This window comes from Loxodonta africana, chromosome 2 (genome assembly GCF_030014295.1).
Source record: "Loxodonta africana isolate mLoxAfr1 chromosome 2, mLoxAfr1.hap2, whole genome shotgun sequence".
NCBI lineage: Eukaryota > Metazoa > Chordata > Mammalia > Proboscidea > Elephantidae > Loxodonta > Loxodonta africana.
Genome location: NC_087343.1, coordinates 165579024 through 165639971, shown reverse-complemented (window position 1 = coordinate 165639971; position 60948 = coordinate 165579024). Strand labels below are relative to the sequence as shown.

General features: G+C 42.8%; 1 protein-coding gene across 3 annotated transcripts; it reads left to right on the top strand.

The window, feature by feature from the left end:
- Positions 1-20065: 20065 nt before the first annotated feature.
- Positions 20066-27599, top strand: IRGM (immunity related GTPase M). 3 transcript variants are annotated; one of them, XM_023550686.2, is made up of 3 exons: positions 20066-20501; positions 23760-23980; positions 25608-27599. In XM_023550686.2, the coding sequence occupies exons 2-3, from the start codon at positions 23954-23956 to the stop codon at positions 26826-26828; spliced, it is 1248 nt and encodes a 415-aa protein (XP_023406454.2). In that variant the 5' UTR covers positions 20066-20501; positions 23760-23953; the 3' UTR covers positions 26829-27599. The 3 variants fall into 3 exon arrangements, with proteins under 3 accessions (XP_023406454.2, XP_023406457.2, XP_010592342.2); XM_023550689.2 differs by having other exon boundaries at positions 23748-23980; XM_010594040.3 differs by lacking the exon at positions 23760-23980.
- Positions 27600-60948: the final 33349 nt, after the last annotated feature.

Below are 60948 nucleotides of genomic sequence, written 5' to 3'. Positions count from 1 at the left end.
GGCCCTTCCCCTCTCCCTCCAGAAGTAGTAACCACCTCCCCCCCCCCCAAAAAACCGTTGCCCTCTAGCTGATTCCGACTCATAGCAACCTATAGGACAGAGTAGAACTGCTCCATAGAGTTTCCAAGGAGCACATGGTGGATTTGAACTGCCGACCATTTGGTTAGCAGCTGTAGCTCTTAACCACTATGCCACCAGGGTTTCCAGAATTAGTAAAGAAGGTCTCAAAGTAAATGAATATGTAATTGTAGAAGAACTCACGTTATTATAAGAACCACCTTTGTATTTCCTGAAGTTTGTGTGGTCAAACTTGCAAGTGGAATGTTTTATTACTGCAGGTCTTGGACAAAATTTTATGAAACAAACCTGCATTTAGTCAAAGTGGACCTGAAATCGATGTTTTTCTGGCCACTTCAGGAATAATTTTCATATATCTTCCTATCACAGAATCCTCCCTTTTATCTAGATGTTTGGCTCCTTCCACACATACCGTGGGCGGAGGGGCCCTTCCATCTCCAAAGCTAAAATGGAAATAGAATGCAAAGTGATCTATTCTTGACCAGGCACCACACCTATCAGCAGAATGCTTGTTTTTTACACTTCGCTGAAAACGGCTTGTACTGTCCCACTTTCTGCATTTTTCAAACAGTCCCAGTATTAACACCTCTTCCTAAGAAATCTCACCCCAGTTGTTTTGGAAAAATGAATTCAACTTGTTTGACACACTGTGTGATACACAGCAAGCAAGCCCCCTTCTCCTTAGCTCTTCAGCCTGTCCTGGGCAGGAAAATAGAACTATAGCAATACTGGGGATGATTTTTAGACTGAGTAATCTGTCATGGGGGAAGCTTGAGGAAAATCCCAGGTCGGTCCTCAAACTATAGGGTGCCCTTCACCTGGGGATTCCCGAATCCACTTAATAGGACCTACAGGAGTTAAAGTTAAGATAACACAAGGGAGAGTCAGGGTATCTCCTACTTGTAAAGTCGAGGTGCCTCCTGACTGGAGAATTGTAGGAGCCTGGCTTGACTCTTTTTTGGTCGAGGCAGGCCTGACCTGGAATAGAAAAAGAATAAGGATCAGAGCCATGTTTGAATCTTTGAGAATCTATATTTTAGGCCTTGAACTGGGGTGCAGGTACATGAGGATTCCTTAGTCTTTTTGCAGGAGGCGGGGCCACTTTCACTCTAGTGTGATGCACCATGCAGTTACTCAGGCCAGTTTCAGAGAGGAATGAGCAGTCAGAAGGGCCTCATATGGCCCCATCCAGATGGGGGCCAGTTGATCTTCTGGATGTTGATTTTAACAGGAGCCGATCTCCTGGCTTGAACCTATGAAGAGGCATATCAGAGGGGAAGGACAAACGAGAAGAGGCGTATTTGTTAATGGTACTTATAACTGCTCCTAAGGATTGGACCCAACCTCTCTTCTCAACTTCTGTCATGACGAGGTGGAGAAAGTTGACCATTTCAGGAATGGTTTCCCATATATAAGTTCATGAGGACTGAACTTAAGTCTGCTTTGAGGGGCCACCCGAATCCTAAGCAGGGCTATTGGTAATACTTGTAACCAAGTGGAGTGGGTTTCTTGGCAAAGTTTAGCAACAGCCTTTTTCAAAATATGGTTCACCTTTTCGGTCCTTCCAGTAGATCGTGGTCTCCATGCTGAGTGCAGTTTCCAGGTGATGTCTAAGGCCTTACTAATTTCTTGATTTACCTGGGCCACAAAGGTTCCCCCGTTGTCGTTCTGAATTGAGAGTGGCAAGCCAAATCGGGGAAAAATCTCTTTAAGTAGCGCCTTAGTCACTTCTCGAGCTCGTTCAGTCTGGCAAGGAAAACCTCTACCCACCCAGACTGCGTGTCTACAAAAACCAGTAAATACCTGAAGTTTCCAGGTGCTCGAGGCATCACGGTAAAATCTACTTGCCAATCTTCTCCCATGCTCGTTCCTCGGTGCTGGATTCCTGGCTTTGCTGGGTGGGGTACTCTCTTTGGATTGTTTTTAGCACATAGCAGACTTCTTTTAGTGACCTCACATACTGTCTTAAGAATCTTTGGTCCCGCAACTATTTGTTGAATCCTTTCGAGGCTTGCATCTCTTCCATAGTGCGTGTTTTCATGTAGAGTTGATATTATGTTGTATACTTGGTCTTCTGGTAATAATATTTTTCCTTCAGAATTAGTCAGCCAACTAAAGCCTGTTGAGGATTGAAACCCCTACTCCTTCGCTCTATCTAAATCTTGAGGGGTATATGTCGGCTGGGGGAGTTCATTGAGGTTTAAATGGGGGATCAGGGCTAGCTCTTGTCCTGCCTTTCTCCATTCTTGTAAGGCAGCCTTTTTTGCTTCTATGTCAGCTTTTCAATTTCCAGTGGCCTCAAGGGATTGCCCCTTTTGATGCCCTGGACAATACACCACTGCCACCTGAAGGGGATCGTGAACGGCTTCTAAAAGCTCAAGGATCTCAGGCACATTTTTTATTTCTTTATCAGCAGGTGTCAGGAGTCCCCTCTCCTTCCATAAGGCCCCGTGGGAATATAAAAGTAAATGAGCATACCTGCTATCCATGTAAAGGGTCACTCACTTCCCTTTTCTCAGATGGAGAGCCTGACTGAGAGCTACAAGCTCAGCTTTCTGGGCCAAAGTTCCATTAGGCAAGAGGGCAGCCTCCAAGATATTTGTCAGGGTTACCACTGCATATCCTGCTGCTCGACATCCTTCATGTATGAAGTACTTCCATCTGTGAATATTTCAACATCAGAGTCCTGTAGTGTGACATCAGACAGGTCAGGCCTACTTGAATAGACTTCAATGACCTACCTCTACACAGTCGTGCATTGGCGGGTCCTCAGATATTGGCAGCAAGGTAGCGGGGTTCAGGGAGGAGATAGCTTTTAAAATAACATTACCATGATCTGAAAGGATGGCCTGATACCGTCCCATGTGGCATGCCATAAGCCAGAACCCACCTTTTTTCCTAAGAGAGGACGAACTGTATGTGGGGTATTTACAGTCACTTTTTGGCCAAATGTGAACTTTTCAGCTTCCAGGAGCAAGTCGCAGGTTGCAGCCGCCGTCTGTGAACACGGTGGCCATCCCCTAGCCACAGTGTCCAATTGCTTTGAGAAGTGTGCCACAGGGCACCGGGTCGGGCCCAAAGTCTGAGTCAGAACTCCCACAGCAATCCCCTTCCTCTCATGCACAAACAGTTCCAAAGGCTTTTGTAAATCAGGCAATCCCAACGCTGGGGCCGTCATCAACTTATATTAAATTTTTCCAAAGGCTTGCTGACATTCTTTAGTCCATACTAAAGCTCCCCTTTCTTCTCTTTTTAAGGCTTCATAAAGGGGTTTCGCCAAAACTCTAAACCCAGGAATCCAGATTCTACAAAACCCAGCCATTCCCAGGAACCCTCTTAGTCATTTTGAGACAGGGACTGCCACCCGCTTGATTGCCTCCATTCGATCTGGAAGGAGGTCTCGCTGTCCTTGAGAAATCTGGAATCCCAGATATTTAACTTGTGGGAGAGAAATTTGGGCCTTTTTCTCGGACACCTGGTCCCCGCACTCTGCCAAGTGATTTAAAACTGAGACGGTATTCTGATCAGAGTCTTCGGTTTCACTAGCCACCAGGATATCGTCGACATATTGTAAAACCAGACCTCGGTTCGGTTTTAACAATCTTAAATCGCTTGCCAAAATTTCTCCAAAAATAGTGGGAGAATTTTTAAATCCCTGGACTAGAACTTGCCATGCAAGATGTCGTTTCGCCCCAGTAGCTGTATCAGTCCATTCAAAAGCAAATAATTGCTGAGAGTCAGGATGTAATGGGATGAAAAAGAATGCATCTTTTAAATCTAGCACTGAAAACCATTTACATTGGCTGGGTATGGTGACAAGGAGAGTGTAGGGATTTGGGACTGCTGCTGGGTGTATATCTTCTACTATTTGGTTAATTTTCCCCCAGATTCTGTACAGATTGGTATTCCTTTGTTCCTGGTTTCACTACTGGCAAGGTGGGGGTATTGTAGGGAGACTTACAATATCTTAAAAGGTTAGTCATTATGTACTGATGCATCAAGGGTGTCATGCCTTCCAAAGCTTCTTTACGAAGTGAGTACTGTTTCTGGTTGACAACTGGGGCTCCGGGCTTTAAAGTAATCTTTACTGGTTTGCCTGACTTTGCTTGCTTAGGCCCTTTGGAAGCCCAGACTTCCGGGTTCACTCTCACTCGTATATAAAGAGGGATTTCTCCAGTGGGTATTGTTTTTTCATTAAGGAAGGCCACCTGGAAAGCACATGCAACCTCTGGGGGAAACTGAATTAAAAGTCAGGAGGGCCCAAAGGATATCTGAGCCCCAAGCTTTGACAAAATATCCCTCCCTAAAAGGGAGACCGGACATTTGGGCATGTATAAGAATTCATGGTACAAGAGTTCATTTCCAGCTTCATAGCTAACAGGTTGTAGGAAGGGGCAAGTATTCAATCTTCCAGTAATGCCGACCATTAGTGCGGTCCTTGGGCTAAGGGGTGATTCAGCTGTGTTTAATACCGAGAAAGTTGCTCCAGTGTCCAAGATAAAGTCTATGGGGCGTCCTCCCACCTTAAGGGTCACCCAGTGCTCACGGTGGGAGATGGCCAATGGAGATATCCACCCCAGGCCCCATTACTCCAACTCATCTCCAAGGGATGGTCCTTCCTAGTAATCCTGCAAGGCGGCTGGCAGCCGCGGTTTCTTTGGGTCGTCGGGACACTCAGTTTCCCATGTCCACGCTTTTTGCAATATACGCACTGGTCTGACCCCAAAGGGGGTCTTGGTCTATGTTCTGGCCTTAACCCCTTTCTAGTCCCCTTCTCTTTCTCAGAATTTAGAAGTGACAGTGCAGCAGCCAGCAAATCAGCCTTCTGTTTCATTTTTTGTTTCTTCTTTTGTTCGGCTGTCTGGTCTCTGTTATTATATACTTTGAAAGCAATTTCAAGCAGCTGTCCTATAGGCAGGCCCAAACCTCTTTCTAGCTTCTGTAACTTTTTACATATGTCTGGGGCACTTAGGGAAATAAATGTCATATTCAGAAGTCAGGAATTTTCTGGGGTCTCAGGGTCCATATCCATATATTGCCAGAAAGCATTTGTCACCCTCTTCAAAAAGGTAGAAGGGTCCTCTTTTTCTCTTTGTATTATTTCTCTTAATTTTTGCAAATTCTTAGGTTTAGGCACCCCATTCTTTAAATCCACAATAGGACAATCCCAATATAGCTGAAGTCGACCTCGCCCATCAGCACTATTATGATCCCATCCCGGATCTCGGATAGGGACAGCTTCCACCCCTGGGGGCCTTGATTAAAGTCTGAATCAGGTAGTCTGTCTGCCTCTTTTGTGCCTGTTCTAACACCATCCAACTCTCTTCTGCAGTAAGGAGGGTAGTTAGTAAAGTCTGTATATCTGTCCAAGTAGGGTGGTGAGTTGAGAACACAGAAAGAAAAAGTTCAGTCATGCTATTAGAGTCACTCCATATGGTGGGGTGTGATTTTTCCAATTATATAAGAGATGGAAAATGGAGTATATACCCGTATCGGCCTCAGGAGACGGTCTGCTCATCCACCCCTGCTGGTGCCTCTGGAAGGGGATGTTGCCCTGCCTGGTGTTCAGGGGCTCCCTCACTGAAAACCGTACCCTGCCGAGCACAAGAAGGGGAAACCATACTTGAAGCCACGTCTCCACCACCCATCTCTTCCATGTCTCCCCTTCTGCTCCCCTTGGTGGACTAGTACTAGAGTCTGGTTCTGGCCCCAGTGGGGAAGTATGCATTCTCCTCATCCGACACTGTCCTCCAGCAGCAGCATCACTGCCGCCATAAGGAGGAGGAGGAGCCACCACCAGAACCAGAGCCCACCCCTCCAGCAAGGGCTCCTCGCTGGAAGAATCAGGAAGCACTTTTGGCTTCTCTTTGCCTTGAAAAAGAACTTGGTTAGAAGGGTGCATATTCTGATGTAGTGACATAAAACCTTGAACATAGGGGACTTCGTCCCATTTCTTTTCTCTTCTACAAAACAGGTCCAATCGAAAAATTGTATTAAATTTAATGACCCAAACCCAGGCCAAGCTTCCGATTTGCCAATTTATGTTGTGGCCAAACACTATTGCATAGAAAATCATCATCTTTTTAGTTATTGGGGCATAACTATAGCACTTCCAACCGGTCAGAATGCATCTCAAGGGGGACTCTACTGATATGGAGGATCCCCCTCCCATCCCTGGTCCCCAGTGTAGTTTCTCAATTGTGATGGAAGGCCTGGCCCTTCTGCTTTCTGCTCGAATGCAATCTGTGGCCCGATCTACTTGAAATTCCATCTCTGCTGTTATCAACTTAATTTCAGTTAAAATGCCCCTGATACCGTTTTTTGGTCCCCAATTCTCACTGAGACACTTTTCCAACAACACCTGAGCTTGATATTCTACTGAATATTTATGAAACCAGTCGTCACCCTCCAAAAACCGGGACCAAAAGTATTCACGGGTTTGGGAAAAGGTCTTATACAGATTGGGGCTGACACGGTGATGGAGACGGTGCAGTACCTCCAGTGTCTCAGTTGGGCACTCTCTGTCAGTCAAGTTCAAGTGAGGCTCCCACATTCACACATATACATACACACGTGCACAACTCCTTGGCCCACCTCACAGTCACGCTCAGCAATCTCAACCTCCTAGACAATCCCTAGAATGGCAGAGGTAATCTTGACAGCCGTAGCGACCTCAATCTCCCAGATAATCCTTAGAATGACAGAGGTAATCTTGATAGCCTTAAACTCATTCACACACCCGGAAACCAGAACCAAGACTCTAGAGCCACCAAGAGTCCCTTATGTGAACCTACTCACAGGGTCAGTCATCCCATGCAGCACTGGCTTCAGAAACCAAGAGTCGAAGCCCCCTCTGGGCTTGCTCTATCTGCCGTGGCCCTGAGCGCAACAGGGAGAGGATTCACGGACTCGCCCCATGGGTTTTTCCTTAGCCAATCTTGTGCCTTGCATACCTTCTTTCTGCATGGTTAGGGACAGGCGGTGCCATGGGGAGAATAAGGACTGGGCAATGTTTCCCTTCTGAGGTAAAAAAAAAAAAAACCCAACAGCCGCTTAAGGGTTAATTGGCCGATCCCAGCCCGGCCCAGGGCCTCCATGTCTCAAGCGGCAAAGGCCCCCACCCCACGTTGGACACCAGAATTTGTTACCACAGTTCGCTGATTGGAGCTGCCTGCCACAAGCCAATACTGAGACAGGAGGAGGTAAGCAGCAAGAGGGCTTTATTGAACACTGTGTTCAAGAGACAGAGGGGGCAAAATTTCTCCCAGGTTCTGTCTGCCCCAAGAGGGCTACAAGACAGTTTTATAGGAAGAGGGTCAGGGTTTAGAGATTTCCAGGAATGTTGATTCTTCTTTGAGGGGGACATAATGATGAAGTGACCTATTGACGTCTTGCAGGCCTCTTTATGCCATCCTGGTTTTGGTCACAAGATAGGTCTGGGTTTTGCTGGATTATCTCGGGTCCTGATGGTATCGCTCCTTGTTTTTGTCACCTCGGAGAGAAACATGGTTTAATCAACAACAAAAGATCTTGATTACGTTGTTTTTCTACAATGGAATTTGTTTTTCTACAAAGGAACAATGGTCAGACAGATTCCAGAGCAAAGAATCGACGTTTTCAAAGACTAAAGATTTTAATCACAGCTTATACAGCGAAACTGGAAAATATATTCTCTCTTATTCTAATACTAAAACACTACAGAAAATGTATTTTCTCTACTTCAGGTTTACTTGGGGAGTGGGGCGTGAAGAGCAGTGACAACTAAGGTCAGAATGAGTAAGTCTCCAGGCAAAACATTTCTTCCTGTCAGCACCAGGCCTCAACACAGACACATCACTCCTCTACCCAAATGGCAAATCGCAGGACTGTGATGATTTGAATGTGTGGAGCTGAAAGATAAGAAGGTCCGCTTAGAGAAAATGCTCATAGCAACCAACCAACCTCATTCACCCAAAATAGTGAACAGTTGGTGTCTTTGCTCAGAACCAAAAGGGTCTGCCAGACATGCAGCATGACATGACCAAGTTCCCTCTTCTCTCCCCTGCCTCCCTCCCTTCTTGTGCAAAGCCAGCGCCAAACTGGGATGAGGAGCTACAACCAGAGTCTGTTTTACTGGACATTTGTTTTTAAAATGTTTATACGTGAGAGATACCAATGTGCATTAAAAAGGTACCAAGGAAAAAACTCTGGAAGCATCTACGTCGAAAAAGCACCTAGAAGGGTACCATAAAACCATAGACATATTAATTGGCAAATTTGCTTAATGAATGAACAAATGAATGAATGATGAACATTTAGCAAATTGCAAATATTTTGCTGATAAAACGTCTAAAAGAGGATTACAGCTCAGTACGTATTTGACCTTTTTGTTTAGAAAGGATAAAACATCTTAAAATGCTAGCAAGCATCAGAGGCAATGTATTAGACAATAGCAGCAGTCCACCCAAAATTTAAGGTTTCTGCCTTTATCCTGTCAGCTTCCTCTTACTGCACCATTGATTTTACTACCTAGATGTCATAGTCCCGTTGTTCAAATCACTGGGTAGACCATCAGGACAGCTACACCCCCAGACTGAATTGAAAAGCTACCCAGCTGACTATGTAAATAGCTATGACTAGGACACTCACAGGTATTCCCATCTAAAGGGAGAAGGAGTGAGGCTGGCAACACATATTCTTCTTCACACAAGGCTCCTCAGCACTTGAAAGCTGAGAAAGGCACACAGTAGAGAGCATGGAAGTGACAACTCTCTGAGCTTTTGTCCCAGGAGGAAAATAGGTAAAGTATAAGAATCAAGTGTGTTGCCATCACCCGCCATGGCCCCTACTCACAGCCTACCAGGAGCCTTTGAGAGAAAGATCACTCATCCTCGTCCATCCCCCTCTCATCGTAAGAGGCTATATTTGTAAAATGCAAAGGTAAAGAACCATATTTTTTAAACAACAAAACTTAAATCAGAAACCCTTCTTTTAAGTAGCAACTTCTTCTAACAAGGCCACGTAACCTAAAAACATAACCTGTTGTTGTCGAGTCGATTCCGACTCATAGCAACCCTAGAAGACAGAGTAAAACTGCTCCACGGGGTTTCCAAGAAGCAAAGGAGCAGCTGGTGGATTTGAACTGCCAACCTTTTGGTTAGCCTCCAAACATTTAATCACTGGGCCACCAGGGCTCCAACAAGGCCGTGTAGAAATAATTATTTGATTAGTTCCAGAATACAAATATTACCAATAAATAATTTGCTGGTGCGGATGAGAAGTGATTACTTCAGGGAATGCAAAATGATGTTGCTACTTTGGAAGACAATTTGGTATTTTCTTACAAAGTTAAACCTATTCTTTTACCGTATAACCCAGGAATCCCATTCCTGAGTATTTATCTAAGATAAAGAAAAACATATACCCACATAAAGAGCTGTATGTGAATATTCACAGCAGCTTTAATTTGTAATCGCCAAAAACTAGAAACAACCTAAATGTCCTTTAACTGGTGAATGAAATAAAAAATTCTGGTACATCCATATAACGGATTACTATTCAGCAACAAAAAACAATAACCCACAAACTACACAAACTACAGGCAACAGTGTGGATGAATCTCAAAAGCGTTATGCTAAGTGAAAGAAGTCAGGCACAAAATGCTACATACTGTGTGATTGCATTTTTATGAGATCCAAGAAAAGGCAAAACTTTAAAATTATAAGGGCAGAAATCATCAGATCAGTTGTTGCCAGTGGCTGAGAGTAAGAAAATGGACTGACTACAAAGAAGCAAAAGGGAACTTTTAGGGGTGATGGAAATATTCTATATATCTTGATTGTGGTGGTGGTTTACCACTTACTGAAACTCATCAAACTGAACTTCCCCAAAATGGTAACTATTGCTGTAAGTACATTATATCTCAACTTTTTTAAAAAAGATGATTACAAAGTATTATGGATAGAGGTGGTATGGAGTAGGAGTTAAGAATATAGGCTCTAGAGCTAGAATGTCTGGGTTTAAATCTTGGCTCAACCACTTCTTAGCTGTGAGACCTTGAGACACTTAACCTCTCTATACCTCCATTCTCTCATCTGTAAAGCAGGGATAATAATAGTATATACCTCACAGAGTTGCTGGAAGTAATAAATGAGTTAACAGAGGTAAACACTTAGAACAGAACCTACTCTATAAGCATTCAATAAATATGAGCTGTTATGCGGGCATGTCTTGGGGATATTGTGGGTTCGATTCCAGATCACCACAATAAAGTGAATATCGCAATAAAGCGAGTCACACACTTTTTTTTGTTTCCCAGTGCATATAAAAGTTATATGCATATTATACTGTGGTCTACTAAGTGTGCTATAGCATTATGTTTAAAAAATGTACATACCTTAATTAAAAAAATACTTTATTGCTAAAATATGCTAACCGTCATCTGAGCCTCAGCAAGTCGTAACCCCTTTGCTGGTAGAGGGCGTCGACTGGATGTTGATGGCTGTTTACTGATCATGTGGTACTTGCTGAAGGCTGGGGTGGCTGTGGCAATTTCCTAAAATAAGACAACAATGAAGTTTGCCACATTGATTGACACTTCATGAAAGATTTCTCTGTAGCATGTGATGCTGGTTGATAGCATATTACCCACAGTAGAACTCCTTTCAAAATTGGAGGCAATCCTCTCAAAACGCGTCACTGCTTTATCAACTAAGTTTATGTAATATTCTAAATCCTTTGTTGTCATTTCAACAATGTCCACAGCATCTTCACCAAGAGTAGATTCCACCTCAAGGAACCACTTTCTTTGCTCATTCCATAAGGAGCAACTCCCCATTCATTAAAATGTTATCATGAGATTGCAGCAATCAGTGACATCTTCAGGCTTCACTCTAGCTCTCTTGCTATTTCCACCCCATCTGCAGTTACTTCCTCCACTGAAGTCTTGAAATCCTCCGAGTCATCCATGAGGGTTGGAATCAACTTCTTCCAAACTCCTGTCAATGTTGATCTTTTGACCTCCTCCCGTGAATCACGAATGGCATCTAGAATGGTGAATCCTTTCCAGAAAATTTTCAATTCACTTTGCCCAGATCCATCAGAGGAATCACTATCTATGGCAGCTATAGCTTTATGAAATGTATTTCTCAGATAATCAGACTTGAAAGTCAAAATCAGTCCTTGATCCATGGGCTGCAGAATAGATGTTGTGTTAACAGGCAGGCAGACAACAGAGATCTTGGGTAACCAGGTGCATTCTCAACGAGCAGTAATGTTTTGAAAGAAATTGCTTTTTTTTTTTTTTTCTGAGCAGTTGGTCTCAACAGTGGACTTAAAATATTCAGTAAACCATGTTGTAAACAGATGTGCTGTCATCCAGGCTTTATTTTTCCCCTTACAGAGCACAGGCAGAGTAAATTTAGCATAACTCTTATGGGCCCTAGGCTTTTTAGAATGGTAAACGAACATTGGCTTCAACTTAAAGTCACCAGCTGCACTGGCTCCTAACAAGAGAATCAGCTTGGCCTTTGAAGCTTTGAAGCCAGACATTGACTTCTCCTCTCTAGCTAAGAAAGTCCTAGAAGGCGTCTTCTTCCAATATACGGCTGTTCTGCCTACATTGAAAACCTGTTGTTCAGTGCAGACACCTTCGTCAATTATCTCAGCGAGGCCTCATGGGTGACAACGTGCGGCAGCCTCTACATCAGCACCTGCAGCTTCACCGTGCACCTTCGTGTTATGGCGACGGCTTCTTTCCTTAAACCTCATGAACCAACCTCTGCTAACTTCAAACTTTTCTTCTGCAGCTTCCTTGCCTCTCTCAGCCTTCACAGAATTGAAGAGAGTTAGGGCCTTGCTAAGGGAATGTTGTGGCTGCTTTGATCTTCTATCCGGACCACTAAACTTTCCCCGTATCAGCAATAAGCCTGTTTTGTTTTCTTATCATTCGTGTGTTCACCGAAGTAGCACTTTTAATTTCCTTCAATAACGCTTCCTTTGCATTCACAACTTGGCTGACTCTTTGGTGTCAGAGGCCTAGCCTTTGGTCTGCCTTGGCTTTCGACATGCCTTCCTCACTAAGCTTGATCATTTCTAGCTTTTGATTTAAAGTGAGAGATATTCGACTTTTCCTTTCACTTGAGCACTTAGAGGCCATTGCAGGGTTATTAATTGCCTAATTTCAATACTGTCATGTCTCAGGGAATAGGGAGGAGGAGAGATGGGGGAACAACTAGTCAGTGGATTGATCAGAACACACACAATATTTATCGATTAAGTTCACTGTCTTCTGTGGGCATGGCTCATTGTGCCCCAAAACAATTACAACGGTAACATCCAAGATCACCGATCATGGATCACCGTAACAGGTATACTCGTAATGGAAAAGTTTGAAATATTGAGAGAATTACCAAAATGTGACACAGAGACACGAACTGAGCACATGCTGTTGAAAAATTGACACCAACAGGCTTGCTCGATGCAGAGTTGCCACAAACCTTCAATGTGTAAAAAACGCGGTATCTGCAAAGCACAATAAAACAAGGTATGCCTGTAGCTATATGATTATGTAACACGTACATACACATGTCTGTGTATATATATATGCACAGAAAAGAGTGGAAGGATGTTCACTATGTGAATGGTGGGAAGAATTATTGCCTTTACAACAAGCAAAAAAAAAAAATTTTTTTTCTCAAAAAGTAATGGAAGAAAGGACACTGGACTGGGAGGTCAGAGTCCTGGGTTTCAGCTGTACTTAATTATATGACCTCAGGGGAGTCACCTTCATCTCTAGAAAAGGAGGGGATGGGACAGATAGGGATTCCTTTGTCTCTAAAAGGGGATGGCTTTCTAAGACTTATGGTCAGAATAGGCAAGCTATCCTCTTTATTTTGTTTCACTTTTCTTTATTTATTCTCTGTCTACCAGGCACTGTGGACAGAAACAGAGATGAAAACACCTGCGTCCCTGCCCTCATGGGACTATGATAGAGGCTGTTCAAAGAAACAGACTAGTAGTGCCCAATGAGACAATTCTCCAGCATGATGAGGGGCACACAGAAGAGAGGTATGTAACTGGGTTTGGGGGAGTCAGAAAAAGCCTCCAGGAGGAGAACACAGGTGGAGTCCTGAATGAGTGAAAAAAAAAAAAAAAAAGATTGGCAGTGGCATTGCAACCAAAGGGAGGAAGGAATGTACCAAAGCAAAGGGTGTGAAAATAGCACTTGGTTGAGGAATGGGGAACAGAAAGAAAGAGAAATAGAGAGAGGTCACTTTTTGTTTGTTTTGTTTTTATAATTTTTATTGTGCTTTAAGTGAAAGTTTACAAATTAAGTCAGTCTCTCACACAAAAACTTACATATACCTTGCTACATACTCCCAGTTGCTCTCCCCTTAATGACACAGCCCACTCCCTCCCTCTACTGGGAGAGAGGTTACTTTGACTGGAGAGTGGAAATGAAGGAGGAAAAGGCCAGCACTGGGGGTGGGGAGGAAGGCTGGTGAGCAGGAGGGAAATGATGACCACTTAGACTGCTGATGGTCTCCAGAAAGCATATGGGGCCGTGTATGTTTTATTCTTGTGCAAAACCCTATATATGCTGCTAATAAGCCTGTTAAATACTAGTCTAAGAAGTACTTCATTGTATTTACAAATATAAGATAAACTAACAAAAATATTATGAACAAAAATGTCAGTTCAGTCTCGGGGGACATCTAGGTCAATTGGCATAACATAGTTCATAAAGAAAATGTTCTACATCCTATTTTGGTGAGTAGCATCTGGCGTCTTGAAAGCATGCAAGTGGCCGTCTAAGATACATCTATGGGTCCCATCTTGTCCTGAGCAAAGGAGAATGAAGAAAACCAAAGACATAAGGAAAATATTAGTCTGAAGGACTAAAGGACCACATGAACCGCAGCCAGCCTGAGCCCAGAACTAGACGGTGCCCGGCTACCGCCACTGACAGCTCTAACAGGGATCACAAGAGAGGGTCCCGGACAGAGCAGAAGAAAAATGGAGAACAAAATTCAAACTCACAAAAAAAAGACCAGACTTACTGGTCTGACAGAGACTGGAGGAACTCCTGAGTCTACAGCCCCTGACACTCTGCTTACTCTGAACTGAAGCCACTCCCAAAGTCCACCTTTCAGCCAAAGATGAGACAGGCCTATAAAACAAAGAGTAACACACATGAGGAATGTGCTTCTTAGTTCAATCACGTGTACAAGACCAAATGGGCAACACTTGCCCAAAAGCAAAGATGAGAAGGTAGGAAGGGACAGAAAAACTGGACGAATGGACATGGGGAATTTGGCATGTAAAAGGAAAGAGGAAGAGTGCCAACACATTGCAAAGATTGCAATCAATGTCACAAAAACAATTTCTGTATACATTTTTGAATGAGAAACTAATTTGTGATGTAAACTTTCACCTAAAGCTTTAAAAAAAAAGTTCGCTTCCATTTTCCATGGTTAGTTGTACACACTTATTCATTCATTAAATATTTATTGTCTGTTGTGTATATTCTGGGAGCTGGAGATACAGCAATCCCCAAGGTAGACCAGGTCTCTCCACAGAACTTACATTCTAGTAGAGGGCAGAGAGAAAGGAGCTAGACATTAAACAAATGAACAACCAAAGCAACTAAGAGAACTGGACCAGCTTTTCTTCTGCCCAAGACCCATCAAAATCCTCCTACCCTCAGAAGAAGGAGAGAGGCCTTGTGATACAGTGACTGAGAGCTTTGCACTTGGGAATCAGACGGACCTTTGGTCAAATTCTGGCTCTCCCACCTACCGCCAAACTGGCTTTGGGTAAGTCCCTTCCCTGAGCTTTCATTTCCTTACCTGAAAACTGCAACAACATCACCACGTTCCTATGGTGGTAGGGTGGATTTGAGGAGGCAACCAATCAATCCTCAGTTGTCAAGTATACAGAAAATACTCAGCAAATGGTCTTTTTTATTTAATTTTTGTTTAATTTTCATTTTCCACCTTTAGGATAGCCCACGATCTCCACTATCCAGATAAAAATAGTCACAGGCTAGAAAATAGGGGGAGCATGGTATAAAGGTATAGAAAAGACCTGTTTAACATTACGAATTCACATTTCAATGAATTCACAACTGTTTCCTTCTAAAGCTGTCCTACTTGGAATTAACATTCCTTTAGGATTTCACAAACTGGTAACATCTGTCTACATTACATGACCCAGTAACTTAAATAAAAACTATCACCTAAAATAGGGAGCCAGCCCCAATCTGTCCTAGGATTCCTTGCTCTGATTCTCTGACTAACACTGAGCCGTTTAAAGATCAGAGATAGCACAGAGAATTGATAAGTAGTCTGAACACAAGCTGTGGAGCAGAGGGCCTGAGCCCACTGTGATCGACCGTTAACTGAAAGCAGAATTTTTTGAAACAGAATAACCAAGGGGGAAGGAGCTTTCTAACTGGCTGTGCCTTTGACTAATCATGTCTTCCAGTAGAAAAGAGGCATAACAATTAGTACATTTCTCAAGCAAGAAAGAAAAGAGTGCTGCTTCCCTATAATCACGTACTCTGGAATGTTTTAACTGTCTTTTAATAATGTACATTTCTTACAAATGACTTCGGAACAACATTGGGTATTTAAAGATTTTGAAGCCAGAATATACAACACAAAAAGGAAATGTCTTTTCGGTGATCTCAGACCTTAAGAGCCAAACTGATTTTACTCAAGCCTTCCCACATAAAAAAAAAAAAAAAAAAAAATTTTTCCCCACATAAGTTCCCTTCTGCACTGAAAATAGACATGTGAGACTTCAGCCCGCACAGAAGAATTTTAGAAGCAGAGTCTATTATCTTTTCTACTGAAGTAAGAGCCCAAGCTTATAAACAAAAAGAATGCCATACTTCTACATTCCTTTTTCCTATTGGTGGCTCGCACTCTCCTTTACAAAGATGGTCTTCTGTAGGTGAATTACTGTGCTTGCAGGGAGCCCTAGCATCTTTTTGCCACCCAGTACCACAAAGGACACCTTGTTGCTACCCTCTTCCACACTTCCACCTTTCCCACTTTGCTTGTTCTGGATCCTGCTGCTGGTTCCTGTTCATCTGACCTCTGCTTTTTGGGACTTCATCTGGCAGCTTACCTGCTGATCTTGGAATTTGTCAGCCCACATAGCCTGTGAGCCAGCGGCCTGCTGTCTGACCTGCTGAACTTGGGTTCACTAGCCCCTGCAGCTATGTGAGTCAGAAGAAGCCTCCAGCCTGACCCAGAGACTTGGAACTTTCCAACCTTAACCAATACTTGAGCCATTTCCTTGATATAAATATCTCTCTATATATATTTATACGATGCTTTCGTTTTGCTTCTCTAGAGAACCAGCCTAAGATATTTGGTACCAAGAGTGATTCTAGAGAAACAAAATTGTAAGGATGATTTTTTCTAAATTGATTTGCAAGTTTGGTTAATCTTAAAGATGTTGATGACTCTGCTTCCAGTAATAAACAGGGCACCGCTAATTCATGGCATGAGATGGCAATAGAAATATACAAAATTTCCCACCAATAGTTAAGGTATTGAGGAGAGGCGAGGCTCTGGGCATGTCTGATACCTGTTTACAAATTTGTGAGAATGAGAAGCCTAAGGAAGCTGGTTGGTTGGTCCTACTTTCGCTAGACAAAGTAGTGAAAGAAAGAGATGAAGTCAGGGCTTCAGAGTCACAGCCCAAGTGCCACATAAATGACCTCAAAGTCTCCACTTCTGCCTTGAAAGAAAGCCTTGTTTCTTGTAGTAACAGAGCTAATATTGCCAGAAACCAAACCCAGAGTTTTCTTGTAAGAGTAGCTGAATTACAATGCAAATCGAATCCCCAACCTCAAAAGACATCTAAAATTAAAGTGAGGACATTGATTTGGGAAGAAATGGGATCCCAAAACTTGGGATGTGGACACATGGGCAGATAATCACGAAGCTGGGGACACTGAGCCCTTAAATTCCATTGAATCACTTATGCCAACAGAACCAGCCCTCTCGCTCCCAGCTGAAGAGATTACTCCATCATTGTCTGCTAAGCCACCCTCCACAGTAAAACCAATAGCCCCTCCACCCACATCTGATGAGATTAACCCAGCTGTGTCTGAAGAGTCTTCGTCTGAGATATTGCCTGTGGCTTCATCTGAGTAATCACCTGGGGAGGTTTCTGAATCATTGCCTGGGGCATCACCTGAGACAGATGCCTTACAAGACATTGCTGAATGTTCTCAGACCTCATCCTTACCACCCATTTTTGCTTCTAGACCTGTAACTAGACTTATCCCAACAAGTGCCAAAAGGTGAAACACAAAGCCTGACCCAGGAAGGGGCAGGGAAGGACTCACTCTTGTGGTATAGTTGCAATCTGGTTTCCATGGCCTCTGGTGGTGGAAAATATCCCTACTGACCCTCTCCTAGGAGGCACAATGAGGGGCTCACTCAGATACTAGGATATGTGGGGTAGGAAAGGCCCCATCTGCAGGCCTCCTACCCCCTCCTTGGTTTCTGCAACAGGCAGGGCACACAGCTTCTTTTAGCTGAGGCTGACTAGTCCAGGGACCATGTCCAGCCACTGTGCTCTCCCTGAAGCCCACACTGTTGACATGAAGTGACAGCACATCCCCATGACATACGCCCCCTAAGTGATCCTTGTTGGCCTGTCACCTCTCAACCTGTCAGTTAGCTCTATAAGTGGCTTCCCAACTTGTTATCAGCATTTGGTGTCTCTGCCCAAACCCTGGGGAAGCAGAGCCACTCTACCATCCTCTGACAGTCTCACCCTGTGCCCCGGGCATCTCTTTATTGACTGCAAAGCTCCAGGGAACTTTTCCTACTGCTTCCCTTTCAGAATGAGGGAACGGGGATCACTGAGAGGTTAAGTGGCTTGCCCAAGGTCACACAGCAAGAAGTGAGTAGTGCTGGGACTCAAACCACACTGTCTTCTCATGGTTGCCAGCAGATCAATCAGCACCAGGTCAATAACTGAGGATACACAGTGAGCAGTGCCTCAGATTCTGAGCTCATAATCTAGTGCCAAACACAGATCATCACAAATCTATTAAAATATTGTGTTAGGTGGTCATGAGTGTGCCCAGTGCTGTGAAGAGGAAGGACAGGGCATGTGGGAAGCAGGGAGCGGGTCCTGAGGCAGTGTCGGTGGCTTCGTTGACGGAGTCTCCCCAAGGCCGGGGTGCCAGAGTAGAGAGCTAGGAGATGTAGCCTTGTGAAGTGTTGTTCCAGCCAGTGGAAATAGCCCTTACAGAGGACTGGGCATGAGAGAAACTCAGAGCAAACTAAAACGTTGGAGAAGCCTTTATGGATGGAACGGGAAGATGTAGGGAGAGTCAGGAGGGCTGTGGCTGTAGCGGTCAACGTCAACAGCTAAACCACGTGTGGTCTTGCAAGCCTGCTCAAGATTTCAGACTATCCTGCTACCTATCTCCCCCTGGTAATGACCATATTGTCCTGGCCATGAAGTGGAAGTGATGAAGGCCAGGCAGTCACACTCCCCCATGCCCAGGGAACGTCAATGCTCCAGAGGCTGGCATGTGGCCCATGAAAGGCAATCAAGGGTATTGAGATGGATTTTTCCAGGTGGAGCAGGCAGGAACTTCTCCTTTTTTTTCTGCCTTAATGTGTGAGAGTATGAGAATGAAGCTCAGCATGGCTTGTTGACTTGCTTTGTGTAATTGGAGTCAATTCTCTGACTGCTTCTACTTTTATAGCAAAGAAATGGGCATGGCCACCTGGTATGGGTCAGGAGGGGAGGGAGCTCAGAGATTTGGGTATGAGGTCGGTCTCATACATCTGACAACTTTCTTTTGTGTACCCACTACATGCCAGGCTCTATTGTAGGCACTGGTGATAAGGCAGTATGTGTCCCACTGCCATAGAGCTTACATTGCAGAGAGGGCATAGAGAGTAAGCCATCAACCTGATCAGAAAACAGGGCTAAGAGGACCATAAGAAGCTACTTGTGGTCGTGAAAGCGCCTGGGGAGTTGTGTCACTGTGAGCTCATAGCCAGCCCATCTGCCATAGTATACCTTCTCTTCCAGCAGGTCCCAGCTGTCCAGGCACAGGGAGGAGGGGCTGTTTGTTTATCCACCCTAGGATTTGCAGGCAGATGAGATGAGAGGACAGAGGAGGGTGGAAAAAGTTCGAAGCACAATCAGAAGATACTTCTTTTAAATCTAAGACCACAGAATCTCAGCAGGATAGGAAAGAGTGGGAAAACAGGAAGTGGCAAATGTCAAGGAGAGTGAAGGAAGAGAAGCTACCTTGAGTAAGTAGGCTGGGGCGTTGGTCTATGGTGAGAGGCGAGACATCTGCTTTAGTGATGGTGGGTGTGGAGGATTTTCAGGTGATGCTCAGGGCAGCCAGGGACCATGTGACAGTGGAGGAGGCTGTGAGCAGGTAAAAGTCACTGTAAGTGAGGCCCACAGCAAAGCAGGAGACTAGGGACACTTGAATGAAATAGGACACCACCATGGATGGTGGGGAGAGAGAGGATGAGCTGAGTACTGTGAGTCAGTCATGGAAATGTGAGGGGTCAGAGAGGTCAGAGACAGCAGTTAATGACAGGAGCAAGTGTGCTTATAAAAGGGTAGAGGGACAGAGGGCTGGGGGCAGGGTGCAGGACCTTGAGCTGGATGGAGCATGCCACAGTCCAGAGCAGGACTGGGGCATGGAAGTGGGGGAACAGAGCTGGGCAGGGGCAAGGCAACCCCAGAGAAGCAACCTTTCCATAAATAGCGTCTGCATTTATTGTGGGACCGGGTCTGACTTGGGGGTTGAATGTTGCCACTCACGCAGGGCTCAAGTACAAGGGCTGGCAGGAGGGTGGGGCATGACAGGTGGGCAGGGGCCCATTGCCAATCAGGCGCGATTCCTGCACAGGCTGCCGGGAGTTCGCTGGTGCCCTTCTGCCTATGTGGGCATAGAACGGAGCTGCTCTGTCTCCTGCACCATCTGGACCCTGGAGCATCTAGACATAAGAAAGTGAAACCCTTTCTGCCTCTGCTCTTTGAGAAGTAGAATCATTTCCAGGAACACAAACTGAAACCAATCTGTGTGGAAATCGCTTCCCTTGGAGGGGGGAAGGGTGTGGCCAGGGGGAAGGACTTGTTTATAGAAAGAGCAAAGGAATGAGAGCTGGCTGCAGAAAGGAAATTCAGAGGTAGCAGGCTGTCACTTTCTGGTGCTTCCTCTCTAGATCTCTTTGCTGTTCCTAAGACAAGTCCAACCTCTACACAAGTTGCTCATATCCTTCTGGAAAATCTGGATCTGGATTCAAGCTTTGGACAGACTCAGAGGGCGCTGCCTCTGTCTGGGAGGGCAGGGAGCCCTTCCCAGGGAGAAGGGTGAAGTCCCAGGAGTGGTCCCTGACTTCTGATCACGGACACCCCTCTGCTTCCAGGAGCTGGTAAGTGAGAGGGCTGCTAAGATGGCAACTTGGCTAATGACTGGGCTCATATTGAGACATTACAAGGTGGATCCTTGACACCAAGGGCAGTTGAGCTTGGGGTCTGGGTTCTTTCATTTCAGTGACAAATTCAAAGCAGGTCCCCTCTCTGACATTCCTAAGGGACCCAAGTAAAACACCCTCAAAATACTTTGGCTATCTCAAACCCTACCCACCCATAAGCGTAGCAGATCGTTGCCTTTCACCTAGATAATCCTAGCATTCGACATTTTATGATAGGAACCAATTTGGAGAAAGGCGGCAGGATGTGCCACTCATATTTTCTTAGAGTCTAAGGAGAATCTCTTCATTTTCAACCTGGAGATGTCCTCCTGAGGTCAGGACCAGCCACAGGCAATGTCTGGGATAGCCTGAAATTGTGATAGTCCATCAAACAATTCCATCGGTTCACCAGGCTGAACGACCCAAGGAATAGGGACCTGGGAGGTGGGGGTTTAGGAATGGAGCATGTACCTCTAATCATTCCTCTAAGTTAAAAATGTTCACCTATGCTGGAGAGACCTGTCCTCACTGCAGGCACTAAGCCTTTCCTTTGTAGATGACTTTAATGAGGTGTGTGGTGGGGTGAGGGGTATGGGGTAGCAGTTTCTAACATCTTTCCAGAAAATGCCATGTCCAGCACAGTCCTCATAGATCATATAGAAAAATATCATGCTTTCCTGGAATAAATTAGCATATTGATTTTCCCTCAGGCTTTTCTGAAGATGATCAAATGGGGAACAAACCCAGGGCTTTGGCTCATGTTGTTTTCTGGGCACGTGAAAGCCACCGATACCCCAGAGTTCTTATCTGGTACAAGGGTTGGCCCCACTTTTCTACGAGTCCATTTGTTTGGGGCTCAGGAGAGTTGGGCATGGCACGAAGTATACATAGCTCTGCATGGAGTCTCCACTAACCTGTCTGCATGCCTTAGGTCATGAAATGTATTTAGTAAGTGTCTTAGTTTCCTGGGGCTGCCTTGACAAAAATATCACAAAGTGAGTGGCTTTGAAAAACAGAAATGTCTTGTCTTACAGTTCTGGAGGCTGACAGTCTGGGCTACGGGCTTTGGCAGGACTTAGTTCTTTCTCTCTCTGCTCTAGGGGAAGATCTTCCCTTGTCTCTTCCAGATCCTGGTAGCCCCTGGCATTTCTTGGCACTCCTTGGTTTATAGACAGATCCTTACATTCTGTCTTGCCCCTGAGTGTGTGACTCTATCTCTGTGTCTGTTGTTCAGCTTTCTAAGATACCACTCAGATGGGATTAGGACCCACCCTACTCTGCTCTAAACTTAACTGAGAACAAAACAAAAATCCTCTTTCCAAACAAGGCTACATTCACAAGTACAGGGGCTAGAACTTCAACATATCTTTTTGGGAGACACAATTCAGTCCATAAAATGAGCTGTAATTAGCACTAAAAAGTGTGGGGGGTGGGCTGAGGAGGGAAGAGAAAACCTGATAAAACAGACTAGACTAGAATAGAATATGTCAGGGTACAGAGTGGAGTTAAGGCAAATCCTTTTATGATTCCCTTGTTTCAGGTGTATGCATGTGTGTGTGACTGTGTACTTGGTTCCTTTAGGAAATGTATACCTCACTGGAGTTCTCAGAAGGCTTTGGAAGATGTTCCTCACAGGGGCTGTTTCTCCTATCTAAGCATGGCTATCCATCTCTAGTTGAGCCTGGTCTCTGGGCTCCCTCCAGAAGGTCCTAATCGCTCTTTTCAAGAGCTCCTTGACACCTTTCTGGGGTGGAGGAAGTCCAGTGGTATAATCTGTGTAGAGTTCTCAGAGAATGGAGTTGGGTGGGGTGGACAAATGCAACCCAGGCCTAATTCTGAGGAATCCCCTAAGCTTCCAGGTCAGCACTATGAGGCCCAGTGTCCTGGAGTCTCATGCAAACAAACTCATGAGCATACTGACACCTACTGGAGGACACTCCAACCTCACACAGAACTGACAACATCCCTCCGTGGCCTGGCAGTGACACAAAAGCCTGGGCAGGTACAGCCACGGAGAAGCCCTGACACTGGGACTCAGCCAGGTCCACTGAGCAGCTGGTGAAGCCCCATCATGGGTGCAGGGCAGCTGGATCATATGAGTGAAGCCAGTGGAGGGGGTGGGTCAAGAGAGATGGGTCTGGGGCCACGGTGCTTAAGTTTCTCTTCCTCAGGGCACTGTACTGGGTGGACAGGTGGGCCCACAGGTTTGGGGAGGCTGGCTTGGGTCACGGACACAGTCACAGAAAAGGTCTGGGAAAGAACAGAGCCTTGTGCTGACCCCTCACAACCATCGTGGGGCAGTCTGTACTCTGCAATAACCAGTGCCCACCCAGGGTGCATTTTTAGATGGGTTTGTATGAGGAGGCTACATGCTTAGGAGCAGGTAGACAGAGTTTAGGAAGGGAGGCCAATTTATCTGTCAACCAGTAATTTAAAGACCTACGAAAAGTGTATTGTGCTTCATTAATCCACACTTCCGAGTTCCCTTTCAGTGTTCACTCTTCCCTTTCTAGAAAGTCTCCCCAGCTAGGACCCAGCCCAGAGCTCCGTTCTCACATCCAACCAGCATTGCCCCTGCCCAACCACATTGCTATTCATCCAGCTCCCTAGACAAGTGTAGTCTCTGCTTGCCTTAAGTTTGGAGGTAATGTCCTGGCTTTCCCATAGTACCACGATTCTTTCACAAATGACCTGAAGACTTACCGTGGGCACAGGGCTCAGGGGCTTATGGCCCCAATGCAGACAGGATCTGTGATTATGGTATTTCCAAATATCTTCCCCCACTCTCAGCTCTTTGTATATTTCTGACCATTTCATTAGGCATATCCATCTCTTAATGGGTCCACTTTGTCTCTACAACAGGTTCTACAACAGTTCTCTTTCCCATAGGATAGGGAGTGGGAGGTGACAGCAGGTCGTGATTTCAGCTGTGGCTCAAATTGAGGGAAATGACATCTAGGGAGGGGGGATGGTAGGTGATGACAATAACTGGATCAAGACATCTCTACGGGAAGTGCCTGAGTACTCAGCAATACTCAGCAGATGGAACTGGGGATTGGCTTAAAATAGAATCTTCCTCGCCTCCTGTCCGGACAGAATCATGAAATCACACTCATGCGTTCAAATCTTGGATCCCTAACTATTAGCTTGTTTCTTAGCTGTAAGACTCTGTTTCTTCAACATTATTCAGGAAGAATCATACAGTTTATCTAACAGGGTTCAGGGAAGATTAAACAAGAAACCGCGTGCAGAACACACAAAGACAACGGCCCTGAATAAACTGCAGTAAGAAGTCAGAGGGAGGAGGAAGAACAAGAGGAAAGCTGACCTCAGAGATAACAGTAATAGCAGAAGGCGTTCATCAAGAGCTTTCTGTGTGCCCCTAAGGAGTACTCTGCATACATCACACCATGCAACCCTCTCAGGAGTCCTGTGAGGTGAGTCGCATCACTCAGCTCCACAGAGCAGAAAACTGGGGCTCCAGGAACTTGTCCAAGTTGCACGTGGCTGAGTTGGTCCTAAAACACTAGTAGAGCTCTGAGGCCCATTCTCTGCACAGATGCGGTGAGTCCAAGCACTGAATGTTGCATGAGCAGCAGCCTGAGGAGTCTGGGGCACAGTGATGGGGCTCCCAGGACACGTGCAAGCAAGAGCCCCCTTGGGGAATACGGATGGGGAAGAGTGGGATGCGCCCCAGAGCAGGAGGGGAGGGACAAGAAACTGTACCCTGGGACCTACAGGTGGCTGTACAACTTGTCCCACAGATGACACATTGGGCCTTCTAGGACAGAAGCCTGCAGGCAGCTTCAGAAGAAGACACACGTGGGTCTAACAGGTCCCTCTCACAGAACAGAAAGGGCCATGTGAGGGCTCCCAGAGCCAATGCCTCAATCAAAGGGATGGCCCTGAATTCTAGAAATGTTAAAGATTTGTGTTAGCTCACACAGAAGGGAGCAAGAGAATTTTAAGAGAAAATACCACAGCAATCACTTATAGCCGTGTGATTTTGAAAGCCCGTCACCTAGGCAATTTACTGAATTTTAATGTCCTGGAGTAGAAAGCACCAAGTAATACCAACCAGTTCTCTTTCCCATCCCTGCCTCACAAAATGCTTTCAATCTGATTAGAGCGATTCAGCCAACAAAAGAAACCGACATTTATAAAAGAGCTTTAGTATTTATATTAATAATAGAACTAATAATTATAAACAAGAGTTTACAAATGTGAACTTAGAAATCTTTAGGAGTTTATTTGGGAGGCTTGACTTAGATATTGAAGAAAATGGAGAACAGGCATTTATTAAAGCACAGCCAACACTGTTAGAAGTTATCTAAAGTTTTCATCAAAAAAATTTTAAAAAGACTATATTGAGAGGGAAAAAAAGCACTTTTTACAGTGTTAATAAAAATAAATACTTTTGTTTTACTCAGTGAGGACTATTGTACACTTGGGAGTGAGTTATTTGTTTTTGGAAGATGGTGTAAGCTCTCCCCCTCCCCTGCCCTACACCCGTTGCCATCGAGTCCAGTCGAGTCGATTCCATCTCATAGAGGCCCTACAGGACAGAGTAGAACTGCCCCATAGAGTGTCCAAGGAGCACCTGGTGGATTTGAATTGCCAACCTTTTGGTTATCAGTTATAGCTCTTAACCTCTGCACCACCAGGGCTCCCCCAACCCTGAAGAGGATTGAAAATAGGCAGTCCTGCTCATTCAGTTGGGATGGATTGCTGAAGTAACTCATGGAGCTCAGGACTGAGGGGCTGACCTTACATTTTATTGCTAAAGTCATCCCATGACCACATTCCTGCTCTGAAGGTTGATTGTTGGCACAACCAGCCTCAGAGCATTCATTCCTCAAGGCTTCTCCCCCACCTCCTCCTCCCAAGGAATGTGCACAGCTCCTAAATGAGTGCTTTTCCTTGCTTTGATTTTAACCTCAATGTCTTTGCTGTAGTCTTGGTTGGTAATTTAACACCCTGAGCTTGGGATGCTAAGTCAAATGACTCCTGTGTACCCCATTGTTCCTGGACACCCTAACTCCCCTGCTCTTCCCACCTCTGCAGGTTACTCCACTGCTTATGGACATGGCAGGGTCCTATCTGACCCCTCAAGCTTCATTATCTACATCCTTCACTTCTGTTTTGCCATACAATAAGGATTCGGGGATTTTATCGGAGGCAGAGGCCATGAAAGCTCAGAAGGCCTTGGCAGATGGGAACTTGCTGGAGGTGGCCTCTGCTGCCATGGAGACTGTGAGGAGAGTGTCTACCACAGGAGTCAACATTGCTGTGACAGGGGAATCCGGCAACGGCATGTCCACCTTCATCAACGCACTTCGGGGCATCGGCCATGAGGAGGAGGCCTCAGCTCCCACTGGGGTGGTAAGAACCACCCAAACACCTGCCTCCTACTCATGCTCCCATTTTCCAAATGTGGTGCTCTGGGACTTACCTGGCATGGGTGCTACCTCCCAGAGCCTGAAGGACTATGTAGTGGAAATGGAGTTCAACCAATACGACCTGTTCATCATCGTTGCATCTGAACACTTCAGCATGAATCATGTGACACTTGCCAAAACCATTGAGGAGATGGGAAAGAAGTTCTACATTGTCTGGACAAAGCTGGACATGGACCTCAGCACAACCATCTTCACAGAAGAGCAGCTACTGAAGAGTATCAGAGAACATATCCTGGAAAATCTCCAGATGATGCTTGTGTGTAAATCCCCCATATTCCTGATCTCTAGCTTTGAACCTTTAAGGCATGACTTCCCAAAGCTCAGAGCCACACTGCAAGTGGACATATCTGATATTAGGTGCCACGGTCCCCTACAAGACCTGTTCCATACCTGTGAAAAGATCATTAATGATAAAGCAACCTGCCTGCAGGAGAAAATAGCCACAGACTCTTTCCAGAACACCCCTGCCATTCGAGATGCAGATGGTTTGGCGGAATGTCTCAAAGCCTACCAGTTTTCCTTTGGTGTGAATGATAAATCTCTCCAGCAGGTGGCTCAGAGAATGGGCAAGGAATCCTTGGAGTACACAGCCATCACGATGTCCCAGGATGTACAGGCTCTCAGCAGAGTGGACTGGAAACTGATGTGCCTGACTTGTAGAGTCATGAAGGCATTCCTCTTTCTTCTCAGCTACATCCCATCCTTCAGTTCTCCTATTGTCCAATGTGTCAGACGAATGCAGCACAAACGTATCCTTATGATAGTTGTTGAGGACACTAAGACTGTCCTGAGAAAAGTCCTGAAAGACTCCAGCATCTCAGGCTAAAAACCAACCTGGGAACAGTACAACACGCCCGTTCTCGGATGGTGCCAGGACATCTGGGTGTCCTCTTCTCAGGAGAGTACACTTTTCTCCACCCAAGTCAGAGAAATTTAAGATAATACTTTCTTCTATTTATTAGGGTTATAAATTCCTTGAAATGGATTATGGAAATTGCTTATCTTCCTAATACCAATGGTAATGAATCGTTCATCTGAAAAACACTTGTTTTTGTTGTTGAAATCATTAAATAAATCTTCTGGGATAAGAATATAGAAATTAGGCTTTCAGGTGCAAAGGGTCATGTCAGTCAGGATCAGTCTTCTTTCCCCTCTAAATCATTAAAATTCGAGTTCATCTTCACTAACCCTTTTCATTCACCCATCCCCATTCTTTTTCTCCTTCATTTCACTGTACCCATGGAGACAAAACTAGTACAGAGGGATATGTCATAATTTTAGGGGGCACGTGGAGATGTGGTTGAAACTATTCTTCAAAACCTACTGGGATTTAGGGCCAGGATTTCCAGGCAAGCCTGTCTACTTCAAAGGTGTTTGTTCTTCACACCACTCTCCACCAGATGCTTCAAAATTATCAGTATTTTGAAAATAGATATAGGTTTGTATTAGTCAGGGTCCTGACAAGAAACTGATGGCACCCTCAAACTGGGTCATCTGAGGCAACTTTAATAAGGAAAGGTATTTTCTAAGATGTGGACATGGTAGAAGGAGATCACCAAGAGGAAGTGCTGACCCTGTCTTAGGCTGGGTTCTCTAGAGAAGCAAAATCAGTAAAGCATGTCAATATATACGGGGAGTGACTTATATTAAGGAAATGGCTCAGCAGTTGTAGAGGCTGAAACGTCCCAAGTCTGTGGGTCAAGCTACAGGCTTCTGATTCACTTAGCTGCAGGGGCTGGCGAGCCCAAGATCAGCAGGTCAGACAATAGGGCTGTGGCTCACAGGCTGCAAAGATCGACAAAGGCCAGGATCGGCAGGCAAGATCACAGGTAAGCTGCTAACTCATGCCTCAAGAACCAAAGGTGAGACAAACAGCAGCCAGCTGCAGGATCCAGTGTGAGCAAAAGCCCATGAACCTTGCCAGCAAGTCCACTTATATTGGATGCAGGCCACACCCCCGAGGAAGCTCCCTTTCAAGTGATTGGCTACTCGCAGCTGATCCCATCATGGAGGTGATCACATTATATCAAATCTCATCATGGAGGTGGTCACATTATTATATGACAGCCAAACTACATTGTAACTTCCAAACCACTGAGAATCATGGCTCAGCCAGGTTGACACACGACCTTAACAATCACAACCCCCAACACGCAACAGAGTAGAATGACCCCCTCAAGGCCTGAAATTGCAAGTAGAGGGGCAGGTTGCTGGAGCCTGGAGATGGTAGCCATGAAGAGAGGGCCACCTGACAGGAGCTATGGCCACAGTAGAGGGAGGCAACCTAACTCCACAGGCCTGTGCAGGCGAGTGAAGAAAATAAAACCCCTGAGCCCACTCTCCTTTCTTCCAGTGCCCTGCCAATGATGTCCACCGGCGAAATCCAAAAAGAGTTCAGAGGGCAGGAGGCCCCTTGTTACAGTCTATACAGGGCAGAGTGGAGAAGGACAGATGGTGATCTGGAGGGGAATAAAAGATAATTCTCATGGGAGTGTATTGAAAATAATTGCAAAGCAAATGTATTCCAATGCTATTAGTAGGGAAAAAGGAAAATTACCTTTTCTAACAACAATCCTGGATGTTCATGACATAGTACAAAGAAGGGCTCATCATTCCATTTATTTCAGGTATTTCCTCTTCAATACCCTTTTACAGACATCTCTGAGTTAGCCATGTGTATCCCATTATTACATCAGCTAGAGTATATACACACCCCCTACACCTGCTCCTTCTTCATCAGTCCCTATCTCAGATCATTCGTTGATCAAGAACCAAAGACAAAAAGTTACATTGCTCCCTCTCTCTTACCCTCACCACACCCAAGAATATCCAAGCCTTGTCAAATCAACATGCTAATTATATCACAAATATGTCCCTCCTCTGATCATGGTTTCTCACCTGAACTGTTGCATTGTTTTCTGTCTCACATTTCTCCAATCCATTGTCCATAACACCCCCAGGCTGGTTTAACTAACCCATACATAGAGATAATGGTGTCATCCCAGTAGGGCTGGCACAGGCTGATTTTTCACTTTTTGTTGCTATTTGTTGTTTGAGTAATAAATTTTATGGTCATCTTTTAAGCTTCACTTCTCTGTTTAGTCCCTGCTAGATGGCACAGACCCTTTACTTAATGGGTTATTCAAGAACCTCCTTGGCTACCTCTCTCCTCATTTCCCACACCTTCTGAGCTTGCAGTCTTAGTTCCACAAACAGCAGTCTACTTGAAGTTCCCCAGATGCACCAAGCTTTTTCATGCTTCTATGTGTTTGTTCATAATCTCATTTTTACCCAAAGGCTCTTCCCATTACCACATGCCCAGCTTACTCCAAATCATCCCTCAAAGCCTAGTTTCAACACCATTTCTGCCATTGAAGCCTTCCCTAACAACATAGGCTGAGCCACGGAGATTCAGACCATACTTCTAGCTCCCAGGACAATACTCTGTGTAATATGATAAAGTTTTTCTACTAATCAAATGGCTAATTCTGAGCATTTGAACATCTTAATAGTCTTTTGAGAGCATAGACACTGGTGGCTTGGCTCTCAGACGTATGGCTGTTACCCTACTCTGCAATCTCCTTTGGGCAAAGTCGAGGTTGAGAGGGAAAATAATAATATCCCCATAGAGATCTGGGGATTTGGGAGTATGCCATGGCATAAAAGGTAGGTGCAGAAGAAGGCCTCAGATGGTTTTGTCTCCCAGGATTCTAGAGTTTCTGGAGATGGCAGCCCAATTGTCCGCATGCCTCCTAGGGGAGTGCAGAGGTAGCTGAGGGAGGAGCTTTGATTCTGGAGTGAGATTATCTGATTGGACAGAATGATGGAATTGTAATCTGTATGGTCTGTGGCCAACGATTTGACACAACAATGCACATCTCTGCAAATGCAGACATGGACACTTAAAGATCAGATATGTCACCATCATGGCACTACATGAGCTCTCAAAACTTAGACACAACCCAGGTGACAGGGAAAGGGGAACCTCAGAGTATGCTGAGATTATGCAGAATTCCTTGATGGGATGCAGAATCAAAGCAGAAAGTAACTTCAGTAACAGAAAAGAAAAAAAAAATGCTTCACACACCTGAGAAGGTAGCCTGAAGTCTATAACGCATTGTAATCTCATGTCTGCTTTGCCAGCACCTTTCACAACACCAGACACATAAAAACAGACAAACAAAATACTCAGCCTAAGTTTCTTGTTTCTTGATCTGTACGGCCTACATCCCACCACTGTGTAGCAATAGGCATCAGAGGAAATTTGTAAATTGCAGGGGAGTGACTATGTGTGTCTTACCTGATACTTTATGGAAAAAAAAAAAAAGGAACAACACAGGGTTCCTGAAGTCAGGAAAAACATATATTATCTCATGTGGAATTAACAATTCGTAATTAAAAAAAAATTTCAATGCAATCATAGTTAAATACAAAGAATAAAACATCTGCTAAAATACTTAAAGAGAACATTGAGATGAAATAAACTTTACTGACATAAGCTCTTTGAGAATTTGTAGCCTGGTCTTACATTATCATTTCAATAAAATACAAAAATTCAATTGACTAGTTCTCACATTCAATAATCATAAAGGCACAATGTAGAAAAAAATCACTCAGCCAAGAGAGGGCAAGTTCCCCTTAGTTTACCAGTATGTATGCTCCAGCTCTTGACAACATAAGTATAGTTCCATTGAAATATTTGTCGGGTACAATTAGGAATCCGCTATGATAGGCAGTATCTAATTTAAAAAGTTTTTGTGTTACAGTGATTGTTGCAGTTAACTCCAAAAATTGAGGCTATATTAATGGTTGAAAACTAAATCTTACAGCAAAGTATGCTTGTTTTAGTATATAGTATCTGTGAGATTATATTTGATATATAAATTTGTGTTTTCTGTCAAATTATACCTTGAAATTATAATTCTCAAACCCTTTCATGAAGTAGCAGCTTGATGTTTCAAAATTTTTTTGAAGAAGTGTGGACAGCAGGCTAGCTGAAAGCAAATGAAGAAATAAAAGACATGTGAAGAAAGGAGATAAAGAAGATGATGTAACCTAGAGGAGAAAAGCAACTTTATCAACAGAAAAACCGGGACCAAGTAAGTCACAAACTAGGACTTATCGATATCAACCAAATGGGCTCAAAAAGCTCCAGCTAAGTTGTAAACAAGTACTTAGCGACACCAAGCAAAACGGCTCAGAGATCCCCAACGTGTATAAAAAGAAGAGACACTAAGACTCCACTTTGCTTGGAGCATATCAGAGCCACCCTCTTTTGGACAGTGGAGAGGCGGTGTAAGACCCCTCACCTGCCAGAGGACTCCCTGTGCGAGAGGTTGATCAACCGAGGTCCCGGAGCCAGCTGAGTTTGGAAGTAAGGGCGATTGGTCTTCGAGCCACCCCGGTCTCCACTCAGTCTGAGGGGAAGTTGATCCCTCCACGACCGTAGCTTGACGAAAGCCTTGCTGAGGTACAGGCCTGATATAGTGCTCCTCAGCCCAACGAGACAACGTGGTCAAGAGTGACAGAGGTGTCTGGACTTTGGACCTTAGACTTTGGAGTTTGTTTGCCATAAGCCTGCTTGCTCTCTTTCTCTCTCTTACCTTTTTGGTGACTGAGGCCTCTGGCGTCCGGGGTAGCCAAGAACCTGTGTGCTTAATAATTAATAAAGACATCGTGGAAAGACACAAATCGTTTGGAGTAGTCGATAGTGACCCCCCTCCTCGGGACAAGAAAGCATTAACAGACTCCATCTTATAAACATTTCCATACAAATAAATGGTTAACAGTGTCAAAGATTTTAACTCAATTGCCAGATGACAAACCTAGTTCAATAGAGAATTTGAGATCCTGGGAGGGTTAGAGTCCTTTGAAAGAAAAGGCTGAGATAAGAGCTGATTCAATCAGAAATCCAAACCAATTTATCCAGGAGGCCAGCTGTTAGGAGTGGTGCTGGCCAATGAAACCAATAAGGGAAGAGGAGAGGTTGGGAGTGACTAAGGAGAGGATGGTAGAAAGAGTCTGCCGCATCCATGAGTTTTTCTGAGTGAAATATTGTGGGACATGAAATGAAGCTTAACCCAACTTAAATACAATTTGAGGAGATAAGCAAGAAAAGGCAAAACCTCGTTACCATCAAGTCAATTCCGAGTCATAGCGACCCTATAGGACAGAGAAGAACTGCCCCATAGAGTTTCCAAGGAGCGGCTAATGGAGTCAAACCGCCAACCTTTTAGTTGGCAGCCGAGCTTTTAACCACTGTACCACCAGGGCTCCAGGCAAGAAAAGGCAAGTTAAAAAAAAAAAAAAAACAAAAAAACACTCCATTTCCTTGAAGCTATAGTCTGTGGTATTCACATCCCCTTAAAGTTACCCCAAACACTTAAGGTTTGCCTTTGTGCACATTTTAATGTGGGCAGACTCTTCCATGAAAGATATTTTAGTCTCATAGGATAGCTATGAGTCTGAATCGGCTGGATGGCAACGAGTTTGGTTTTTTTTTTTTTTTAATCAACTTTATCTCATTGGGAACATATACAGAGTTGGCAATTTTTTTTTTTTTTTTGGTCTGTTACTGGTTTCATTCCTTTATGAGAGAACCATTATGCAGGAGTAGCTCTGTGAATTTCACTTTCATGCTCATATCCAACCAAAAAACCAGTTATCATCAAGTTCATTCTGACTCATGGAGACCTCGTATGTGTCAGGATAGAACTGTGCTACATAGGGTTTCCACGGTTGTGACCTTTCAGAAGGTGATTTCCTGGCCTTTTTTCCAAGGTGTTTCTGGGTGGGTTTGAACCGCCAGCCTTTCAGTTAGTAGCTGAGCGAGTTAACCATTAGCATCACCCAGGAACTCCATACTCATACCTAGCTGTTTATTGAAAATCAGCACCAAATATTTGTACTTCTGTGTTAAATCTTGGAGTCTACAGGAAAAGAGATGAAAGAAGAAAGGGAAGTAGAAAAGGAGGAGGTCATGCTTGCATCAATTAGGGTTCCTTTGTTTGTAAGTAAGAAAAAGTAAAATTGGACTGGTTTAATGTCCACAAGACTCTTAAAAACTCATGTAACTAAGAATATAGGAACAGGGAATGGCCAGATATGCATAGTTTGACCTGTATTCTCTCAGCTCTGTCCTCCCCTGTTGTTGGCTTTGACTATGTCTAGGATTTACTGCTGCAAAAGGCTGCCAGAAGCAACCTGGATACGTAAGTCCTGATCACAGAACAGAGAATCATGGCTTTGTGCAGCAATTGAATAAAAACACTGAATTGTCCAATCACTCGGTACAGAAAAGTGGGTGACATTAACTTCTTTGACTTTAGATAATTAGGACCCTGCCATTTGACTTGTGGCATAGTTGTTGTTAGATGCTGTTGAGCAAATTTTTAACTCATAGCCACTCTGTATGACAGAGTAGAACTGCCCCATAGGGTTTCCTTGGCTGTAAATTTTTTTTTTAATATTTTTATTATGAAAACTTAAAAAATACACAGAAGTACGGAGAGTGGTTCTTTGAACCCTCATGTGCCCGTTGCCCAGGTACACAATTATCATTTCAGAGCCTCTATTTCTTCTAGTGCATTAATGCACAAAGTGTGTTTTCTAGACCAGCATCATTGGCATAATCTGGGTCCTTGTTAAACATGTAGATTCCCAGGCCCCACTGAGGAAGAACTAAATCAGAGCCTGCACTACAAGACCCCGAATGATTCTTAAGCAGATTAAAGCAGGAAAAACTTTGGTCTATAATCCAGCCCACTTCTCTACCACTATTACATTGGACTATTTTAAAGCAAATCCCAGACATATCATGTCCTTTTTAAATATTTCAGTATGTAGATCACCAAGGTTAGATTTTTTTTTTTGTACGAACTATTTTTTTTTAATAACTTTTATTGAGCTTCAAGTGAACATTTACAAATCAAGTCAAACTGTCACATATAAGTTTATATACACCTTACTCCGTACTCCCACTTGCTCTCCCCCTAATGTGTCAGCCCTTCCAGTCTCTCCTGTCGTGACAATTTTGCCAGCTTCCAACTCTCTCTATCCTCCCATCCCCCCTCCAGACAGGAGATGCCAACACAGTCTCAAGTATCCACCTGATACAAATAGCTCAATCTTTATCAGCATCTCTCTCCTACCCACTGTCCAGTCCCTTTCATGTCTGATGAGTTGTCTTCGGGAATGGTTCCTGTCCTGGTTGGCTGTAAATTTTAAGGAAGCAGATTGCCGGGTCTTTCTCCCACACAGCTGCTGGGTGGGTTCAACCAGCCAAACTTTCTGTTAACAGTTGTGCCACCAGGGCTCCTTATCATATGGTTAATTGCACCCAAACTGACATGGGGTGGAATGGACGCTGGGAAGGCAACTGCAATGCCCAAAACAATGCTCTAAATTAATTACAACAATCAGGGAGCCCAAATCCAACCCTCCAACCCTCAAAGGAAATTGGCCAATTGCACAAACTTCTAACCACTGAGCATTTGCAGGGTATTAAGGCCCTGATTCCTATCTTCATAACAAAGTAGTTTCCCAGAACCAGATATCGATTCCACCGGAGCATCATTATTTTGAAAGTCTAGAACGAGTGCTCTTTTTCTAGCAATGGCCCAATACAGGGCTATCTGGGTCTTCCTCGCCTTGAAATTCTTAAGCAGTAGTTAATGTGCACAGGTTTCCATTTAATAAAGAGTTGTGACTAAGTTGTTAATCTGGAGGTAGGGTAGAGCACTTCTTTCCTTCACATCCCTCCCCATAGGGCTCACATTCCTGGTTCAGCATTTCAGTATTCTCTTACAAATACTTCCACACCCCCTCTCTCCTCTGGGATTCTGTTAATTAATTGCTTAATTTCTGTTGCTTGGTGTCTGTAGCTGACCCCGAAATGGCTTCCACGCAGTCGGGAAATCTGACTACATCTCTCCAGGCAACTCTGTCAACCTCTGGGCCTGAAAACTATCAAGTCTTCTCATTCTCTACTAAATCCTGAACTCTTCTCCCCCCACTCTCAGTAGATCATCTCGTCTCTGTCTTCAATGAAAAATCAAAAGCCAGTGTTAGGAACTCTTTGCACCTCTTGTCCTGTGATCTAAATCCAAGTTTCCACCCCTGCTTGGGGCTCATCCTATGACCAGTCACAGGAAAACCACAGCAAAAACAGTGAAGTACAGAAGGAGGTTAAGAGGAAGTGAGAGTGAACCCTGGTGTTGTGGGTAGCAGGGGGTGAGAGAGACTGGACAGTCGAACCCTTGTCAGGGTTCCTCCTGTGAGCGCTCTCTTTCTGAGTGCTTTATGCTTTAAATCTCCGTTCCCAGGCTAAATGTTTATCCATCTAAATGAGAAATATGAGTGCAGGTAATTTCCTGTTCCTGACAAGGTCAATTCCTTATAAAAAGGGACACACTGTTATCATTGTACTTTCCAAATCCTGGAAGTGCCAGGGATTCCCAGAGGGGTATGTGTGTGTCCAGACCTGACTCATCTTGTGACAGACGGAGTCAGGGATTCTGTAAGTCCTGCAGCTGTGGAGACGGCTCTGAATCAACAAAAACCTTGTGTGCTGAGACAGCTGCTGCTGACCTGACATTGCTGAGACTAGAGCTCGAGCCTCTTGCTTCCCCATCCCCACCTCCCCAAGCTCACGTGCTGAGAGTCCTGCTGCCTGAACATCTGACAATGCTCCACGTCTTCTGACTGGGCCTCACCCCTGTCCAAAGACTCAGAATCTTTGAGGGAAGTCCATAGACCTATACAATACATCCCAAACCAAGCAAAGCTGGACACCGGCCTAACACGCTTAGGGCCACTGTCCCTAAAATGACACCACTATTTACCTGTGCCCATGTTCAATTCTCAGGACAGAGTTGTTGTCACAGCAGGGGCTGTGATCCAGACAGCCTGTATTTGAATCCTAGCTGTTCCATTTACTAGCAGTTTAATCCCTGGGCACGTTTCTTCCATCTCTATACCCACATTCTTCATCTGTGAAATGTAATAGTGCACCTTCCTCAAAGGAGTATGTTGTTGTTGCGTGCCATAAAGTCAATCCCAGCTCCTAGTGACTCCATGTGACAGACTAGAACTGCCCCATAGGGTTTTCATGGCTGTAATATTTACAGTGGTTTTAAATCATGAAAGGTGTGCATCAGGGTTGTTTCCTTACACCATACTTACTCCAACTGTTTTTTGAGCAAATAACTGGAGAAGCTGGACTATATAAAGAAGGATTGCATTGGACGAAGACGCATTAACAGCCTGCGATACACAGATGACAAAATCTTCCTTGCTAAAAGTGAAGAGGACTTGAAGCACTTACTGATGAAGATCAAAGACCACAGCCTTCAGTATGGATTATACCTGAAAATAAAGAAAACAAAAATCCTTACAAAGAACCAATAAGATTTGGGGAGACGGGGCCAAGATGGAAGAAAAGACAGATGCTTCCAGCAAGCCCTCTTTACAACCAAGACCTGAAAAAACAAGTGAAACGAATATGTTTGTGACAAGCTGGGAACCCTGAGCTTCAAAGGCAAGCTTAGAAAACGAACTGAGGGGCAGGGGGAGGAAAAGACTGTTCAGAAGCGGCGAGGAGTTACCGCACCTCACTCACGGGGAGCCCTCAGGCACCATTCCCAGAGCCACGGCGGCAGGCTGGTACTAGCGTGCAGCCACAGTTTCCTCAGGGAGAAGCAGCCAGCCACTCAGCCTACTCACACCTCCGGAACCTGAGAAGAAGGGCACTCTCGGCGAAAGCTAAGTACTCGCATATATTTTACTGTGCCGCCCCAGCCCCCAAGCCAGCTTCAGCTGCTGAATTCCCTGGGCCTCAGGTAGTCACTATTGAGCACCTAGAGCCATCCTCCTGGCCTTGAGGAAGGAAAAAATTTGCAATTGTGGGAAAAGATTATTTCCTAGCTCCACTAACTGGGGGAGCTCAGGACAGAAACGGCTCCTGTCCAGGCATAAACTCTTCATAGACTTTGAGCACCTTTCCCTTCTGCATGGACCTGTGTGAGCCTATTTTGGGAGAATAGGCCCTTGTTGGCAGACTCCAACCATTTCAGCTGTGTGGTGGAGAGATGGGTGTTTAATGTTTGACATTGATTTGCCTATTAAAGAAGGTTCTCACCTACCCACATCAGGAACATGAGGACTGGTAGTTCCACTCCGGTCACCCAGCCACCCGCGACAGCAGTCCAAAGATAACTGGTACCTCCCAGTCCTTACACCAGAAACTTTGGGTGCCCATGGTCTGTCTGCAGAACCCACCCACCTGCACACTCTAGGGAACAGGGACACGCTTTCCTCAGAGACACTCGGGGGTCAGTTCTTAACCCCCTGCCTTGTTCAGAGCATGACCCCCCAGCTGCAATCAGATACCGGTATATACGCCAATCACCCATGCCCCTCTAAGACTGTACGACAGAGCCTGTACCATACACTTGATGATCAGCTACCTGGAAACCTGAGCTGAATTCATACAAGAAAACTGAATAGACTCCTAGACTGATATACTGGATAACAGCTCTAGCCATCTGGGGACAGGGTGTCAGAGATCCAAAAGTGAAAATAATCAATCTAGCTCACTCAAGCAACCCACTGGGGTATACCAAAGCAAAACAAAGCAAGAAGCTACGACACAGTAAGGAGGGATAAACTAATACAATAACTTATAGAAGGCTTGGAGACAACAGTCAATATCAAGTCACATAAAGAAACAGATCATGATCACCTCATCAGGCTCTCAAAACAAAGAATCCAGGGATCTTCTAGATGAAAGTGCATTCCTGGAACTACCAGAACCAGAATACAAAAGTTTAATACACAGAACACTTCAAGACATCAGGAAGGAAATGAGGCAATATGCAGGACAAGCCAAGAAACACACAGATAAAGCAATTGAAGAAATTAGAAAGATTATTCAGGAACATAATGAAAAGTTTAAAAAGCTGGAAAAATCCATAGACAGACAGCAATCAGAAATCCAGAAGATTAACAACAAAATTACAGAAGTAGACAACTCAATAGAAAGTCGGACAAGCATACTTGACCAAGTAGAAGCCAGAATTTCTGAACTCAAAGATAAATCACTTGGCACTAATATATTTGAAGAAAAATCAGATAAAAGAATTTTAAAAAAATGAAGAAACCTTAAGAATCATGTGGGACTCTATCAAGAGAAATAACCTGCGTGTGATTGGAGTACCAGAACAGGGAGGGAGAGCAGAAAATACAGAGAGAATTGTTGAAGATTTGGCAGAAAATTCCCTGATATCGTGAAAGATGAGAAGATATCTATCCAAGATGCTCATCGAACTCCACATAAGGTAAATGTTAAAAGGAAGTCACCAAGACATATTATAATCAAACTTGCCAAAACCAAAGATAAAGAGAGAATTTTAAGAGCTGTGAGGGATAAACGAAAAGTCACCTACAAAGGAGAGCCAATAAGAATAAGCTCAGACGACTCGACAGAAACCATGCAGGCAAGAAGACAATGGGAAGACATATTTAAAAAATTGAAGGAAAAAATTGCCAGCCAAGAACCATATATCCAGCAAAACTGTCTCTTAAATATGAAGGTGAAATTAAGACATTTCCAGGTAAACACAAGTTTAGGGAATTCATAAAAACCAAACCAAAACTACAAGAAATACTAAAGGGAATTCTTTGGTTAGAAAATCAATAATATCAGGTATCAACCAAAAACTAGAACACTGGGCAGAACAACCACAAGTCAACCCAGACAGAGAAATCCAAAAAAAAAAAACAAAACAAGATTATTAAAAAAAAAAAAGCTCAAAACAGGATAACAGCGACGTTACTACATAAAAGAAGACAAAGTTAAAATAATAAAGAGGGACTAAAAAATGTAACCATACACCTTCCATATGGAGAGGAAGATACGGTGATACAAAGAAAGAAAAATTAGATTTAAATTTAGAAAAATAGGGGAAAATAATAAGGTAACCACAAAGGAAACAAACTATCCTACCCATCAAAATAAAATACAAGAAAAAATAGAGACTCAGCAGAAACAAAATCAACAACAACGAATATGAGGAAAGGACAATATATAATCTACTCAGCACGTAAAATTAAGTGGGAAAAAGAAAGTGTCAACAACACACAAAAAAAGCCGTCAGAATGATAGCACTAAATTCATACCTATCCATAATTACCCTGAAGGTAAATGGACTAAATGCACCAATAAAGAGACAGAGAGTGGTGGAATGGATTAAAAACCAAGATCCATCTATATGCTGCCTACAAGAGACATACCTTAGACTTGCAGACACAAACAAACTAAAACTCAAAGGATGGAAAAAAATATATCAAACAAACAACATTCAAAAAAGAGTAGGAAAGGCAATATTAATTTCTGACAAAATAGACTTTAAAGTTAAATCCATCATAAAGGATAAGGTAGGACACTAAATAATGATAAAGGGACAATATACCAAGAGGATATAAGGATATAAAATATTTATGCACCCAATGACAGAGCTACAAGATAAATAAAATAAACTCTTTCAGCATTGAAAAGTGAGATAGACAGCTCCACAATAACAGTAGGAGACTTCAACACACCACTTTCGGTGAAGGACAGGACATCCAGAAAAAAGCTCAATAAAAACATGGAAGATCTAAATGCCACAAGAAACCAACTTGACCTCATAGACATATACAGAACACTCCACCCTACAGCAACCAAGTATACTTTCTTTTCTAGTGCACATGGAATATTCTCTAAAATGGACCACATATTAGGTCATAAAGCAAACCTTAACAGAATCCAAAACATTGAAATATCACAAAGCATCTTCTCTGACCATAAGGCCATAAAAGTAGAAATCAATAACAGGAAAAGCAGGCAAAAGAAATCAAACACTTGGAGACTAAACAATATCCTGCTCAAAAAAGACTGCATTATAGAAGACATTAAGGATGGAATAAAGAAATCCATAAAATCCAATGAGAACGAAAACACTTCCTATCAGAACCTTTGGGACACTGCAAAAGCGGTGCTCAGAGGCCAATTTATATCAATAAATGCAAACAAACGGAAAGAAGAAAGGGCAAAAATGAAAGAATTATCCCTACAACTTGAACAAATAGAAAGAGAGCAACAAACGAAACCCTCAGGCATGAGAAGAAAACACGTAATAAAAATTAGAGCAGAACTAAATGAAATAGAAAATGGAAAAACAAATGAAAGACCAAAAGCTGGTTTTTTGAAAAAATCAACAAAATTGATAAACCACTGGCGAAACTGACTAAAGAAAAACAGGAGAGGAAGCAAATAACCCAAATGAGAAATAAGATGGGTGATGTTAAACCAGTCCCAACCGAAATTAAAAGACTCAATCAGATTACTATGAAAAATTATACTCTAAAAAATTTGAAAACCTAGAAGAAATGGACAAATTCTTAGAAATGCACTACTTACCTAAACTAACACAAACAGAGGTAGAACAGCTAAATAGAACCATAACAAAAGAAGAGATTGAAAAGGTAATCAAAAAACTCTCAACAAAAAAAAAGCCCTGGTCAGGATGACTTCTCTGTGGAGTTCTACCAAACTCTCAAGGAAGAGTTAATACCACTACTACTTAAGGTATTTCGGAGAACAGAAAACGACGGAATACTACCAAACTCATTCTATGAAGCCACCATATCCCTGATAACAAAATCAGGTAAAGACACCACAAGAAAATTACACATCTGTATCCCTCCTGAACATAGATGCAAAAATCCTCAACAAAATTCTAGCCAATAGAATTCAATAACCTATCAAAAAAATAATTCACCATGACCAAGTGGGATTCATAGCAGGTATGCAGGCATGGTTCAACATTAGAAAAACAATTAATGTAATCCACCACGTAAATAAAACAAAAGACAAGAATCACATGACTTTATTAATTGATGCAGAAAAGGCATTTGACAAAGTTCAACACCCATTCATGATAAAAACTCTCAGCAACATAAGAATAGAAGGAAAATTCCTCAACATAATAAAGGCCATTTATACAAAGCGAACAGCCAACATCATCCTAAATGGAGAGAGCCTGAAAGCATACCCACTGAGAATGCCCTTTATCACCGCTCTTATTGGGTAATTCAACATTGTGTTGGAGGTCCTAGCCAGAGCAATTAGTCTAGGTAAAGACATAAAGGGCATCCAGATTGGCAAGGAAGAAGTAAAAGTATCTCTTTTTGGAGAAGACATGATCTTATACACAAAAAACCCTAAGGAATCTTCAAGAAAACTACTGAAACTAATAGAAGAGTTCAGCAGAGTATCGGGATACGAGATAAACATACAAAAATCAGTTGGATTCCTCTACACCAACAAAAAGAACATCAAAGAGGAAATCACCAAATCAATGACATTTACAGTAGACCCCGAGATGATAAAATACTTAGGAATAAATCTTACCAGATATGTAAAAGACTTATACAAAGAAAATTACAGTGCACTTCTACAAGAAACCAAAAGAGACATAAGTGGAAAAACATACCTTGCTCATGGATAGGAAGACTTAACATTATAAAAATGTCTATTCTACCAAAAGCTATCAATACCTTTAATGCAATTCCGATCCAAGTTCCAATGACATTCTTTAATGAGATGGAGAAACAAAAACCACCAACTTCATATGGAAGGGAAAGAGGCCCTGGGTAAATAAGGCATTACTGAAAAAGAAGAACAAAGTGGAAGGCCTTACTTTACCTGATTTTAGGGCCTATCATACCGCCACAGTAGTCAAAACAGCCTGGTACTGGTACAACAACAGATACATAGACCAATGGAACAGAATTGAAATCCAGACATAAATCCATCCACATATGAGCAGTTGATATTTGACAAAGGCTCCAAAATACTTAAATGGGGAAAAGACAGTCTTTTAAACAAATGGTACTGGCATAACTGGATATCCATCTGCAAAAAAATGAAATAAGACCCATACCTCACTCTATGCACAAAAAAGAGCTCAAAATGGATCAGAGACCTAAGTATAAAATCTAGAACGGTAAAGGTCATGGAAGAAAAAATAGGGACAATGTCAGGAGCCCTAATACATGGCATTAACAGTATACAAAACATTATTAAGAATGCAGAAGAAAAACTAGATAGCTGGGAGCTCCTAAGAATCAAACACCTTTGCTCATTCAAAGAGTAAAAAGACTTCCTACAGACTGGGAAAAAGTTTTTAGCTATGACATTTCCGATCAGCACCTGATCTCTAAAATCTACATGATACTGCAAAAACTCAACTGCAAAAAGACAAATAACCCAATTAAAAAATGGGCAAAAGATATGAATAGACAGACACTTCACTAAGGAAGACATTCAGGTAGCCAACAGATATATGAGGAAATGTTCACGATCATTAGCCTTTAGAGAAATGCAGATCAAAACTACAGTGAGATTTCATCTCACTCCAACAAGGCTGACACTAATCCAAAAAACACAAAACAATAAGTGTTGGACAGGCTGTGGAAAGACTGAAACACTTCTACACTGCTGGTGGGAATGTAAAACGGTACAAACACTTTGGAAATCGATTTGACGCTTCCTTAAAAAGCTAGAAATACGACTACCATACGATCCAGCAATCTCACTCCTTGGAATATATCCTAGAGAAATAAGAGCCTTTACACGAACAGATATATGCACACCCATGTTTATTGCAGCTCTGTTTACAATAACAAAAAGATGGAAGCAACCAAGGTGCCCATCAATGGATGAATGGATAAATAAATTATGGTGTATTCACACAATGGAATACTACACATCGATAAAGAACAGTGATGAATCTGTGAAACATTTCATAACATGGAGGAACCTGGAAGGCATTGTGCTGAGAGAAATTAGTCAGTTGCAAAAGGACAAATATTGTATAAGATCACTATTATAAGAACTTGAGAAACAGTTTAAACTGAGAAGAAAACACTCCTTTGTGATTATGACGGCGGAGGAAGGGAGTGTGGGAGTGGGGTATTCACTAATTAGATAGTAGATAAGAACTACTTTAGGTGAAGGGAAAGACAACACACAATACAGGGGAGGTCAGCACAACTGGATTAAACCAAAAGCAAAGAAGTTTCCTGAATACACTGAATGCTTCGAAGGCCAGTGTAGCAGGGGCAGGGGTTTGGGGACCGTAGTTTCAGGGGACATCTAAGTCAATTGGCATAATAAAATCTATGAAGAAAACATTCTGCATCCCACTTTGAAGAGAGACATCTGGGATCTTAAATGCTAGCAAGCAGCCATCTAAGATACATCAATGAATCTCAACCCACCTGGATCAAAAGAGAATGAAGAACACCAAGGACACAAGGTAATTATGAGCCCAAGAGACAGAAAGGGCCACATGAACCAGAGACTATATCAGCCTGAGACCAGAAAAACTACATGGTGCCCGGCTACAACTGATGACTGCCGTGACAAGGAACACAACAGAGAACCCCTGAGGGAGCAGGAGAGCAGTGGGATGCAGACTGCAAATTCTTGTAAAAAGACCAGAGTTAATGGTCTGACTGAGACTCGGAGGACCTCAGTGGTCATGGCCCCCACACCTTCTATTGGCCCAGGACAGGAACCATTCCCAAAGCCAATTCTTCAGACAGGGATCGGACTGGACAGTGGGGTGGAGAGGGATGCTGGTGAGGAGTGAGCTTCTTGGATCAGGTGGACACTTGAGACTATGTTGGCATTTCCTGCCTGGAAGGGAGATGAGAGGGTAGAGGGGGTTAGAAGCTGGTGAAATAGACATGAAAAGAGAGAGTGGGGGTGGGGATGGGAGTGGGCTGTCTCAATAGGGGGATTGTAATTGGGAGTATGTAGCAAGGTGTATATATGTTTTTGTGTGAGAGACTGACTTGATTTGTAAACTTTCGCTTAAAGCACAATAAAAATTGTATATACATAAAAAAAAAGGACCAGTAAGCAACATCATAATGAACGGAGAAAATATTGAGGTTGTCAAGGATTTCATTTTACTTGTATCCACAATCAACACCCATGGAAGTAGCAGTCCAGAAATCAAATGACACATTGCATAGGGAAAGTCTGATGCAAAAGACTTCTTTAAAGTGTTAAAAAGCAAAGATGTCACTTTGAGGACTAAGGTGTGCCTGACCCAAGCCATGGTATTTTCAATGGCTTTATATGCATACAAAAGATGTATATGAGAGGAGGCGGGGCCAAGATGGCGAACTAGGCAGACGCTACCTCGGATCCCTCTTGCAAAAAAGGCACGGAAAAACAAGTGAATCGATCACATACATAACAATCTATGAACCCTGAACAACAAACACAGATTTAGAGACGGAGAACGAACTAATACGGGGAAGCAGTGATTGTTTTCAGAGCCTGGAGCCAGCGTACCAGTCAGGTAGGGCACAAGCACAGAGAGCTGCTCCACCCTCCTGAACTAACACCGGAAGGGGGCCCAGCCGGTTTGCACGGGCGGCGTGGCGGCGCAGCCGGTGGGAGAAGTCCCTGGGAGGCAGTGACTGGTCTAGGAGCAGGGAGAGCAGCGTCCCAGCCGGGGAACCGTCCCGCCGGGTTTTGGACTGGAAGCAGCGGATTTTCTGGAAAAACTAGTTTCCCAGTGATGGCTCGGAGACAGCAATCCATATCAAACCACTTAAAGAAGCAGACCATGACAGCTTCTCCAACCTCCCAAACAAAAGAATCAAATCTTTCCCAAATGAAGATACAATCCTGGAATTATCAGATACAGAATACAAAAAACTAATTTACGGAATGCTTCAAGACATCACAAATGAAATAAGGCAAACTGCAGAAAAAGCCAAGGAACACACTGATAAAACTGTTGAAGAATTCAAAAAGATTATTCAAGAACATAGTGGAAAAATTAATAAGTTGCAAGAATCCATAGAGAGACAGCATTCAGAAATCCAAAAGATTAACAATAAAATTACAGAATTAGACAATGCAATAGGAAGTCAGAGGAGCAGACTCGAGCAATTAGAATGCAGACTGGGACATCTGGAGGACAAGGGAATTAACACCAACATAGCTGAAAAAAAATCAGATAAAAGAATTAAAAAAAATGAAGAAACCCTAAGAATCATGTGGAACTCTATCAAGAAGGATAACTTGCATGTGATTGGAGTCCCAGAACAGGGAGGGAGGACAGAAAACACAGAGAAAATAGTTGAAGATCTCCTGACAGAAAACTTCCCTGACATCGTGAAAGACGAAAGGATATCTATCCAAGATGCTCATCGAACCCCATTTAAGATTGATCCAAAAAGAAAAACACCAAGACATATTATCATCAAACTGGCCAAAACCAAAGATAAAGAGAAAATTTTAAAAGCAGCCAGGGAGAAAAGAAAGGTTTCCTTCAAGGGAGAATCAATAAGAATAAGTTCAGACTACTCAACAGAAACCATGCAGGCAAGAAGGGAATGGGATGACGTACACAGAACACTGAAGGAGAAAAACTGCCAGCCAAGGATCATATATCCAGCAAAACTCTCTCTGAACTATGAAGGCGAAATTAAGATATTTACAGACAAACACAAGTTTAGAGAATTTGCAAAAACCAAACCAAAGCTACAAGAAATACTAAAGGATATTGTTTGGTCAGAAAACCAATAATATCAGATACCAGCACAACACAAAGACACAAAACAGAACGTCCTGATAACAACTCAAATAGGGAAATCACAAAAACAAACAAATTAAGATTAATTAAAAAAAAAAAAACACATAACGGAATCTTTGAAGTCAATAGGTAAAATATCACAATAATCAAAAAGAGGGACTAAATACAGGAGGCATTGAACTGCCATATGGAGAGTGAAACAAGGCGATATAGAACAATACAAGTTAGGTTTTTACTTAGAAAAATAGGGGTAAATAATAAGGTAACCACAAAAAGGTATAACAACTCTATAACTCAAGATAAAAGCCAAGAAAAACGTAACGACTCAACTAACATAAAGTCAAACACTATGAAAATGAGGATCTCGCAATTTAATAAGAAAAACGTCTCAGCACAAAAAAGTATGTGGAAAAATGAAATTCTCAACAACACACATAAAAAGGCATCAAAATGACAGCACTAAAAACTTATTTATCTATAATTACGCTGAATGTAAATGGACTAAATGCACCAATAAAGAGACAGAGAGTCTCAGACTGGATAAAGAAACACGATCCGTCTATATGCTGCCTACAAGAGACACACCTTAGACTTAGAGACACAAACAAACTAAAACTCAAAGGATGGAAAAAAATATATCAAGCAAACAACAAGCAAAAAAGAAGAGGAGTAGCAATATTAATTTCTGACAAAATAGACTTTAGACTTAAATCCACCACAAAGGATAAAGAAGGACACTATATAATGATAAAAGGGACAACTGATCAGGAAGACATAACCATATTAAATATTTATGCACCCAATGACAGGGCTGCAAGATACATAAATCAAATTTTAACAGAACTGAAAAGCGAGATAGATACCTCCACAATTATAGTAGGAGACTTCAACACACCACTTTCGGAGAAGGACAGGACATCCAGTAAGAAGCTCAATAGAGACACAGAAGACCTAATTACAACAATCAACCAACTTGACCTCATTGACTTATACAGAACTCTCCACCCAACTGCTGCAAAATATACTTCTTTTTCTAGCGCACATGGAACATTCTCTAGACTAGACCACATATTAGGTCATAAAACAAACCTTTGCAGAGTCCAAAACATCGAAATATTACCAAGCATCTTCTCCGACCACAAGGCAATAAAACCAGAAATCAATAACAGAAAAACTAGGGAAAAGAAATCAAATACTTGGAAAATGAACAATACCCTCCTGAAAAAAGACTGGGTTAGAAGACATAAGGAGGGAATAAGGAAATTCATAGAAAGCAACGAGAATGAAAATACTTCCTATCAAAACCTCTGGGACACAGCAAAAGCAGTGCTCAGAGGCCAATTTATATCGATAAATGCACACATACAAAAAGAAGAAAGAGCCAAAATCAGAGAACTGTCCCTACAACTTGAACAAATAGAAAGTGAGCAACAAAAGAATCCATCAGGCACCAGAAGAAAACAAATAATAAAAATTAGAGCTGAACTAAATGAATTAGAGAACAGAAAAACAATTGAAAGAATTAACAAAGCCAAAAACTGGTTCTTCAAAAAAATTAACAAAATTGATAAACCATTGGCTAGGCTGACTAAAGAAATACAGGAAAGGAAACAAATAACCCGAATAAGAAACGAGATGGGCCACATCACAACAGAACCAAATGAAATTAAAAGAATCATTTCAGATTATTATGAAAAATTGTACTCTAACAAATTTGCAAACCTACAAGAAATGGATGAATTCCTGGAAAAACACTACCTACCTAAACTAACACATTCAGAAGTAGAACAACTAAATAGACCCATAACAAAAAAAGAGATTGAAACGGTAATCAAAAAACTCCTAACAAAAAAAAGCCCTGGCCCGGACCGCTTCACTGCAGAGTTCTACCAAACTTTCAGAGAAGAGTTAACACCACTACTTCTGAAGGTATTCCAAAGCATAGAAAATGACGGAATACTACCCAACTCATTCTATGAAGCCACCATCTCCCTAATACCAAAACCAGGTAAAGACATTACAAAAAAAGAAAATTATAGACTTATATCCCTCATGAACATGGATGCAAAAATCCTCAACAAAATTCTAGCCAATAGAATCCAACAACACATTAAAAAAAATAATTCACCATGATCAAGTGGGATTTATACCAGGTATGCAAGGCTGGTTTAATATCAGAAAAACCATTCATGTAATCCATCACATAAATAAAACAAAAGACAAAAACCACATGATCTTATCAATTGATGGAGAAAAGGCATTTGACAAAGTCCAACACCCATTTATGATAAAAACTCTTACCAAAATAGGAATTGAAGGAAAATTCCTCAACATAATAAAGGGCATCTATGCAAAGCCAACAGCCAATATCACTCTAAATGGAGAGAACCTGAAAGCATTTCCCTTGAGAACGGGAACCAGACAAGGATGCCCTTTATCACCACTCTTATTCAACATCGTGCTGGAAGTCCTAGCCAGGGCAATTGGGCTAGACAAAGAAATAAAAGGTATCCGGATTGGCAAGGAGGAAGTAAAGTTATCACTATTTGCAGATGACATGATTATATACACAGAAAACCCTAAAGAATCCTCCAGAAAACTACTGAAACTAATAGAAGAGTTTGGCAGAGTCTCAGGTTATAAAATAAACATACAAAAATCACTAGGATTCCTCTACATCAACAAAAAGAACACCGAAGAGGAAATAACCAAATCAATACCATTCACAGTAGCCCCCAAGAAGATAAGATACATAGGAATAAATCTTACCAAGGATGTAAAAGACCTATACAAAGAAAACTACAAAGCTCTGCTACAAGAAATTCAAAAGGACATACTTAAGTGGAAAAACATACCTTGCTCATGGATAGGAAGACTTAACATAGTAAAAATGTCTATTCTACCAAAAGCCATCTATACATTTAACGCACTTCCGATCCAAATTCCAATGTCATATTTTAATGTGTTGGAGAAACAAATCACCAACTTCATATGGAAGGGAAAGAAGCCTCAGATAAGTAAAGCATTACTGAAAAAGAAGAAGAAAGTGGGAGGTCTCACTCTACCTGATTTCAGAACCTATTATACAGCCACAGTAGTCAAAACAGCCTGGTACTAGTACAACAACAGGCACATAGACCAATGGAACAGAATTGAAAACCCAGATATAGATCCATCCACGTATGAGCAGCTGATATTTGACAAAGGACCAGAGTCAGTTAATTGGGGAAAAGATAGTCTTTTTAACAAATGGTGCTGGCATAACTGGATATCCATTTGCAAAAAAATGAAACAGGACCCATGCCTTACACCATGCACAAAAACTAACTCCAAGTGGATCAAAGACCTAAACATAAAGACTAAAACGATAAAGATCATGGAAGAAAAAATAGGGACAACCCTAGGAGCCCTAATACAAGGCATAAACAGAATACAAAACATTACCAAAAATGATGAAGAGAAACCCGATAACTGGGAGCTCCTAAAAATCAAACACCTGTGCTCATCTAAAGACTTTACCAAAAGAGTAAAAAGACCACCTACAGACTGGGAAAGAATTTTCAGCTATGACATCTCCGACCAGCGCCTGATCTCTAAAATCTACATGATTCTGTCAAAACTCAACCACAAAAAGACAAACAACCCAATCAAAAAGTGGGCAAAGGATATGAACACACATTTCACTAAAGAAGGTATTCAGGCAGCCAACAGATACATGAGAAAATGCTCTCGATCATTAGCCATTAGAGAAATGTAAATTAAAACTACGATGAGATTCCATCTCACACCAACAAGGCTGGCATTAATCCAAAAAACACAAAATAATAAACGTTGGAGAGGCTGCGGAGAGATTGGAACTCTTATACACTGCTGGTGGGAATGTAAAATGGTACAACCACTTTGGAAATCTATCTGGCGTTATCTTAAACAGTTAGAAATAGAACTACCATACAACCCAGAAATCCCACTCCTCAGAATATACCCTAGAGATACAAGAGCCTTCACACAAACAGGTATATGCACACCCATGTATATTGCAGCTCTGTTTACAATAGCAAAAAGTTGGAAGCAACCAAGGTGTCCATCAACGGATGAATGGGTAAATAAATTGTGGTATATTCACACAATGGAATACTATGCATCAATAAAGAACAGTGACGAATCTCTGAAACATTTCATAACATGGAGGAACCTGGAAGGCATTATGCTGAGTGAAATTAGTCAGAGGCAAAAGGACAAATATTGTATAAGACCACTATTATAAGATCTTGAGAAATAGTAAACCTGAGAAGAACACATACTTTTGTGGTTACGAGGGGGGGAGGGAGGGAGGGTGGGAGAGGGTTTTTTATTGAATAATCAGTAGATAAGAACTGCTTTAGGTGAAGGGAAAGACAACACACAATACATGGAAGGTCAGCTCAACTGGACTGGACCAAAAGCAAAGAAGTTTCCGGGATAAAATGAATGCTGCAAAGGTCAGTGGAGCAGGGGCGGGGGTCTGGGGAACATGGTCTGTGGGGACTTCTAAGTCAATTGGCAAAATAATTCTATTATGAAATCATTCTGCATCCCACTTTGAAATGTGGCATCTGGGGTCTTAAATGCTAACAAGCGGCCATCTAAGATGCATCAATTGGTCTCAACCCACCTGGAGCAAAGGAAAATGAAGAACACCAAGGCCACAGGACAACTAAGAGCCCAAGAGACAGAAAGGGCCACATGAACCAGAGACCTACATCACCCTGAGACCAGAAGAACTAGTTGGTGCCCGGCCACAATCGATAACTGCCCTGACAGGGAGCACAGCAGAGGACCCCTGAGGGAGCAGGATATCAGTGGGATGCAGACCCCAAATTCTCATAAAAAGACCAAACTTAATGGTCTGACTGAGACTAGAGGAATCCCGGCGGCCATGGTCCCCAGACCTTCTGTTGGCACCGGACAGGAACCATCCCCGAAGACAACTCATCAGACATGAAAGGGACTGGTCAGCGGGTGGGAGAGAGACGCTGATGAAGAGTGAGCTAATTATATCAGGTGGACACTTGAGATTGTGTTGGCAACTCTTGTCTGGAGGGGGAATGGGAGGATAGAGAGAGAGGGAAGCCGGCAAAATTCTCACGAAAGGAGAGACTGAAAGGGCTGACTCAAGAGGTGGAGAGCAAGTGGGAGTACGGAGTAAGATGTATGTAAACTTATATGTGACAGACTGATTGGATTTGTAAACGTTCACTTGAAGCTTAATAAAAGTTAATAATAAAAAAAAAGATGCATATGAATAAGGAAGAACAAAGAAGAATTGATACCTTTGAATTGTGGTGTTGGCGAAGAATATTGAATATACCATGGACTGCCAGAAGAAGGAACAAATCTGTCTTGGAAGAAGTACAGTCAGAATGCTCCTTAGAAATAGGTTGGCTAGACTTCGTCTCACATACTTTGGACATTGTATTGAATTGAATTGTGTCCCCCCAAAATGCCTGTCAACTTGGCTAGGTCATGATTCCCAGTATTGTGTGATTGTCCACCATTTTGTCATCTGATGTGATTTTCCTATGTGTTGTAAATCCTGTCTCTATGACGTTAATGAGATGAGATTAGCAGCAGTTATATAGACTCAATCTACAAGATTAATCTACCATTTAAGCCAATCCCTTTTGAAATATAAAAGAGAGAAGTGAGCAGAGAGACAGGGGGACCTCATACCACCAAAAAAGGAGCACTTTGGACCCAGGGTCTCTGTGTAGAGAAACTCCTAGGACTGGGGAAGATTGAAGACAAGGACCTTCCCTTAGAGCCAATGGAGAGAGAAAGCCTTCCCCTGGAGCTGACGCTGTGAATTTGGACTTCTAGCCTACTAGACTGTAAGAGAATAAATTTCTCTTTGTTGAAGCTATCCATTTGTGGTATTTCTCTTATAGCAGCACTAGGTAACTAAGACAGGCATGTTATCAGGAGACAGCAGTCCCTGGAGAAGGACATCATGTTTGGTAAAGTGGAGGGTGAGCAAAAAAGAGGAAGACCCTCAAGGAGCTGGATTGATACAGTGGCTACAACAATGAACTCAAACATAGTAAAGATTGTGTGTGTGTCACAGGACCAGGCAGTGTTTCGTTCTGTTGTACACAGGGTCACTACGGTTTGGAACCACCTCGACGGTACCTGACAACAACAACAATCTTTACAGAAGCAGATGGCCATGTCTTTCTCCCATGGAGCAGCTGTGTGGGTTTGAGCCACCAATCTTTTGGTTAGCAGCCGAGGTTTAATTGTTAAGTGTTAATTGAGGTGACTCATTGAAAGTGCTTAGAACATAGGAAGTGCCATGGAAGGGCTGGGGGTGGTTATTTTTCCAGTGATGTCCACTTTATGAACACCACGCTCATCCAATCTTGCAATCCTGAAGGCAAGAAATCCTGACACCTGCTCCTCCCCCTGCAGAGCACTAACTAAGCCATCCTTTAAGCACCTTTGGATTTTCCTCTTCCGCATTTCCTCATTTCCACACTCACGATTCTACAACACCAATCCTATTATATTCTTCCTCAGCCCTTCAGTTACTTCTGAATTCTACATACTTATAACCATTTAAAGGTGCCCTTGTGGCTCCGTGGTTAACCACTCAGTTGCTAACTAAAAGTCCATGGTTCAAATCTACCAGCCACTTCCCTGGAGAAAGATGTAGCAGTTTGCGTCCATAAAACTTTACAGTCTGGGAAACCCTATGGGCAGTTCTACACTGTCCTATAGAGTCACTACGAGTTGGAATTGACTCAACGGCAATTGGAATTGACTCGACGGCAACAGGTTTAGTGGTTTTGGTAGAATCATTTAAACAAATAATTTCTTTTTTAAGGATCATCACAAAGCTGGTTCCTAGGAGCGGAGGTTAAAGATGTCCCAAATGCCCCACTTTTCCAAGCTGCTGTCCCACTCCATCATCTCTAGCATCAACTACTCCCTGTTGCCTCAGTACTCTCCCTCCTGCCTCTGGGTTCCCTAATTCACTGCAACATCTCTCAGAACTCATGAACCATGTAAAGGAACTATCTCCCGTGGTTGTGGAGGCTGGCAAGTCCCAAAATTCCCAGGTCAGGCACGGACTTCTCCCTGGCCCTCAGTTTCTGCCCCAAAACACTCAGCTTTCTTGATCTTTGGGCAGGGTAGCCCATTGTACCATCTCCTGCCGGTCCCTGCTGTGAGTCTCTCCTTCTTTGGTGGTGGTGGGCTCTCCTCTCTGCTCTGGAATTATCTCTTTTAAGGCAAAATGGACTAATTCCCTCAGTGGGCCACAATTATCTTATTTGCACAGCCCCACTCAAGCACCTGAATGAGAATCACAAGACCACGGCTAGAAAAGCCACACACAAAAGTAACTAATCGCACTGTACCATTTAAGTTATTATTTTTAATAATTTCCTCTACTCCAGTTTCTCACTAGGCTTAAGTTCAATCATATAGGTATTGGGTCTGCTGTGTCACTTAACAAGTGGCATAACTTCTCATTGATTCTCTCTTTTCCCATTTCTAAGAGAGGGCTTTGGGAATCCTTACATAGCTTGACATATGTAAAGATGCCTTGTGATAAGTAAGGCCTTATTACAGCCAAGAAGACTCTTAGTTACCTGTTGCCAGAAAATTTTCCTGAGCCCCACCCCCTCCACTGACTACCCCCACCTTCTTCTTGTCAGGATAGCTGTCTCTGAGAACTGAGAACTCCAGAACTGGCCCTCAGGGGTGTGGAGGAAGAAGCAGACAGACCAGTCCCCTATGCATGCTGAGGGAAGGGCCACAACTGAGAGACAGGAAGAACACTCTGCTCGCAGAAAGGAGGGCAGAGGGGGACCCGCAGAGGGAACAATGAGTATGTACTTGGACTCGGGAAAGTTTTTGTACAGGACCCATGAAAGCTATTCTGAGAGATTTGCCCTACATTGAACTCTGCATGGAGGCCAGGGCTGTAGAGAGGGTAAGCTCTTAGGTATCTGGAGAGTTCACAGGTGGCCACAACTTTCTCCTCTCTCCTCATCTCCCCCACAGAGCCACATCCAATCTGGGTTTCAGTGGCTTCCAATCTGGGCTTATTGTGTTTCCTGGGAAATGAGCAGGATGTCAGGAGAGGAACTTGTCCAAGTCTGGTTTCACTTTTAGGTTCTTGGAAATGCAGTGAGTTCCCAGATGTGTCAGCCAGCCTCCAGAGGGGAAAAGCAATGAGAGCTCTCTAAGTCCCTCAGCTGTTTCAGGCCTTGACTCCTTGGGACAGTTGGGAAGTCTGCAGGTTTTCTGCACTCCGTGGATTTCAGGAAATGGACAGACTGTGCAGAGGGGATTTCTCTGCCATGGGGTCAGTGCCTCTTTGATTAGGCACTGGCACCTCCACAACTCATCTCTGAACATGAGAAATCCCTCTTCCTCCAGGAAATGGTGAGAGAGATTAGAACGTGGATGGAAATTGGAAATAATGTATGGGACACTTGATCTGAGGTATGCAGGCCTCAGGCAGTCTTTTGGGTCAGAAAGCACTGGTGCTTGGGATGGGATGAGTGTGGACTTAGTGTGTTTCTGAGATTAATTCAGAGCTGAAAGCCTACTTGAGATTTTTCTAAACCAGAAGAACAAATCCTTCAAGTATTCAGTATCCAGAAAGATCTAGATTGGCTTCTGAGAAGGTGCACTCCAAGGAGCATTGCCCTGCCTGCTTTGGCATAAGACACAGTCTGCCTGCATCCTGATCTGAGAGAGCCAAGAGTGGGAAACCGTGAGTGCTTTCATCTTCTGGCTGTTTCTTTCACCAAATAGGAGCTTAGCTCATCGTTAGCATTTCCCTCCCCCCGCCAGTGATTTTGATTTAAATCCAAACCCTGTGAGTTAACAACTCTCACTTGGACAACAGTCACTTAGACATTTATCCTTCATCACTTTTCTCATTTTTTTTTTCTTTGAAGATGAGCATAATACAGAAAAGGTATGTGTGGGTGATTTGGAAATGTCTGTCCCAGTACTATTTATGTCGACCTTACAGGATCTTTCTCACTCGCCTCTGCTTTCACAGTAGGAGGGAAGGGCTGCAAGGCCTATGGTGTAAGCTTTATAGGAAGCAGTGGACCCTACCACCGCCCCACCACCCTGCCAACTTCCACGTCATAAAAACTGTGGCAAATGAGAATATTTGAACAACAACAAAAGAAACACTGAGCAAGGACAGGCAGTCAGGTGAATCTGTCACTGTGCAGGAATGCGTCCTTCTGAGGCTCTCATTCTCATGCCTCCCCTGTCTGAGAAGATGGGTCTCCATCAGATATTTCCTCCTTTCCTTCCACCCCTGAATGTCTATCCATTTCACTCTTCATTTCTCTTCTCAAAATGAATAAATATGCTCAGGTTCCAGATCGTGATGGCAGGAAACTAAAGCACGTGTTTCCAGAATTCCTCCTGTGGCCAGGGCTGAGAATTCTCTCCTAACATTCTCTCTCTTCTGCTTTATCCCCCACAGGGCAGCAGGCCCTGTAGACAGTGTGTCTAGGGGGCTTCCACATTACCCCAGGTCCACTATCCTAGTGTGATAACAGGCCGGGCATTTGGGGGTGCAGGCAGAAAGTCGAAATCTCCTCAGAAGAAGGAACATGTGTAGTAAAAATTATATCCTTTCATGCTTTGTCTTGAGTGAAAAAAATGACGTATGTATTAGTTAACTAGTGCTACGTTAACAAAGAGAAATTTATTCTCTCAGTCTAGGGGGCTGGAAGTCTGATTTCAGGGGGCCAGCTCCAGGGGAAAGCTTTCTCTCTCTGTCAGCTCTGGAGGAAGGTCCTGTCATCAGTCTTCCCCGGTCTAGGAGCATCTCAGCGCAGGGACCTTGGACCCAAAAGACGCACCACTCCTGGCTGTACTTGGTGGTAGGAGGTCTCACTATCTCTTTGCTCAATTCTCTCTTCTATATCTCAAAAGAGATTCACTACAGATACAACCTAATGTCGTAGATCGAGTCCTGCTTCATTAACATAACTGCTTCTAATCCTGTCACATTAATATCAAAAACTCATTGCCATCGAGTTGGTTCCAACTCATAGCGACCCTATAGGACAGAGTAGAACTACCCCATAGGGTTTCTAAGGAGCACCTGGTGGATTTGAACTGCCAACCTTTTGGTTAGCAGAGGCTCTTAACCATTACGCCACAAGGGTTTCCCCTTAACATCATAGAGGTAAGATTTACAACACATAGGAAAATCATATCAGATGACAAAATAGTGGGCAATCACACAACACTGGGAATCATGGCCTAGCCAAGTTGACACACATTTTGGGGGGGCACAATTCAACCCACAGCAACATGCAAAGTGGTTTTCATGGAGATAGCCTAAAAAATCTTAGACTTAAACATACTTTGTCTCCTCAGGTGCAGGGCTCTACTTTGCCTTTCCCTGTGTAGATGAGAAAACTGACAGACACGATGTATATATACCACCCAGAGAGCTGCACTAAAGAACTTCAACTTCAGAGTGATGTTCCTGTGGATAAGACCAATGGATTCTCTTGTCTAGTATTAGAGTAGGCTTTTGAAAATCACTCTTCCTATTTTGATCATAACCTTCTTATACAACTTTTTGTTTCCCTGATGTTTCTAATTGCCTTTGTCAGAATAATAAAAACATTTTATCATGTCCTCTAATTTACCCATCCTTTCAACCATTTTATTGCATTTAAGTTTTATGAACACAAAATTCCTGGAGGCCTCTAACCCCTACTCTCTGGGCCTGCTGCCCTGCTCCTCTCCCAGCTTTGCCTCTTGCTGCCCTTCAGGATGGACAAGGTGTTTCCTGGATCCTATTACTTCCCATTCTTTCTTCCTCTCTCTCTTTCTTTTCACAGGAGATAACTTCAATATTTGTTATGGATTGAATTGCATCCCCCAAAAACATGTGTTGTAAATCCTGACCCCAATACCTGTGGTTAAAATGTTAAGACTTTCTTTGCTATGTTAAGAGACCATATCAGAGTAGGGTGTGATGTAAGTCAATCACCTTTGAGATAGAAACAGAGGAGATTAGGTCAGAAGAAAGCAGAGATGGAGGAAGAGAGACGTTAAACCACGTGAAGATCACTCAGGAGACAAGGACCTTCCTCCAGAGCCAACAGAGAGATAAAGCCTTTCCCTAGAGCCAGCACCCTGAATTTGGACTTCTAGCTTCCTAAACTGTGAGAAAATAAATTTCTGTTTGTTAAAGCCACCTGTTTGTGATATGTCTGTTATAGCAGCACTGGATAACTAAGACAGCATTTTAGACAGAGTCCTTTTTCTTTTTTTTTTTATGTGCATGGCGCATAATCTTTCAGTCCTTTCATCTCAGAATATGCCCTTATTTCTCTCTCACAGCGCTTTCACATTTTGCAGGGTAGGGACTCCTGGGCTCATTATTATGTCCTAAGTTTTGAGTGCATTGCTACACACTCCATTCTAGCATCCAGGGCTGCTGGTGAGAACCGAAATCTAGTCGGATTCTTAATTTTGTATGTGTTTTTCCTTTGGGCAGCTCTAATACCTCATTTTATCTTCAATGTTCTATCATTCCATAAGGAAATTTCTAAGTTTAGATATTTTTTACATTGCCCTTCACGAGCCCCCTTTGAATTGGAACACACATGTCTCTCTCCAGATCTGGAAAATGGAGAGATTCGAGAAATAGTAAATGTCCATTTTTCCTAATCAATGACAAAACACAATCTAGATAAAATAAACATTGTTTTTATATCTTATGGAAATAAGTCTTGAAGAACTGAAAACGAATGCTTAAATTCTTCCTGTTTTTATTGTGCTTTAAGTGAAAGTTTACAAATCAAGTCAGTCTCTCACACAGAAACTTATATACACCTTGCTACATTCTCCCAATTACTCTCCCCATAATGAGACAGCCCATTCCCCCCTCCACTCTCTGTTTTCGTGTCTACTTCACCAGCTTCTAACCCCCTCTACCCTGTCATCGCCCCTCAAGGGAGGAGAAGCCAACATAGTCTCAAGTGTCCACCTGATCCAAGAAGCTCATTCCTCGCCAGCATCCCTCTCCACCCCATTGTCCAGTGCAATCCATGTCTGAAGAGTTGGCTTTGGGAATGGTTCCTGTTCTAGGCCTACAGAAGGGGCCATGACCACCAAGGTCCTTCTAGTCTCAGTCAGACCATTAAGTCTGGTCTTTTTACAAGAATTTGCAGTCTGCATCCCACTGCTCTCCTGCTCCCTCAGGGATTCTCTGTTGTGTTCCTTGTCAGGGCAGTCATCGGTTGTAGCTGGACACCATCTAGTTCTTCTGGTCTCAGGCTGATGTAGTCTCTGGTTCATGTGGCCATTTCTGTCTCTTGGGCTCATAATTACCTTGTGTCCTTGGAGTCCTTCATTGTCCTTTAATCCAGGTGGGTTGAGACCAATTGATGCATCTCAGATGGCTGCTTGCTAGCGTTTAAGATCCCAGATGCCTCTCTCCAAGATGGGATGCAGAATGTTTTCTTCATAGATTTTATTATTCCAGTTGACTTAGATGTCCCCTGAAACCATGGTCACCAAGCCCCCGTCCCTGCTACGCTGGCCTTCCAAGCATTCAGTTTATTCAGGAAACTTCTTTGCTTTTGGTTTAGTCCAGTTGTGCTGACCTCGCCTGTACTGTGTGTTGTCTTTCTCATCACCTGAAGTAGTTCTTATCTACTATCTAATTAGTGAATACCCCCTCCCACACTCCCTCTGTCTCCCCTCTCATAACCATCAAAGAATATTTTCTTCTCTGTTTAAACTATTTCTCAAGTTCTTATAAGAGTGGTCTTATACAATATTTGTTCTTTTGCAACTGACTAATTTCACTCAGCATAATGCCTTCCAGGTTCCTAGATGTTATGAAATGTTTCACAGGTTCATCACTGTTCTTTATCTATGTGTAGTATTCCATTGTGTGAATACACCATAATTTATTTATCCATTCATCCATTGATGGGCACCTTGGTTGCTTCCATCTTTTTGTTATTGTAAACAGTGCTGCAATGAACATGGGTGTGCATATATCTGTTTGTGTAAAGGCTCTTGTTTCTTTAGGATATATTCCAAGGAGTGGGATTGCTGGATCGTATGGTAGTTGTATTTCTAGCTTTTTAAGGAAGCACAATCAATTTCCAAAGTGGTTGTACCATTTGACATTCCCAGCAGCAGTGTAGAAGTGCTCCAGTCTCTCCACAGCCTCTCCAACACTTATTGTTTTGTGTTTTTTGGATTAATGCCAGCCTTCTTGGAGTAAGATGGAATCTCATTGTACTTTTGATTTGCATTTCTCTAATGGCTAATGATCGTGAACATTTCCTCATGTATCTGTTAGCGACCTGAGTGTCTTCTGTAGTGAAGTGTCTGCTAATATCTTTTGCCCATTTTTTAATTCGGTTATTCGTCTTTTTGTAGTATCATGTAGATTTTAGAGATCAGGTGCTGATCGGAAATGTCATAGCTAAAAAATTTTCCAAGTGAGTAGGTAATCTTTTTACTCTTTTGGTGAAGTCTTTGGATGAGGATAAAAAAATCTGAGTTATCTAGTTTTTCTTATGCATTGTTAGTAATGTTTTATATACTGTTTATGCCATGTATTAGGGCTCCTAATGTTGTCCCTATTTTTCCTTTCATGGTCCTTATCGTTTGAGATTTTGTATTTAGGTCTTTGATCTATTTTGAGCTCGTTTTTGTGCATGGAGTGAGCTATGGGTATTGTTTCTTTTTTGCAGATGGATATCCAGTTATGCAAGCACCATTTGTTAAAAAGACTGTCTTTTCTCCATTTAACTGTTTTGGGGCCTTTGTCAAATATCAGCTGCTCATATGTAGATGGATTTATGTCTGGATTTCAATTCTGTTCCATTGGTCTATGTATCTGTTGTTGTACCAGTACCAGGCTGTTTTGACTACTGTGGCGGTATGATAGGCCCTAAAATCAGGTAAAGTAAGGCCTTCCACTTTGTTCTTCTTTTTCAGTAATGCCTTATTTACCCAGGGCCTCTTTCCCTTCCATATGAAGTTGGTGATTTGTTTCTCTATCTCATTAAAGAATGTCTTTGGAATTTGGATTGGAATTGCATTAAAGGTATTGATCGCTTTTGGTAGAATAGACATTTTTATAATGTTAAGTCTTCCTATCCATGAGCAAGGTATGTTTTTCCACTTATGTCTCTTTTGGTTTCTTGCAGAAGTGTATTGTAGTTTTCTTTGTATAAGTCTTTTACATCTCTGGTAAGATTTATTCCTAAGTATTTTATCTTCTTGGGGGCCACCGTAAATGGTATTGATTTGGTGATTTCCTCTTTGATGTTCTTTTTGTTGGTGTAGAGGAATCGAACTGATTTTTGTATGTTTATCTTGTATCCCGATATTCTGCTGAACTCTTCTATTAGTTTCAGTAGTTTTCTTGAAGATTCCTTAGGGTTTTCTGTGTGTAAGATCATGTCATCTGCAAATAGAGATACTTTTACTTCTTCCTTGCCAATCTGGATGCCCTTTATTTCTTTATCTAGCCTAATTGCTCTGGCTAGGACCTCCAGCACAATGTTGAATAAGAGCGGTGATAAAGGGCATTCTTGTCTGGTTCCCGTCCTCAAGGGGAATGCTTCCAGGCTCTCTCCATTTAGAATGATGTTGGCTTTTGGCTTTGTATAAATGCCCTTTATTATGTTGAGGAATTTTCCTTGTATTCCTATTTTGCTGAGAGTTTTTATCATGAACGGGTGTTGAACTTTGTCAAATGCCTTTTCTGCATCAATTGATAAAATCATGTGATTCTTGTCCTTTGTTTTATTTATGTGATGGATTACATTAATTGTTTTTCTAATGTTGAACCATCCCTGCATACCTGGTATGAATCCCACTTGGTTATGGTGAATCCTTTTTTTGATATGTTGTTGAATTCTATTGGCTAGAATTTTGTTGAGGATTTTTGCATCTAAGTGCATGAGGGATACAGGTCTGTAATTTTATTTTTTTGTGGTGTCTTTACCTGATTTTGGTATCACGGATATGGTGGCTTCATAGAATTAGTTTGGTAGTATTCCATCCTTTTCTATGCTCTGAAATACCTTTAGTAGTAGTGGTGTTCACTCTTCTCTGAAAGTTTGGTAGAACTCTGCAGTGAAGTCATCTGGGCCAGGGCTTTTTTTTGTTGAGAGTTTTTTGATTACCTTTTCAATCTCTACTTTTGTTATGGTTCTATTTAGTTGTTCTACCTCTGTTTGTGTTAGTTTAGGTAGGTAGTGTGTTTCTAGGAAT

What these genes read in the sequence shown, in the direction of transcription:
- IRGM (XM_023550686.2), top strand. Translation starts at nt 23,954, where the DNA reads ATGCAACCCTCTCAGGAGTCCTGTGAG. An exon ending in CCTCTCAGGAGTCCTGTGAG is followed by an intron (nt 23,981 to 25,607) that starts GTGAGTCGCATC and finishes CCACCTCTGCAG; the next exon opens with GTTACTCCACTGCTTATGGA.